The following is a 72,089-nucleotide window of genomic DNA, read 5'->3' as shown; positions in this document are numbered from 1 at the left end:
CTGTTTATAGCTAAATTTTCATGAAGGATATGCTCAGATACTGCAGGTTAAATTAACTATGTCTCTGTTCTTCAAAAACCCTTTTCTCCTGCTTGACAATGCACTTTGATGCACTTTTTTCTATGTTTACCATTTACTCAAATGAGTTGTCTTTTCTCTTCCTTCCTTTCTTCCTTCCTGTTTAATTTCACTGATTCCAACAGAAAGTGGATGCTTGGAAACAGATCAATCTCTAAATCTGGGCTGTTCTTTTCATTATTTGTTAATAAAAATTCTAAAGCAAACAGATATGAGTTTATGATAAAATGTTGCATGAGTTTGGCAAAATCAGGGGTGCATGTCGGGGTTGATAGTACTCTGTTGGAAGGCATCTCCATAATTGGATGCTATCACTGCTTCCAATGATAATTTTCAAGAAATCAAAGATAAAGTTGGTCTTTAGGTTGAAAGTGCTAACATTACATTTTAAACTCATATGAATGAATGTTTCTAACAATCCTTGCTTGTATACATAGAAGGTCCTTATCAATATTTGCTTTCTAGACTCTAATTCATTTTAAGACCTTATTTTTCTTTAGAAGTGAAAGTGAGGAATTTTCTTCTTCAAAGTTCATTTCTACTTTAGTTTTTCAGACCGGAATTTGCTGGGATACTCATTTTTCATCATATGAGAGAACATTGGCAACCCAGCTGTGCTTCAAGCAGAATTTTACTGGACTGGAACCCAAAATCATTTAACCTGAATGGATAGCACATTGGCAAATTCTCATCTCGGGTGTATTTGTGTGTTTGGTCACAATATAACTTCAATAATTGGAGTTTCTTTCTGTAGTGAAGAGTCTGTTGAATTATAGAAAATTGTCAAGGAAGGCTAATTTAGGTAAATTTGTACCCATGCAGACGTTAAATTCATTAGAACCTTAAATAACAAAATATTTTAAAAGAAAACCAGTTTTATTGCATTGATATCAGCCATAACTTAGAATTTGGATGGTAATATGTTTATTATAATCAATAGATTTTAAAAATGCCAGATTATCAACAAGGTATTTTCAAGGTATCAAAAGTGCTTTAAAGCAATCTATCCTCATAAGAAATTTGTACATTTTAAAGAAAATTATTTTGATATTACTAGTTGGTTAAATATATCTGACTTTTTCATATCATATCAGGTCTCAGTGTAGGGCTGTACACATTGTGAATGTTTAACAATAGCAACCACAAAACCCATAATTTATTGACTAATTAATATGTGTCAAATATTTTTGTAAATGTTCTAAATTGAATCTTTACAAAAATATCTAAATCAATATATACGTTGATTTAATTGTCATAACACTCTATGCAGTAGATACTTTAATTATTCCTGTTTTACAGGTAAAGAAACTAAAACAATGCAAAGTTAAGTAATTTGAGCAAGGTCTAATGGTAAGCAAATATTTAAGCTATATTCGAATCCCAGCAGACTGGCCCTATACCCACTTCTCTTGACCACTATGCAACTCTGCCTTTGAATAAGTAGTGATATATTTATTGGTTGATATCTTCAAAGGTAAACTTCAAGAGGAGAAAATTTGGTATTTGTGAAATGTCTACTCACAAATAGACATCTTTTTGTCCAAGGCACCCTGCTGGATGATCCATGTGACTCATCTTCACTCCATATCTGTTCCATAGATATTATTCTCCTTACTTTTCAGATGAAAAAAAAAATCATTCTGAAAAATCTTAATTAACAACATAGGTGGCCAGGCTGGGAAGCTGGGGAGTCAGTATTTACTCATGTCTGTGCATTCCCATGCCCTTGTTCTTTCTATTCCATTGCATTGCCTCTAAATGTTTCCTGAAATTTATCTGGCCAGAGGTCAGAAAAGAATAATTAAGCTTTCTTTTACCTGAAAATACGGGGATAGAATACTTATTTATAAAGAAAGTTTTTTATCTAATAATCATGGTTATAAATAGCTTGGTTTTGATAACTTCATAGCAAATACAAGAGAAACAAAAATAATACAAAATAAGTTTGCTATCTGTTACTGAACTAAATATTATTTGGTTAAAAGAATACTGAATGGTGTTCTAGGAAATTAATTTTAAGTCCAAATTGTAAAATTTACTTTCTATGTTTAAGCAAATTCTTCAGTTTTTTTAAACTTGTTTATCCATTAAAGAAAGAGGGTTGACCCATGGGGAGTTTTCATTGTCTTGTAAAATTCCCCCCCCAACCATAAAATTATATTCTAAGTTTAAAATTTATGCAGCTGACCTATATATAAACAAAAGTGAAAATGTATGAAGTGGAAGAAGTGGGCTTGACACTTGCCCAGCAGAAATTTAATTTTGCCTATTCTATGGCCTTTAAGTGACTACAAAAACACAGTTGAGAAAATCATATAAAATCAGTAACTAAATTGTGCAAGGTCTCTTCCATCTCTGGTATTCTACAACAAGTGACAGAACACCTCCATATTTGTTTTTATCATGACACACACAAGATGACAGTCATATGTGCGATGTGGTCCAATGGATAGACCCAGGTTGGCTCTTTGAAATAACTTTACTTTCACACCTTTCACCTCAACTTAATATTAGAAAGTAAGATGTAGAATTTCCTTTATATGGTAAACGTGAATCCACTTTAGTTTGCAAAATGTTACTCCATACATGAACTTATTCATTTAATAATAATTAGTAATAGATCGCTTGAGATATACCTCAAAAAAAGACATGCCTCAAGTACAACAGACTTGCATTGAGAGACCATTGTTTAAGAATTGACCTATGTCTTAAATGATGTCAATGACTTGATGTTTTGTGAGGAAGATTAAACATACGTAAATGATACTGTCTGCAAATAATGGAATTCTCAAACAAGTTTTACAAATGCTTGAGAAAGCTCTTCAAAGCCTAAGATAAGTTAAGTGTACCATATAACTACATTAAGACATCTCTGAAAGCAAGCTTAATGCAAGTGCATATGATAGTGTTAGTCAAGATTTTGTCCTGCTAACAATCTCAAAATAGTAGTGGCTTAAAACAGCGAAGATTGATTTCTTGCTTATGTAAAGTATGCTAAGGCTTCAGGCAATTTTCCAGGTTACCAGAGCTTCATATGAAGAATCAAGATTTTACTTCCTTATAAATATTTACTTCCTGGCTCATGGAAACAGGGAAAGAGAATGCTTATACCTGAACTTACACATTTTGCTTATTAAATTTTGTTTATCAAATTAAGTCATTTAGATAAGATCAACATCAAGAAGATGGGACATTGAAATCTCCACTTGTTCCTGTAAGGAAGACAACTGGGAATATTGGTGACCAAAAATAATATCTACCACAATTGTGAATCAGTAAAAATTTGAGCATATGAAAACTTCATGCTGCCTTGTTAGCCCAGCAAATTTCTACTTTGACCCATTTAATCCCTAGATATGTAACTCACCTTTCATTTGGATTCCAAATATTTTAGGGACATTTGAATTTGCCACAACTGTTAGTGTCTGGCTATTAATAATCCTTTCCATTCTTACTGCCCTTAAATATTGTAAGAAAACTGATATGCTGTGTGATTCTGAGCATAAGCATCAGCTATCCATCCAATAGTCTCTATTTTTTTTGTCTGTCAAACAAGAGAACCAGAGGCTGAAGCAGAGCCCCTTAAGTTTACCTGTTTACTTAGCTCCTGTTTGTAGTGTCTCTCACCATTGTTCTTTATTCTTCCATTAATATGGTCTTCCTTTCCTTTATCTAATCAAATATTACAACACGTAACATTGTATAGCAGATAATTATTGAAGATTTAGGGGTAATGGGGGTGGGGGAATTGTGTAACTGTACACAATAAGGAAAACCCCCCAGTTTAATACTAGACCTCTCTCTTCATAAAAGTACTTCAGACATATTTACTCCCTAGTCCCAGCCTCTCATAATATTATTAGATTCCCTCTATCCTCTTCCCCCAGGTGTTAAAGAGCTACATATCCTTGTTAACCTATTTAGTAGAACAGTCTCTTTCTCTAGACAAGGCCATTATCTGCATATCTTGAAACTCATTGAGGTGCTTTACTAAATAAGAAATTAACCTATTCAAGTTCAGAATACTTAGACTTATAAAGAACCAATCAGCAAAGACATATAAATAAGAGATGTATTTTTCTTTAATACATTCTGGACTGTGGACGTGAAACTGCTAGGTGGCATTTCAGGGGGCTCCAAAGAGCTCCATTCCTTTATATCTCAGCACAGAAAGAATATAGCAAGAGGCAAAGTAATAGATAAGAAGTGATTTATTAGAATAGGATGCTTGTGAGGTTTACAAGCAGGCAGGCGAGTGTTGTGCTGCCCCGAGTACTTAGTGGGTTACATTTTATAATCAAAGGAAAAATGAGAAGGGGGAAAAGACCACCTTCTTCCTCATTCTGGAGTAGATGTCACATTTCCATCATCAGTTCCTCCTCCAGGTTGGGCAGGGGAGTTCTCTTGTCCCTACGTTGTAAAGCTGGGACTGTCATGGCATTATGGAAAAATTATTTCAGGTCTCAGTACAATGAGGGTCTTTCACTTTGAAGTGTCATGTTTCCATAAATTATTGTTTTTTTGTGTGTGCAGAGAGCATGTCCTAGTGGGTCATTATCTTACTGAGCTCAGTGGGCAGAATGTGGGTCTCATGCCACCATTGTTTTATTGTTTCGAGGCCTCCTCTTATGCTCCTGTTGCATGATTTTGCTACTAAGCAAGCCTGCTTGGTTTTGTGGTTAAGCAAACCTGCTTTCTTAAGTGATCATTAACTTCCTGTGGTCTCCCAAAGCCCCTTAAAGTTCCCTCTCTATCTACAATCCCCTAATGGGATTTGTGATCTAACTATTTAATAATCCTACTCTATCCCTATCATTTTATCCTACTCTATCCCTATCAGATGGAGCAACCTCCAGGGGTCATGGATATCAGATGGGGTTCTTCCTGTTATGTTTGTGACATATGTTGTATACAATGGGTTTTACAAGATCTCAAAATTATCCTAGGATTTTAATCTAATACTGGCCAAAACCTTGTTCTTTTCTTACTGGGTAAATTTCAAAGGCCCCAAAGTTGCATGTGAATCAAGAAAGCTCATGGAGTTCAGACAAACTTTGAACTCCAAGTGGCAGGGAACAGAATTGAAAATTTCACAAAAACACCTTTATTCTCAGGGTCAGCTCATCAGGGGCCAAGCAGTATAGAACAGGTGAGAATGAATGCTAATCAACAAAGGAAATCATTTCAAACAACAACATCTGTCACAAAAGCCATGATTCACAATCAGGGCACTAGTAGGGTCGGCTTTTATTTTAACCAAAGCATCCCTTTTGGTTTTCCTTGATGCTCATATCCAGTTCAGAAGAATGTTCCACTACAAGCTTCTTTCTTATGTCTCACAAATAAATCAGCCAGATAAAAATAGTTGCTTCTCTCAAAGATAAATTAAAAAGAAAGTAAAGGTTTCAGTAGTCTTCCTCCACTCTTCCTTTTCTGTTTTCTTGTAGTAATATCTAGATAACTCTGAGGGCAAGAATTTTTCAAGGATACGTGCAGGCTGATTTTGAAAGAAAACATTTATAATGTTGACTATTAGTTAAAATCTGGGATTGGTTAGTGTTTTATTGAAAATGTGACTCATTTTATCCTCCTTTTATAAAATTCACTTATTTTAGAAATATTTGAGGATATAATTGCACTATATCTCTTTTGCTAGAATAAAAACACTGCTTCTGTTAGAAGAAATTCTAAAACATCCAGCGTTATGAAAGTGAACCCCAAAAAGCTTTTCTACTTGTGTCTGTAGATACAATAATCCCTGAAGTTTAGGGGAACATTTTGTAAGGGAGAGCTGTAAATGAAAGCCCCCAAGTAGAGAAGATTCTAGGAAGTTAGTTCAATCTTGTACCTTGTACATAACTTACACATATTTCATTTAATTTCAGGAATTTAGCTAGCAATTAGAGACAGCTTATTCTTCCAAAGTCTGCAAACCCTTTTTGATTTCCTCTTTCCTTGCTATTCAGAAAGACACCGGAAGAGCTTTATACACCTTGTATAGTGTAAGTTTTCTCTTCTGAGATTGTTATAGAGCTTTGATATATGTAGCATTCACTTAATTAATGTGGGTGTTCTGGAATGATCTAAAGCATACTATTCCATATTCATTAAACTTCACATAACATTTAAGGGCTGAATTATCTTTGTACTCATATTTAGTTACTTGTAATTCTAAATTTTGGCTAGAGTATACCTTTATATTTTAGAGCTACACATGCCATTGTACAATTTATTTTAAAATGTCACTGTAACTTTCAACTTTGTCTTAGTATATGGAAGTTGGAAGGAACTTCACTCCCACCGTTAGAAAAACAAAAAAAGTTAGGTAATCTACAAAATCACAACCTTCTGGAACACATCAGAGAGCTGAATTTACAGAGAAATCAACTAACCCAAATATCAGAATGACACTCTTCCAAGAATAGAGTTAATATTAGTACTTCCTTATGTGGACAAAGAATGTCACCTGGCATTTCAGTAAACAAAGGATGTCATGGTCATAAAGCCACCAGCCACTGTAGCAACCCAGATGATAAACTCTGAGGGAAATTCAGGATGAAAAAAAAAAGGGACACTGACCCTAGATAGTTAAGGCATGTATCAAAAGAATAATTTCAGTGAGCCCAGACTCTTGCATCTTCCCATACATAGAAAAGTGCTAAATTCATTAACTTGAGATGTCTGGGTTTTCTTTAATTAGCAGTAATCATTTGATGTCCAACTATCTGTTTCTGTTTTGTTTTGTTTTTGTTTGTTTGTTTTTGCAAAAACTCCTATATATCCTGGCTCTCATCTTACCTATTTGGAACAGTCCTTCAGAGCTATATGAGAGGCTGTATTCAGGCTTAAGTCCTCAGTAAGTCTGCCTAATAAAGCATAATTCTCAACTTTTAGGTTGTGCATTTTTTTGGTCGACAGTTTTCTAAGGAAGACACAAATCATCATACAAGTCATTAAGAATAATTTTTAATAAATGTAAACCAATAGCTGAAGGCTGACTGTGGTTTAGCATGAAAGTATAGAAATCCTGGAAACTCCAAGCTCAAGAGAAATTCACTCCAACTCATATGCTCTTCTCCACTGACATCACTAGTTACTCATGAGAAATGTTGGGGACAGGGCAAGAGACTACAAAGAGCTTCTCTTATGGTGAAGACCTTGGGAAAGGGAACAGTGGCTGCTGTGGGGAAGGCTTGAAACCTTGCCTGGATACTTCTTCCCTGTATCTCCACAGAAGAAAAGTCTTAATCAGCTGGGAGAAGGACAGTGAAGTCTGTCACAGTCAGAGCACAGATAAATATCTATCAACACTGGTGAAAGGAAAACAGACAAACAAAACTGCTTCTTTCCTTGGGGAAGGGGCAGATAAAACATCCTAGGGCCAGATGGCCAGATTGTTAAAGATCCCCTACCACTAGGGGCAGGGCAGGATCACTGAGAAAGACCTACACGTGCTACTTAGGGATATAGTATCCACCTAAGACTGAGGCTGAACCAGAACAAGAGTGAAGACCCTCTCATTCAGGCAACCCTAAAAGCTAGCAAGTGTGAAAAGAACAAGTAAGAGCAATCCAAAATACTGTTTGGGAAGGACCAGGAGCTTGAAATGATACCCTATTTGTGATAAAGGAGCAAAGAGAAAATTTAAATGGAGAATTGAAAAGACATTATAAATAATCCTCTAGCCCTTACCCTAAACAGAGGTAATGTTAGAAGAATTTGAAGAATGGGGATGCACCGAGTAAAACCATAATAAAAAAAAAGCCCAAACTCAGCTCAACTTTTAACTAAATTTACTCAGTGCTCCATGCAGAGAATGTGAAGGAGAGGAAAGCCCATTTCCAAGAATAAATAAAATTTAACTCAGTCTCTACTGCCTTACAAAACTATATCTCTTTTAACCAAAAATTATGAAACATACAAATGAATAGGGAAAAATCAAAACACTGGCAAAGGACAAAATCAACAGAGTAAGATTCAAATATTACACTGATATTAAAACATTAAGATGGGAAATATAAATAATTATGATTAATATGTTAAAGGCACTAGTAGAAAAGGCATATAATATGAATGGACAGGTGGGGGATTTCAGAAGAAAGATAGAAACTATAATAAAAAATAATATATAAATGGTAGACATAAAAACACTGTAACAGAGATGAAGATACCAAGCAATAGATCCAAAAATCTTACATAAGACTAAACAAAATAAATCTTCCCCTCATCCACCCAGACACATTCACACATACAGACATATATATCCTAAGAAAACTCTTGAAAACTAAAGATAAATAAAATATCTGGAAGGTAATCAGAGATAAAAGACACATATATAGAGGAATGAAGATAAGAATTACAATTAAAATTATTTATAACGTTTGTTAAAATTATTATGAAAATCAGAAGACAACAGAGTAATGTCTTTAAAGTCCAAAAAGGGTTAGGGGGGACCCTCTCCACCAGCAAATATACCTTTAACATATAAAAGATAAATACTATTTTTTCAGATAAACAAACAACAGAAAAAATTCACTGCCAGCATCCTTGCTCTCTAAGAAATGTTAAGATGAGGTTCTCTAGGCAGAAAGACTATGACACCAAAGAGCAACTTTCATCTACACAAAGACATGGAAGAGTGCTCTAAGTGACATAATTAAGGTAAATAAAATATTATTTTTTGTATTTTAATTGTTCTAAAGAATGATTGCCTAAAATAAAAAGATTATCAATAGCCAGTATGTTTATATAATATGTAAAAGGTAAAGTACATTGATATAATATTGGCAAAAAATAGATGGAGGGGATTGGAGTCAAGTGTTAATAATGTCCTTATCCTATACATGAAGTGGTAATATTATTTGAAGGTTGACTGTGATTATTTAAGATGTATATTACAAACTCAATGGTAACCTATAAAAGTATTTTTAAAAGAGATATAAATAATTCAATATTGGAAATAAAATATATAAAACACTCAATCTGAAACTTCTGCTTTCAGGAAAATTGAGTGGATATATGTTTCCCATTTTCCTGAGTACAATTAAATATATGGGCATTATATATAAACCCAACATAAGAAGACTCTGAAAAGTGAAAAGAAGCAGGGAGACCTCCTAGGGAACTTGTAACCTGAGGAATGACATGGTGGTGAATTTCCTGAAATTTCTTTTTTGCCTCACTCATCCCAGACTTAGAGCAGAAGAAGCTAGCAACCCAGAAACACTAATGGGCAAAGGCCAAAAAGAAAAAAAAAGGAAAAACAAAAGTCTGAACTCTCTAGTCAAGAACCAGGAAAATAGTAGCTCAGCAAGACAGAAAACACTTAGACCACATCTTCTCTACTCCAGCCAAGCATCACAGAAAAAAAACTGTGCTCTTGTTACCTAACACAAGTTCCTGTGCCTGATATACAGTGAGGCCAAACAAACCAAAATGTCAGAGTTTGGAGCAGAGAAAGGTTTATTGCATGGTCATACAAGGAGACAGGTGCCTCATGGTCAGAAAACCCTGAACTCCTCCAAGGGTTTCAGCAAAGCCCTTTTAAAGGCAAGGTGAAGAAGGTGCATGATAGGTGTCACAAACTTCTTGGTGTAGGAATCTTTTGTTCATGCAGCAGTCCACATAGGTCAGGCTATGACGTCTCTATAAACCTCCAACAAGACAAATGTTACTTTTTGTTCTGCAAATTTTTATATCCATATGAATGGACTTTCAAAGGTCAGAGCCTGAGAATAGGCTATCTGTATATTTCAGGCTATAGGAAACATTCTTTTACAAAATGTGCAAGGCAGCCTGACTAAGCACAGGAAACAGAGTCCAAAGTTTAAAGTAAAAGGAACAGATCTAATATGGAGTCAGATTTGTTCTTCCCTATTACAGTCTCACCTGCACCTATGACAACACAGATCACATGGGAAGCCCAAGTTTCTGCCCTTAGGAGACTCTAATAAAGTATGCCAAAATCGCTCTGATTGGGGTCAGAATAGGATAAGTAGGAAGTCAGGACCTTCATTCCTGCTAAGCAGTAACAACCTCACACACAGTGAGGGTCAGTAGAAACCATGTAGATGCTTAGACTTACACTCACATCAGTAACAAGGACCACATTCATTCCCAGTGGAGTGATGTCACAGGAGACCTAGTGGAGAGTGAGGACTTTCATCCTTGCCTAGTAATTATTAAGTCAACTTAACCACAGTGTCAGTGGAGACCACATGCAGCCAGAACTCTCACTCCCACTCAACAGTAGTGAGGAATACCCTCCCCTTAAGTGTCCTCAGTATCCAACTGGAGAATCTGAGCTTTTATCTCCTCCTGTTAATAATGAGAAGGCAATTTTCTTCATTGCCAGAGTGGTGTCAGAAAAAGTCAGCTAAAACAGAAAGTGTAAAAAAGATCAAAAGTTTCATGATATTATGCAAAAATGATCAGGATTCAACTGAAAATCACTCCTCATTCTAAGAACCTGCTAAATTTCAAACTGATTGAAAAAAAAAAGATAGATATAACACTGAAATGACAGGTGTTAGAATTATTGGACAAATATATTAAAACACTATGGTAAAAATATCTCAATGAGAAATTACAAACATGCTTGCAGTAAATCAGAAAAAAAGTGTCAGTCCAGAAATAGAAAATCAAAGAATAGAAGATAAATAGAACTAAACAGAAATTACAAAACTGAAAAATATAATAATCAAAATAGAAAGTTCAGTAGATGAATACAACAGCGGAATAGAGAGGCAGAGAAAAAGATATCAGTGAACTGGAAAAGAACAAAAGAAAGAGAGAAAATAGCATGAAAAATATTGATAGCACCTCAGGGACCTGTGGAACTATATTAAAAACTCTAACATGGATGTATCTTGGAATCAAAGAAGAAGAGAAAGAGATTGGGGCTGAAAAGGTTCTTGAAGAAATAATGTGAAACTCTCCAAATTTTACAACATATATCAATGGACAAATTTAAGAAAATGAGCAAATGCAAACAGGATGTGCACAAAGAAATCCACACCAAAACACATTACAGTCAAAATTCAGAAAGCTAAAGAAAATAAAATTTTTCTAAAGCAATAAGAGAAAAAAAGAAAATAAAATTTTTCTAAAGCAATAAGAGAAAAATGAAAAACATTTATATGACAGTACATTTCTCATTAGAAATTATGGAAACCAGAAAGAAATGAACAATATTTTTCAGGTGCTGAAAGAAAAGAATGGACACTCTGGAATCCTTTGTTTGTTTTTTTGTTTTAAACATCTTTTTTGTAGTATAATTGGTTTAAAATTGTGTGTTAGTTTCTGCTTTATAACAAAGTGAATCAGTTATACATATACGTATATCCCATATCACCTCCCTTTTGCGTTCCCTCCCATCTTCCCTATCCTACCCCTCTAGGTGGTCACAAAGAACCAAGCTGATCTCCCTGTGCTATGTGGCTGCTTCCCACTAGCTATCTATTTTACATTTGTTAGTATATATTAGTCCATTCCATTCTAGAAAATATCCATCAGAAATAAAGAAGAAATCAAGAAGCTCTCAGATGAAGAACAATTAAGATTTGTTACCAATAGAAGTACTTTAAAAGAATAGCTAAATGATAACTCTAAACAGAGAGGAAACAATAAAAACAGGAACCTTGGACATATCAAGAAGGAAGAAAGAACACAGTAACAAAAATATGGGTAAATATAGTAGATTTGACTTCTCTTGAGTTTTTAAAATAGTTTTTGATGCTTGATGCAAAAAACTTATAACATCATCTGATGTTGCTCTTAGTGTATGTTGAGAAAATATTTAAGAAACTATATGGTAAATGAGAAGAGTAAAGAGACATGAAGGAAATAAGGTTTCTATACTTAAACTGGTAAGACTGTGACACCAGTAGACTGTGATATGGTATATATAAAATATAATACCTCTATTAAACACTGTAAGAAATAACCCTCAAAACACTATAGGGAAATCTAAACGGAATGCAAAGAAATGTTTATGTAATTGAAAGGAAGGCATTAAAAAGAAAACATTGGAAAAAAAAACAGAGAGAACAAATAGAAAACAAAAATAAAATGTAAGACTTTTGTCTCAATATATCAATAATCACATGAAATATAATCACTCTACCGAACAATACATTCTTTTCAAATGATAACAGAACATATACCAAGATAGATAGTATTCAGGGCCATTAAAAACCTGAATAAAATTTTTAAAAAGTCATATAGAATATGTTCCCATCAACAATGGAATCAAACTAGAAGCCAATAAAGATAACAGAAAATGTGTAAATACTTGGAAACAAAACCAAAAAACCACTTCTAAACAGTCATGGCTCCAAGAGGAGCTCTGAATCAATATTCTAAAGTATATGGAACATAAAGAAAATGAAAATACAATGTGTCACAACCTGTGGTGCACAGCTAAAGCAGAGCTGAAAAGAAAAGAAGTAGTACTAGATGCATACGTTATAAAAGAGGAAAAATTAGAATCGATAATCTAAGCCCCCATCTCAAGAACTTAGAAAAAGAAGGGGAAAAAAGCAATCAGAAGAAAGAAAATAGTAAAAATCAGAAGGGGACCTTCAAGATGGTTGAGGAGTAAGATGTGGAGATCACCTTCCTCTCCAAAAATACATCAAACATACATCTACATGTGGAACAATTACCGCAGAACACCTACTGAATGCTGGCAGAAGACCTCAGACTTCCCAAAAGGCAAAAAATAATCCCCACATACCTGGGTAGGGCAAAAGAAAAAAGCAAAATCAGAGACAAAAAAATAGGCACAGACCTGCACCTCTAGGAGGAAGCTGTGAAGGAGGAAAAGTTTCCACACACCAGGAAGCTCCTTCACTGCTGGAGACAGGGTTTGGGCAGGGGGGAAGCTTTGGAGCCATGGAGGAGAGCCCAGCAACAGGGGTGCAGAGGGCAAAGCAGAGAGATTCCCACACAGAGGATCAGTGCTGACCAGCACTCACCAGCCTGAGAGGCTTGTCTGCTCACCCCCTAGGTGGGTGGGGGCTGGGAGCTGAGGCTCTGGCTTCAAAGTTCAGATCCCAGGGAGAGGACTGGAGTTGGCTGTGTGAAGACAGCCTGAAGAGATCTAGTGCACCACAATTAGCTGGGAGGGAGTCAGGGAAAAAGTCTGGACCTTCCAAAGAGGCAAGACACCATTGTTTCAGGGTGCGTGAGGAGAGGGGATTCCTTTCTTGAGTACCTACAGAAGGCAGAGCACCACCTAAGTGAGCTCCAGAGACTGGCACGAGCCATGGCTATCAGCTCAGCCCCCAGATTTGGACATGATATGCTAATGCTGCTGCTACAGACACCAAGAATCCTGTGTGTAAACACAGGTTACCACCCACCCCCCACACCCCAGGAGCCTGGACTCAGCTGCTGAAGGCTTGCTCCACATTCCATTTATGACTACCATACATCTCCCTCTCCCTGGCCTGATAGAGCAAGAGAGCCCTAATCAGCCACTGCTTTAACACCACTCCTGTCTTGATGGGGAAGAGATGCCAGAGGGCAACATAAATGCAGGAGTGGGGACAAAACCAAAGCTGAACACCAGAAGCTGTGCGAACAAACAATAGAAAGGGAAATTTCTTTGTGCAGCATCAGGAGGAGCAGATTAAATTCCCACAATTAACTTGATGAACCCTTCCTCTGTGGAATACCTAAACAGACAACAAATGTTTCCAAAATTGAAGTGGTAGACTGTGGGACCATATGTAGCCTTGAGGTTTGCTGTCTGGAACTGATTTATTTCTATTTTAAAATTTTTATTATTTTTCTTTTTATTTATTTAATTTTATTTTTCTTGCTTTTTTTTTTTTTTTTTTTTTTTTTTGGTGGTATGTGGGTCTCTCACTGTTGTGGTCTCTCCCATTGTGGAGCACAGGCTCTGGATGCGCAGGCTCAGTGACCATGGCTCACGGGCCCAGCCACTCTGTGGCATGTGAGATCTTCCCGGACTGGGGCACGAACCCATGTGTCTTGCATCGGCAGGCGGACTCTCAAACACTGCGCCACCAGGGAAGCCCTTTTCTTGCTTTTTTTCCCCTTCATTTCTTCTGAATGTTGTGGATGACAGGGTCTTGGTGCTCCAGCAGGTGTCAGGCCTGAGCCTCTGAGGTGGGAGAGCTGAGTCCAGGACAATGGACCAACAGAGACTTCCCGGCCCCATGTAAATAAATCAAGGAGGGCTTCCCTGGTGGCGCAGTGGTTGGGAGTCTGCCTGCCGATGCAGGGGACGCAGGTTCGTGCCCCGGTCTGGGAGGATCCCACATGCTGCGGAGTGGCTGGGCCCGTGAGCCGTGGCCACTGGGCCTGCGTGTCCAGAGCCTGTGCTCCACAGTGGGAGAGGCCACAACAGTGAGAGACCCGTGTACGACAAAAATAAAATAAAATAAAATAAATAAATAAATAAATAAATAAATAAATCAAGGAAAGCTCACCCAGAGATCTCTGTCTAAACACTAAGACCCAGCTCCACCCAATGTTGAGCAAACTCCAGTGCTGGATGCTCCATGACAAACAATTAGCAAGACAAGAACACAACCCCACCCATTAGCAGAGAGGCTGCCTAAAATCATATTAAGTTCATAGACACCTTAAAACACACCACTGGATGTGACACACTGCCCACCAGAAATACAAGATCCAGCCCCACCCAACAGAACACAGGCACCAGTCTCTTCCACCAGGATGCTTACACAAGCCACTGAACCAACCTCACCCACTGGAGGCAGACACAAAAAATAACAGGAACTACAAATCAGCAGCCTGCAAAAAGGAGACCACAAACACAGTAAGTTAAACAAAATGAGAAGACAGAGAAATATGAAACAGATGAAGGAGCAAAGTAAAAACCTAACAGGCCTAACAAATAAAGAGTAAAGAGGCAGTTTACATGAAAAAGGATTCAGAGTAATGATAGTAAAGATGATCCAAAATCTTGGAAATAGAATGGAGAAAATACAAGAAACACTTAAGAACCTAGAATAACTAAAGAGCAAACAAACAATTATGAATAACACAATAAATGAAATTAAAAATTCTCTAGAAGGAATCAATAGCAGAATACTGAGGCAAAAGAAGAGAAAAGTGACCTGGAAGATAAAATAGTGGAAATAACTGCCACAGAGCAGAATAAAAAGAATTGAGGACAGACTCACACACATCTGGGACAACATTAAATGCATCAACATTCGAATTATGGGGCCCCAGAAGAAGAAGAGAGAAAGAAAGGGACTGAGAAAATATTTGAATAGATTATAGTTGAAAACTTCCCTAATATGGGAAAGGAAATAGTCAATCAATTCCACAAAGTCCAGAGAGTCCCATATAAGATAAATCCAAGGAGAAACTTTCCAAGGCACATATTAATCAAACTATAAAAAATTAAATACAAAAAAAAAAAAAAACTATTAACAGCAGCAAGGGAAAAAATGCTAATAACATACAAGGGAATCCCCATAAGGCTAACAACTGAACTTTCAGCAGAAATTATAGAAATCAGAAGGGAGTGCCAGGATATATTTAAAGTGATGAAAGAGGGCTTCCCTGATGGCACAGTGGTTGAGAGTCTGCCTGCCGATGCAGGGGACACAGGTTTGTGCCCCAGTCTGGAAAGATCCCACATGTTGCAGAGCAGCTAGGCCCATGAACCATGGCTGCTGAGCCTGTGCATCCGGAACCTGTGCTCTGCAACGGGAGAGACCACAACAGTGAGAGGACCACGTATGGCAAAAAAAAAAAAAAAAAAAAAAAAAAAGATGATGAAAGAGAAAAACTTACAACCAAGATTACCCAGCAAAGATCGCATTCAGATTTGATGGAGAAATTAAAACATTTACAGACAAGTAAAAGTTAAAAGTTAAGAGTATTCAGGTCTTCCCTGGTGGTGCAGTGGTTGAGAGTCCGCCTACCAATGCAGGGGACACGGGTTCGTGTCCTGGTCTGGGAAGATCCCACGTGCTGTGGAGCGGCTAGACCCATGAGCCATGGCCACTGAGCCTGTGTGTCTGGAGCCTGTGCTCTGCAATGGGAGAGGCCACAACAGTGAGAAGCCCATGTACCACAAAAAAACAAACAAACAAAAAGAGTATTCAGCACCACAGAAACAAGCTTTACAAGGAATGATAAAGGAACTTTTCTGGGCAGGAAACACAAGAGAAGGAAAAGACCTACAAAAACAAACCCAAAACAATTAAGAAAATGATAATAGGAGCTTACACATTGATTACTACCTTAAATGTAAATGGATTAAATGTTCCAACCAAAAGACATATTGGTTGAATGGATACAAAAACAAGATCCGTATATATGCTGTCTACAGGAAACCCACTTCAGACCTAGGGACACATAAAGACTGAAAGTGCAGAGATGGAAAATGATATTCCATGCAAATGGTAATCAAAAGAAAGCTGGAGTAACAATTCTCATATCAGACAAAATAGACTTTAAAACAAAGACTATTACAAGAGACACAGAAGGACACTACATAATGATCAAGGAATCAATCCAAGAAGATATAACAATTGTAAATATTTATAAACCCAGCATAGGAGCACCTAAATACATAAGGCAAATGTAAACAGCCATAAAAGAGGAAACTGACAGTAACACAACCATAGTAGGGGACTTAAACACTCCACTTTCACCAATAGACAGAGCATCCAAAATGAAAATAAATACAGAAACACAAGCTTTAAATGATACATTAAATAAGATGGACTTAATTAATATTTATAGGACACTCCATCCAAAAACAACAGAAAACACTTCCTTCTCAAGTGCTAATTGAACATTCTCCAGGATAGATCATATCTTGGGTCACAAATCAGGCCTTGGTAAATTTAAGAAAATAGAAACCATATAAATTGTCTTTTCAGACAACAACACTATGAGACTAGATATAAATTACAGGGAAAAAATGGTAAAAAATACAAATACATGGAGGCAAAATAGTATGCTATGAAATCACCAAGAGATCACTGAAGAAATCAAAGAGGAAATCAAAAAATAACTGAAATGAATGAAACTGAAAACTATAGGTCCAGCAAAAGCAGTTTGGGATGCAGCAAAAGCAGTTCAGAGAGGGAAGTTTATAGCAATGAACTCTACCTAAGAAACAAGAAAAATCTCAAATAAACAACCTAAACTTACATCTAAAGCAATTAGGGAAAAAAACAACAAAAAACTTCAAAGTTAATGGAAGGAAAGAAACCATAAAGAGCAGATAAAAGATATATGAAAAAGAAATGAAGGAAACAATAGCAGAGATCAATAAAACTAAAAGTTGGTTCTTTGAGAAGATAAAAAAAAAATGTTAAACTATTAGCCAGAAGCATCAAGAAAAAAAAGATAAAAGACTCAAATCAACAGAATTAGAAATGAAAAAGGAGAAGTAACAACTGACACTGCAGAAGTACAAAGGATCATGACAGATTACTGCAACCAACTATATGCCAAAAAAATGGATAATCTGGAAGAAATTGACAAATACTTAGAAAGGTACAACCTTCCAAGACTGAACCAGGAATAAATAGAAAATGTGAAGAGACAAATCACAAGCACTGAAGTTGAAACTGTGATTAAAATTCTTCCAACAAATAAAAGCACAGGACCAGATGGCTTCACAGGTGAATTCTATCAAACATTTAAAGAAGAACTAACACCTATCCTTCTCAAAAGCTTCCAAAATATAGCAGAAGGAAGAACACTCTCAAATTAATTCTATGAGGCCAGCATCACCCTGATACCAAAACCAGACAAAGGTGTCACAAAAAAGAAACTTATAGGCCAATATCACTGATTAACATAGAGGCAAAACTCCTCAACAAAACACTAGCAAACAGAATCCAACAACACATTAAAAGAATCATACACCATCATCTAGCGGTTTTATCCCAGGAATGCAAGGATTCTTCAACATATGCAAATCAATCAATGTGATACACTGTACTGTCAAATTGAAGGATGAAAACCATATGATAATCTCAATAGATGCAGAAAAAGTTTTTGACAAAATTCAACACATATTTATGACAAAAATCCTCCAGAAAGTAGGCAAAGAGGGAACCCACCTCAACATAATAAAGGCCATATATTACAAACCCACAGCCAATATTGTTCTCAATTCTGAAAAACTGAAACCGTTTCCACGAATTTCAGGAACAAGACAAGTTTATCCATGCTCACCACTATTATTCAACACAGTTTTGGAAGTTTTAGTCACAGCAATCAGAGAAAAAAATAAATAAAAGGTGTCCATATGAGGAAAGAGAAGTAAAGCTGTCACCATTTGCAGATGACATGATACTATACATAGAGAATCCTAAAGATGCTACCAGAAAACTACTAGAGCTAACCAGTGAATTTGGTAATGTAGCAGGATGCAAAATTAAAGCATAGAAATCTCTTGAATTCCGATACACTAATGATGAAACATTTGGAAGAAAAATTAAGGAAACACTCACATTTACCGTTGCAACAAGAAGAATACAATGCCTAGAAATAATCCCACCTAAGCAGACAAAAGGCCTATATGCAGAAAACTATAAGACACTGATGAAAGTAATTAAAGGTGATACAAACAGATGGAGAGTTATAACATGTGTTGGATTAGATGAATCAACATTGTGAAAATGACTATACTACCCTAAGCAATCTAAAGATTCAATGCAATCCCTATCAAACTACCAATGGCATTTTTCACAGAACTAGAGCAAAAAAAATCACAATTTTTATGGAAACACAAAGGACCCCGAATAGCCACAGCAATCTTGACTAAGAAAAACAGAGCTGGAAGAATCATGCTCCCTGAATTCAGACTATGCTACAAAGCTACAGCAATCAAGACAGTATGGTACTGGCACAAAAACAGAAATATAGATCAATGAAACAGGATAGAAAGCCCAGAGATAAAGCCATGCACATATGGTTGCCTTACCTTTGATAAAGGAGGTGAAAATGTACAATGGAGAAAAGACAGACTCTTCAATAAGTGATGCTGGGAAAACTGGACAGCTAAATGTAAAAGAATGAAATTAGAACACTCCCTAATGCCATACACAAAAATAAATCAAAATGGATTAAAGATCTAAATGTAAAGCCAGATACTATAAAACTCTTAGAGGAAAACATAGACAGAACACTTTATGACATAAATCACAACAAGATCCTTTTTAACCCACCACCTAGAGAAGTGTAAATAAAAACAGATATTAACAAATGGTACCAAATGAAACTTAAAAGCTTTTGCACAGCAAAGGAAACCCGAAACAAGATGAAAAGACAACCCTCAGAATGGGAGAAAATATTTGCAAACGAAGCAACTGTAAAAGGATTAATCTTCAAAATATACAAGCAGCTCAATATGAAAAAAAACCAAACAACCCAAACGAAAACTGGGCAGAAGACCTAAATAGACGTTTCTCCAAAGAAGACATACAGATTGCCAACAAACACATGAAAGGATGTTCAACGTCACTAATCATTAGAGAAATGTAAATAAAAACAACAGTGAGGTATCACCTCACACCAGTCAGAGCGGCCATCATCAAAAAATCTACAAACAATAAATGCTGGAGAGGGTGTGGAGAAACGGGAACCCTCTTTCACTGTTGGTAGGAATGTAAATTGATACAACCACCATGGAGAACAGTATAGAGGTTCCTGAAAAAACTAACAATAGAACTACCATATGACAGAGCAATCGCACTACTGGGCATATACCCTGAGAAAACCATTATTCAAAAAGAGTCATGTACCACAATGTTCATTGCAGCTCCATTTACAATAGCCAGGACATGGAAGCAACCTACGTGTCCACTGACAGATGAATGGATAAAGAAGATGTGGCATATATATACAATGGAATATTACTCAAACATAAAAAGAAAGGAATTTGAGTTATTTGTAGTGAAGTGGATGGATCTAGAGTCTGTCACACAGAGTAAAGTAAGTCAGAAAGAGAAAAAACACATACCGTATGCTAACACATATTTATGGAATCTGAAAAAAAAATACTTATATATGGTTCTGATGAACCTAGGGCCAGGACAGGAATAAAGACACAGAGGTAGAGAATGGACTTGAGGACATGGGGAAGGGAAGGGTCAGCTGGAACAAAGTGAGAGATAACATTCACATATATATACTACCAAATGTAAAACCTATAGCTAGTGAGAAGCAGCTGCATAGCACAGAGAGATCAGCTCAGTGCTTTGTGACCACCTAGAGGGGTGGGATAAGGCTGGTGGGAGGGAGGGAGATGCAAGAGGGAAGAGATATGGGGATATATGTATATGTATAGCTGATTTACTTTGTTGTAAAGCAGAAACTAACACAGCATTGTAAAGCAATTATACTCCAATAAAGATGTTAAAAAAAAAAAAAGAGTTATGTATCACAGTGTTCATTGCTGCACTATATACAATAACGAGGACATGGAAGCAACTTAAGTGTCCATCAACAGATGAATGGATTAAGAAGATGTGACACATATATACAATGCAATATTACTCATCCATAAAAAGAAACAAAATTGAATTATTTATAGAGAAGTAGATGAACCTAGAATCTCTCATAGAGAGTGAAGAAAGTCAGAAAGAGTAAAACAAATACCATATGCTAACACATATATATATGGAATCTTAAAAAAAAAAAAAAGGTTCTGATGAACCTAGTGGCAGGATAGGAATAAAGACGCAGATGTAGAGAATGGACTTGAGGACATGTGGAGGGGGAAGCATAAGCTGGAACAAAGCGAGAGAGTAGCATTCACATATATACACTATCAAATGTAAAATAGCTAGTGGGGAGCTGCTGCACAGCACAGGGAGATCAGCTTGGTTCTTTGTGACCACCTAGAAGGCTGAGATAGGGAGGGTGGAAGGGAAGTGCAAGAGGGAGGGGATATAGTGACATATGTATACATATAGCTGATTCCTTGTTATACTGCAGAAACTAACACAACCTTGTAAATCAATTATACTCCAGTAAAGATGTTAAAATAAATTAGTGCTGAAATGTATGAAAACAGATATTGTGACTATCAAGTGGAGAAAATATCAGAATTTGTTAATATACTTAAATTAAAAAAAGGAATTGCACACCAAATAAAAGATCAGAAACTAAGAGTAAAGGTAAATTATACTCACAAAATAATCAAACATTCTAGAGCTGAAAAGTAATATAACCAAATTAAAATAAATACATTGGACAGGGTTAGTGACTAAAAAATTACTAACTGTAAGTTAGATTTGGGTACAAAAATACCTAGAGAGTAGCAGAGTGAGACAGAAATTAAAAAAAAATAGAAGAGTAGAGGGAAACTTTTTGAGCCAAGAAATATTTGAAGAATTAATGATTTACAATTGTGTTGCTCAGCTTGGGCTGCCATAAGAAAATACTATTGGTAAGATAGCTTAAAAAAATGGAAGTTTGTTTTTCACAATTCAAAAGCTGGGACGTCCAAGCTTTAATCCACCAGCAAATTCGATTTCTGGTGAGAGCTCTCTTCCTGTCTTGTAGAGAGCTACTTTCTTGCTGTGTCCTTACATGGAAGAGAGAGATATAAAGAAAGCATCTTTGGTGTCTTTTCTTATAAGGGCAGTAATCCCATCATAGTGCTTTACCCTCATGGCCTCATCTAAGCCTAATTACCTCCCAAAGTCCTCATCTCCAAATACCATTACTTTGGGGGTTGGGATTTAACATAAGAATTTGGGGAGACATAATTCAGTTTAAAACAAAGATTTCCAAGAATTTATAAAAGACTTCAACATCATGGATTCAGGAAGCCAAAAATCCTAATCAAGAGAAATAAAAACAAATCCCCATCAAGATACATCATAGTTAATCAGTATAACATCAAAATAAAAAATAACTTTAAAGCAGCCAGAGAGAAAAGAAAGACTATCTTACAAGGGCTAAAAATTGTACTGATAGCTATCTTCTCAATAAAAATAATAGAAACCAGATGACCAAGAATGATACTATCAATATATTAATATCCTTGTCAATCTAGAATTCTATATCTGACAAAACAGTTTTTTTGGTAACAAGGGCAAAGTAAAGATTTATTCAGACAAATATACAATTTTCTACCAACCAGTAGAAAGTTTAAGATTATTGTTCATACAGAAGGAAAGCAGTCTTAGGTGGAATATCTGAGAAGCATAAACTAATGAAGAACAAAGAAAATGGTGACCCTATGGATAAACCTCAACAAAATTTGAGTGTATAAGACAAAAGTATAATCTTCAGTAAAAATGACAATGCAGATCTAAAATGATAACAATACCATGTACTTTTAGTAATTATTAGTTGAAATGTTTCACAATTCTTGTAATATTTTTCAGATCATGAAAAATATGAAGATTAAATTGTGGGTATGATAAATTAAATGTGCACATCAAAATACTAAAATAGTAGAAATAAAGTATATAACCTTCAAACTAATGGAGAGAAATGTATGAAAAATTTGTAAAAAAGAAGAAAATTAGGATAAGAAAGGAGAAAAATTTTTAAAAAGGTGCAAATAGTACAAAAAATGGTGATAGAGATAACCTAAATGTGATAGTTTAACTACAATAAATGTAAATGAGCCAAAAGTTTCACTTAAAAGAGAAAAATTGTCAGAATAGATAAATATTTTAAAATCCAGATACCTGTTGTAAAGAAACATTGTGTCTTAATTATGCATAAACCTGAGAGAATCGAAAAATATATGCTATGGAAATTATAATCAAATTAAAGCTGGCATAACTATATTCATAATTGATGAAAATTACAGAACTAGGAAAAGGAAACAAATCTATCATTATAGCAAGATATTTAACACATTTCCATCACTGACAGACAAAATAAATGAAAAATCAGCAAACATATAGAAGAGATTAATGCAAATGTAAAAATAATGTTTAATCAGTTCTGGAATTGTGGATGAGGAGTAGGTGAACTTGCCCTCTGTATAAAACAAAAAAGTAAAAACAAAACAACTAAAATCAACCATTTTGGACATCTGGCAATTGAAAAAAAATCCATAGAATAAACTGAAAATTTTCTATCCTTGGAAAATTACTGAACCTAGGTAAAATAGCAGGGTCTGGGACATTTTAACTTAGGGCTATTCCCGCCCCTTCCAGTGCTACTGTTAGCAAAATCAGACAGCACTTTGGACACCAGATATCTGACCACTTTTGGAGATCTGTTCAAAGTACCATCTCTAGGGCATAGTCAATATTTGTTCAAACTTGTAGTTCTCTGGTAAATTTCTATTCTCACACACAAAGTGGCAATTTGATTTGATTCCAAGCTCAGCTCATGAGGAGTTGAACCCTACCCCTAGGGCATTTCCAAAACAATAGCAAACGGCTGGCAACATTTCAGTTGCCTGAGGTTGTGATTTCCGTTGAAGCAAACAGGAGCCCGTCTGGGAACTGAAAAGGAAATCCTAGAAAACATATGTGGTCCAGTTGCCTGGCTTTTGCACATAGAATGTTTTTTTTTTTTATGGTTCTTTAAATCATTTTGGTATATTTGGCATATTTGTTAAATTTATTGAAGCATTTTCTTCTTTTTCCCTTACTCCTCAATATGGTGGGAGAAGGGGAGGAAAAGGAGAAGCAGAAGTCAGTGAAAACAGTGACAAACAAACTTTGGTGTGAATCCGCATTTTTTAAAGAAAAATTAATTGGAGTATAGTTTATTTACAATGTTGTGTTAGTTTCAGGTGTACAGCAAAATGAATCAGTATATATATATATATATATATATATATATATATATATATATATATATATATATATATATATATATAAAATCTATCTCCAATCTTTTGTAGATTATTTTCCCATATAGGCCATTACAGAATATTGAGTAGTGTGCCCTGTGCTATACAGGAGGTCCTTATTAGTTATCTACATTATATATAAGACATAGTGTGTATATGTCAACCCCAATCTTCCAATTTATCCCTCCCTCCCTTATACCCTGGTGACAATAAGTTTATTTTCTACTTCTGTAACTCTATTTCTACTTTGTAGATAAGTTTATTTGTATCCTTTTTTGTTCTTTTAGATTCCATATGTAAACAATATCATATGATATTTCTCTTTCTCTGTCTGATTATTTCACTCAGTATGACAATCTCTAGGTCAATCCATGTTGTTGTAAATGACATTAATTCATTCTTTTTTAAGGCTGAGTACTACATCATTATATATATGTACCATATCTTCTTTATCCATTCCTCTGTTGATGGAAATTTAGGTTTCTTCCATGTCTTAGCTATTGTAAATAGAGCTGCAATGAACATTGGGGTGCATGTATCTTTTTGAATTATGTTTTTTTACAGATATACTCTCAGAAGTGGGATTCCTGGATCATATGATAGTTCTATTTTTAATTTTTCAAGGAACCTCCATAATGTTCTCCATAGTGGCTGTATCAATTTACATCCCCACCAACAGTGCAACAAGATTCCCTTTTCTCCACACCCTCTCCAGCATTTATTGTTTGTAGATTTTTTGATGATAGCCATTCTGACCAGTGTGAAGTGATACCTCATTGTAGTTTTGATTTTCATTTTTCTAATAATTAGTCACATTGAACATCTTTTCATGTGTTTGTTGGTCATCTGTATGTCTTCTTTGGAGAAATGTCTATTTAGGTCTTCCACCCATTTTTTGATTGGGTTGTTTGTCTTTTTGATATTGAGATTCATGATATGTTTGTATATTTTGGAGATTAAGCCCTTGTTGGTTGCTTTGTTTGCAAATATTTTCTCCCATTCTGATTGAAGAATATAAACCATATGGTCATCTCAGTAGATGCAGAAAAAGCTTTTCAAAAAATTCAACACCAATTTATGATAAAACTCTCAAGAAAGTGAGCACAAAATGAACCTACCTCAACATAGTAAAAGCCATATATGACAAACTCACAGCAAACATCATTCTCAATGATGAAAAACTGAAAGCATTTCCTCTAAGATCAGGAACAAGACAAGGATATCCATTCTCACCACTATTACTCAACATAGTTTTAGAATTCCTGACCTTGGCAATCAGAGAAGAAAAAGAAATAAAAGGAATCCAAATTGGAAAGAAGAAGTAAAACTGTCACTGTTTGCAGATGACATGATACTCTACAAAGAAAACCCTAAAGTTAATACCAGAAAACTACTAGAGCTCATCAATGAATTTGGTAAAGTTGCAGTATTCAAAATTAATACACAGAAATCTCTTGCATATCTATACACTAACAATGAAAGATCAGAAAGAGAAATCAAGGGGACAATCCCATTTACCATCACATCAAAAAGAATAAAATAATAATATATCTTAGGTAGAAATAAACCTACCTAAGGAGACAAAAGACCTGTACTGAGAAAACTATAAGATACTGATGAAAAGAATCAATGATGACACAAACAGATGGAGAGATACACCATGTTCTTGGATTGGAAGAATCATTATTGTGAAAATGACTATACTACCCAAAGCAATCTACAGATTCAATGCAATCCCTATCAAATTACCAATGGTATTTTTCACAAAATTAGAACAAAAATTTTTACAATTTGTATGGAAACATAAAAGACCCTGAATAGCAAAAGCAATCTTGAGAAAGAAAAACAGAGCTGGAGGAATCAGGTGCCCTTACTTCAGACTATACTCCAAAGCTACAGTAATCAAGAGAGTATGGTACTGGCACAAAAACAGAAATATAGATCAATGGAACAGGATAGAAAGTCCAGAGGTAATCTCATACACCTATGATCACCTAATCTATAACAAAGGAGGGAAGAATATACAATGGAGAAAAGACAGTCACTTCAATAAGTGGTGCTGGGAAAACTAGACAGCTACATGGAAAAGAATGAAATTAGAACACTCCCTAACACCATGCACAAAAATAAAATGGATTGACGACTAAATGTAAGGCCAGACACTGTAAAAATCTTAGAGGAAAACATAGGGTGAACACTCTTTTACATAAATTGCAGCAAGATCTTTTTCAATCCACCTCCTAGTGTAATGAAAATAAAAACAAAAATAAACAAATAGGGCCTAATTAAACTTAAAAGCTTTTGCACAGCAAAGGAAACCATAAACTAGATGAAAAGACAACCCTCAGAATGGGAGAAAATATTTGCAAATGAAGCAACTGACAAAGGATTAATCTCCAAAATATGCAAACAACTCACACAGCTCAATATCCAGAAAACAAACAACCCAATGAAAAAATGGGCAGAAGACCCAAATAGACATTTCTCCCAAAGAAGACATACAGATGGCCAACAAAAACATGAAAAGACGTTCAACATAACTAATTATTAGAAAAATGTAAATCAAAACTACAATGAGGTATCACCTCACACCAGTCAGAATGACCATCATCAGAAATTCTACAAACAACAAATGGTGGAGAGGATGTGGAGAAAAGGGAACCCTCCTGCACTGTTGGTGGGAATGTAAATTGATACAGCCACTATGGAGAACAGTATGGAGGTTCCTTAAAAAAATAAAAATAGAACTACCACATGACCCAGCAATCTTACTACAGGGCATATACCCAGAGAAAACCATAATCAAAAAAATACTCACAGTTGCCTGGGGAGAGCATAGCATACCACACAGAACCTCTCAGGGGAAGCACAGGGATTGGTGAGATGGCAAAAGATACAAGGGAACTGTTGACGAGCACATTTGTTGTGGTTTCCTGGGGAAGAAATGGGTGAGGCAAACAGGTTTAGGATAGGCTTATTTGAATAATTACAGCAGGTAACACAGGATTTACCCCTGGCTGTCTGGTACCTGACCATGGGTATATTAGGGTGGGTGTATGGTGGCCTGGAATGTAAGAGCCAGGTAAGGCATGTGATTGGGGAAGTGTACTTTACTGCTTGAGAAGGGAAACTTACCTGTCTCTAGTAGGGTCCTCAGAACTGGGTTAAGACATTATTTAAAGATCTATATTGTGAGCTGCTGTACCAAATTAACATGAATCTAGCAGCTTAAAATGAGACACATTTATATATCCCAGTTCTGCAGATCAGAAGCCCAGTGGGTTCAGCTAATTCCTCTGCTTGGAAATCAAGGTGTTAGCCTGCATTTCTCACCAAAGACTCTGGGGAAAACCCTGTTTCCATGTTCACACAGGTTGTTGGCAAAATTCAGTTCTATGTGATTATAGAACTGAGGTGCCATTTCCTTGCTGGCTGTTGGCCCAGGGAGGATGGAGTGGGGGGTCTTCAACTTCTAAGGATGTCTGCATTTCCTGGCTAGTAGATTCCTTCCTTCTCCCAACTTCAAAGGCAACAATGGCACTTCAACAATAATACTTCTTATGCTTCAAAAGTCTTTGACTTCTTTTTCTGCCTCATCCCTCCACTTCCAGCCAAAGAAATTTCTATAATATTAATATCCAGGTCTGTGGCTAACATAAAATCTGTCTGTCACACCTTCATTGATTCACTTCTTATCTAGCAAGCCAGGTGCATCACTCCAAAAATTATCAGAAGACACTTAGGAGCAGTTGAGATTGGCCAATGTGAGTATTCAGATTATAAACCCTTTTAGATCTTTTTAGGTTGTTTAGCTGCTGGTTAAGATAATAAATATTTGAGTATATAAATGCTTAAATAAGAGGTCTTTTTGTTTTCTGAATTTTCCTTCTGCGTTATTTTAAATAACCCATTTTTTGGTTTGTTTTTGTAAAATTTTTGGATGCAATTGAGTAAAATTGAATTTGAAAGTAACATTACAAACACAAATGTAACAATTCATGATGAAGATTGTATATCACATGCTGGAAGCAGTTGGAGAACTTAAAAAGTGAACTGGCAAATTGAAAGCAATAATAGCTAACTGGATTTTACATTTTTCTTTGGTAAAATCCTGACTTGCTGCTACTGCTTGCCTCTATTTTCTTGTGTCATTTTTTTTATTAGACTATAAAGGAAGTTCATGGTTGAAGAGGCCAGATAGGTCCTGATCATATTGGAACATGAAATAGTCAAGGCTCAGAGATGAGCTTTTTTCTTGGGATGAGATGTAGTAGAAAAAGCCCTGGAGAGGGAGATTGGGCATCTAATTCAAAACTCATTTCTGCCACCAATAATTCACCATGCCAATCATTAGTTCCCTTAGCCTCAGTTTGTATATACTGCTACTTCTATTACACCATAAAATAATATTTTGAGTGCTCAAAAATGTTACAGAACTTTGAAGTTAACACACATATTCCTTTATCTGTAATAACTCATTTAATACCACTCTATGAAGACAGGTATTATTATTATATTTTTCTTGGTTTAAAAAAAAAAAACAAGGAAACTAAGAATTAAGGAAGTTGAGTAACATCATCAAGGTGATGCAGCTGGACTCAAGTCCAGGTCTGTTTGAATCCAGAGCAGTGAGTATTGTCTCTATGGTCACTTTATTATAATGTTGTTGATTAAGTTACTGTCACCGTATATATTTGGCAAATGAAAACAGAATGCAAGATAATTAATGGTTTATTATGTAGTTTCCTTGTCTCATAGCACATGGCAACAAATATTTCCTGTTTCAGATCAGACTTCCAACCAAACACAATTTATCTAGCTTGATGTAGTTGTTCTCTTCATCTGAAAAAGAACATCTGGCTTTCTCTAGCGAACCCGTGTCCCCTGCATTGGCAGGCGGACTCTCAACCACTGTGCCACCAGGGAAGCCCTGACAAATGCTTTTTAAACTGAGTTTTTTCTCATTCCAAATGAAGTCTTTATACTATGATAATATTTTCCCCAAATTAAATAATCACCTAGTCAATCAGGTGATTGCATCAAGCAGCGTCGTGTGATTTCCACTTCAAACATACTCTTCATATCAAGCAGTCCCTGCAGAATAATAACAATTTGGCTGCCCATAGCTGGACTCTTAAACAACCAAAGTGAGAGCATGCTTAATGATCATTCTTTTATTGGCAGAAATTGTGGTGCTTGAAAGCTATTGCCAAGAGATTTGGAATTATTATTGAAAATTCCAGGAAGCCAGAAATTTCTGGGTAATATGTTAAACACTGAGAAGAAATCTTCCCCTTTGGGACCACAATCTGACTTCTAATGGCAAAAAAATGTCAGTAAGTCATTAGAGTTCCATTTTCATATTTAAATGATCTCTTCTAATCGTTTTTTTTTTTTTTGCTTTTTTAACATATTTATGGGAATATAATTGCTTTACAATGGTGTGTTAGTTTCTGCTTTATTAAAAAGGGAATCAGCTATACATATACATATATCCTCATACCTGTTCCCTCTTGCATCTTGCTACCTCCCACCCTCCCTATCCCAACCCTCTAGGTGGTCAAAAAGTGCCACGCTGATCTCCCTGTGCTATGTGGCTGCTTCACACTAGCTATCAATTTTATATTTGGTAGCGTATAAATGTCCATGCTACTCTCTCACTTTGACGCAGCTTACCCTTCCCCCCCCATGCCCTCAAGTCCATACTCTAGTAGGTCAACGTCTTTATACCTGTCTTGCCCCTAGGTTCTTCATGACCTCTTTTTTTTTTTTTTAGATTCTATATGTATATTTGTTAGCATACGGTATTTGTTTTTCTCTTTCTGACTTACTTCACTCTGTATGACAGACTCTAGGTCCATCCACCTCCCCACAAATAACTCAAATTTGTTTCTTTCTATGGCTGAGTAATATTCCATTGTATATACGTGCCACATCTTTAGCCATTCATCTGTCAATGGACACTTAGGTTGCTTCCATGTCCTGGCTATTGTAAATAGAACTGCAATGAACATTGTGGTACATGATTCTTTTTGAATTATGGTTTTCTCAGGGTATGCCCAGTAGTGGGATGGCAGGGCTGTATGGTATTTCTATTTTTAGCTTTTTAAGGAAGCTCCATACTGTTCTTCATAGTGGCTGTATCAATTTACATTCCCACCAACAGGTCAAGAGGGTTCCCTTTTCTCCACACCCTCTCCAGCATTTATTGGTTGTAAATTTTTTGATGATGGCCATTCTGACTGATGTGAGGTGATACCTCATTGTAGCTTTGATTTGCATTTCTCTAATGACTAATGATGTTGAGCATTCTTTCATTTGTTTGTTGGCAATCTGTATCTCTTTGGAGAAATGTCTGTTTAGGTCTTCTAGCCATTTTTGGATTGGGTTGTTTGTTTTTTTGATATTGAGCTGCATGATCTGCTTGCATATTTTTGAGATTAATCATTTGTCAGTTGCTTCATTTGCAAACATCAGCTTGTTTATGGTTTCCTTTGCTGTGCAAAAGCTTTTATTAGGTCCCACAGTTTATTTTTGTTTTTATTTCCATTTCTCTAGGAGGCAGCTCAAAAAGTATTCTGCTGTGATTTTTGTCATAAAGTGTTCTGCCTATGTTTTGCTCTAAGAGTTGTGTAGTGTCTGGCCTTACATTTAGGGCTTTAATCCATTTTGAGTTTATTTTTGAGTACGGTGTTAAGGAGTGTTCTAATTTCATTCTTTTCCATGTAGCTTTCCAGTTTTCCCAGCACCACTTATTGAAGAAGCTATCTTTTCTCCATTGTATACTCCTGCCTCCTTTATCAAAGATAAGGACACCATATGTGCATGAGTTTATCTCTGGTCCTTATTTCCTGTTCCATTGATCTACATTTCTGTTTTTGTGCCAGTACCATATTGTCTTGATTACTGGAGCTTTGTAGTATAGTCTGAAGTCTAGGAGCCTGATTCCTCCACCTCCGTTTTTCTTCCTCAAGATTCCTTTGGCTATTTGGGGTGTTTTGTGTTCCATACAAATTGTGAATTTTTTTGTTCTAGTTCTGTGAAAAGTGCCAGTGGTAGTTTGATAGGGATTACTTTGAATCTGTAGATTGCTTTGCATAGTATAGTCATTTTCACAATGCCGATTATTCCAATCAAGGACATGGTGTATATCTCCATCTGTTTGTATCATCTTTAATTACTTTCATCAGTGTCTTATAGTTTTCTGCATACAAGTATTTTGTCTCCTTAGGAAGGTTTATTCCAAGGTATTTTCTTCTTTTTGTTGCAATGGTAAATGGGAGTGTTTCCTTAATTTCTCTTTCAGATTTTTCATCATTATTGTATAAGAATGCAAGAGATTTCTGTGCATTAATTTTGTATCCTGCTACTTTACCAAATTCATTGATTAGCTCTAGTAGTTTTCTGGTAGCAGCTGTAGCATTCTCTATGTAGTGTATCATGTCATCTGTAAACAGTGGCAGCTTTACTTCTTCTTTTCCAATTTAGATTCCTTTTATTTCTTTTTCTTCTCTGATTGCCATGAATAAAACTTCCAAAACTATGTTGAATAATAGTGGTGATAGTTGGCAACCTTGTCTTTTTCCTGATCTTAGTGGAAATGGTTTCAGTTTTTCACCATTGAGAACCATGTTGGCTGTGGGTTTGTTGTACATGGCCTCTATTATGTTTAGGTAAGTTCTCTCTATGACTACTTTCTGGAGGGTTTTTATCACAAATGGGTGTTTAATTCTGTTGAATGCTTTTTCTGCATCTATTGAGATGATCATAAGTTTTTGTTTGTTTGTTTGTTTGTTTTTTGCGGTAAGTGGGCCTCTCACTGTTGTGGCCTCTCCCATTACAGAGCACAGGCTCCGAACATGCAGGCTCAGCGGCCATGGCTCACGGGTCTAGCTGCTCCATGGCATGTGGGATCTTCCCGGACCAGGGCACGAACCCTTGTCCCCTGCATTTACAGGCGGACTTTTAACCACTGCGCCACCAGGGAAGTCCGATAATACGGTTTTTATTGTTCAGTTTGTTAATATGGTGTATCACATTGATTGATTTGCATATATGGAAGAATACTTGCATTCCTGGGATAAACCCCACTTGATCATGGTGTATCATCCTTTTAATGTGCTGTTGGATTCTGTTTGCTAGTATTTTGTTGAGGATTTTTGCATCTATGTTCATCAGTGATATTGGTCTGTAGTTTTCTTTCTTTGTGACGTCTTTGTTTGGTTTTGGTATCAGGGTAATGGTGGCCTTGTAGAATGAGTATGGGAGTGATCCCCTCTCTGCTATGTTTTGGAAGAGTTTGAGAAGGATAGGTATTAGCTCTTCTCTAAATGTTTGATAGAATTTGCCTGTGAAGACATCTGGTCCTGGACCTTTGTTTGTTGGAAGAGTTTTAATCACAGTTTCAATTTCAGTGCTTGCGGTTGGTCTTTTTATATTTTGTGTTTCTTCTTGGTTCAGTATGAGAAGTTGTGCTTTTCTAAGAATTTGTCCATTTCTTCCAGGTTGTCCATTTTATTGGCATATAGTTGCTTGTAGTAATCTCTCATGAGATTACTACTTTAATTTCCACTGTGTCAGTTGCTACTTCTCTTTATACATTTCTAATTCTATTGATTTGAGTCTTCTCCATTTTTTTCTTTGTGAGTCTGGCTATTGGTTTATCAATTTTTTTTTTATCTTCTCAAAGAAACAGCTTTTAATTTTATTGATATTTGCTATTTCTTTACTTCATTTCTTTTTCATTGATTTCTGATCTGATCTTTATGATTTCTTTCCTTCTAACTTTGAGGGGTATTTTTGTTCTTCTTTCTCTAATTACTTCAGGTGTAAGGTTAGGTTGTTTATTTGAGATGTTTCTTATTTCTTGAGATAGGATTGTATTGCTATAAACTTCCCTCTTAGAACTTCTTTTGCTGCATCCCATAGGTTTTGGGTCATCATGTTTTCATTTTCATTTGTTTCTAGGTAGTTTTTGATTTTCTCTTTGATTTCTTCAGTGATCTCTTGGTTATTAAGTAGTGTATTATTTAGTCCCCATGTGTTTTGTTTTTTTTTTTTTACAGATTTATTCCTGTAATTGATATCTAGTCTCATAGCATTGTAGTCAGAAAACGTACTTTATACAGTTTCAATTTTCTTAAATTTACCAAGGCTTCATTTGTGACCCAAGATATGATCGACCCTGGAGAATGTTCCATGAGCATTGGAAAAGAAAGTGTATTCTGCTGTTTTTGGATGGAATGTCCTATAAATATCAATTAAGTCCATCTTGTTTAATGTATCATTTAAAGTTTGTGTTTCTGTATTTATTTTCATTTTTTATGATCTGTCGATTAGTGAAAGTGGGGTGTTAAGGTCCCCTACTATGATTGTGTTACTGTCTATTTTCCATTTTATGGCTGTTAGCATTTGCCTTATGTATTGAAGTGCTCCTATGTTGAGTGCATAACTATTTACAATTGTTATACCTTCTTCTTGAATTTGTCCCTTGATCATTATGTAGTGTCCTTCTTTGTCTTTGTAATAGTCTTTGTTTTAAAGTTGGCTTTGTCCGATATGACAATTGCTACTCCCGTTTTCTTTTGATTTCCATTTGCATGGAATATCTTTTTCCATCCCCTCACTTTCAGTCAGTATGTATCTCTGTGTCTGTAGTGGGTCTCTTGTAGACAGCATATATATGGGTCTTGGTTTTGTATCCCTCAGCAAGTCTATGTCTTTTGGTTGGAGACATTTAATCCATTTACATTTATGATAATTATTGATATCTATGTTTCTGTTACCATTCTCTTAATTGTTTTGGGTTTGTTATTATAGGTCTTTTATTTCTCTTGTGTTTCTTGCCTAGAGAAGTTCTTTTAGCATTTATTGTAAAGCTGGTTGGTGGTGCTGAATTATCTTAACTTTTGCTTGTCTTTAAAGTTTTAATTTTTCCGTTGAATCTGAATGAGATCCTTGTTGGGTAGAGTAATCTTGGTTGTAGGTTTTGCCATTTCATCACTTTAAATATGTCCTGCCACTCCCTTCTAGCTTACAGTGTTTCTGATGAAAGTTTATCTGTTAACCTTATGGGTGTTCCCTTGTATGTTATTTGTTGTTTTTCCCTTGCCACTTTTATTATTTATTCTTTGTATTTAGTTTTTTGTAGTTTGATTAATATGTGTCTTGGTGTGTTTCTCCTTGAATTTATCCTATATGGGACTCTCTGCATTTCCTGGACACGCATAACTATTTCCTTTACCATATTAGGGAAGTTTTCAACTATAATCTCTTCAAATATTTTCTCTGTCCCTTTCTTTTTCTCTTCTTCTTCTGGGACCACTATAATTCGAATATGGGCATGTTTAATGTTGTCCCAGAGGTATCGGTGACTGTCCTATTCTTTTCATTCTTTTTTTCTTTATTCTGCTCTGCAGTAGTTATTTCCACTATTTTATCTTCCAGGTCACTTATCCTTTCTTCTGCCTCAGTTATACTGCTATTGATTCCTTCTACGGTATTTTTAATTTCATTTATTGCATTGTTCATCATTGTTTGTTTGCTCTTTAGTTCTTCTAGGTCCTTATTAAATATTTCTTGTATTTTCTCCATTCTCTTTCTAAGATTTTGGATGATCTTTACTATCATTACTCTGAATCCTTTTTCAGGTAGACTGCCTAGTTCCTTTTCATTTGTTTGGTTGATGGGCTTTTAACTTGCTCCTTCATCTGCTTTGTGTTTCTGTTTCTTATTTTGCTTAACTTATGGTGTTTTGGGTCTCCTTTTCGCAGCCTGCAGGTTCATCGTTCCCACCGTTTTTGATGTCTGGCCCTAGTGGCTAAGGTTGGTTCTGTGGGTTGTTTAGGCTTCCTGGTGGGGGGGGACTGGTGCCTGTGTTTTGTGGATGAGGCTGGATATTGTCTTTCTGGTAGGCAGGACGTGTCTGGTGGTGTGCTTTGGGGTGTTTGTGACCTTACTATGATTTTAGGCAGCTTCTCTGTTAATGGGTGAGGTTGTGTTCCAGTCTTTCTAGTTGTTTGGCACAGGGTGTACAGCACTGTAACTGCTGGTCATTGAGTGGAGCTGTGTCTTGGTGTTCACATGGAGATCTCTGGGAGAGGTTTCACCATTTGATATTACATGGAACTGAGAGGTCTCTTGTGGATAAATGTCCTGAACTCAGCTCTCCCACCTCAGAGTCTCAGGCCTGACACCCAGCCAGAGAACCAAGACCCTGTCAGCCAAATGGCTCAGAAGAAAAGGGAGAAAAAAGTAAATAAATAAAATAAAGTTATTAATATAAAAAAGAAAAGAAAGTTTTAATTATTAAAAATAAAAAACAAAAAAGTAAGAAAAAAAGGAAGAAAATGGAGAGCAAACAACAAATCCACCAATGATAACAAATGCTAAAAATAAACCATAACAAACAAAAACAAATATGAAAACAGACAGACAGAACCCTAAGGCAAATGGTAAAATAAAGCTATACAGTCATAATCACACACAGAAGCACACACATACACCCTTACTAAAAGAGAAAAAGGAAAGAAAAATATATACACCTTTGTTCCCAAAGGCCACTGCCTCAATTTGGGATGATTCTTTGTCTATTCAGATATTCCACAGATGCAGCGTACCTCAAGTTGATTGTGGATATTTAATCTGCTGCTCCTGGGGCTGCTGGGAAAGATTTCCTTTTCTCTTCCTTGTTCACACAGTTCCTGGGGTTCAGCTTTGGATTTGGCCCTGCCTTTGCATGTAGGTCACCTGAGGGCATCTGTTGTTCATTCAGGCAGGATGGTGTTAAAGTAGCAGCTTATTAGGGGCTCTGGCTTGCTCTGGTCGGAAGGAGGGTGGGGTACTGAATGTGGTGCGAGCCTAAGGCTGCAGAGGCCAGCATGACGTTGCAACAGCCTGAAGCACACTGTGTGTTCTCCCGTCAGTGTTGTCCTTGGATCATGGGACCCAGGCAGTTTTGGGCTGCACAGGTTCCCTGGACGGGAGGTATGGATAGTGACATGTGCTTGCACACAGGCTCTTGGTGGCTGCAGCAGCAGCCTTAGCATCTCATGCTTGTCTCTGGGGTCCAGGCTGATAGCCACAGCTCGCGCCCATCTCTGGAGCTCCTTTAGGCCATGTTCTTAATCCCCTCTCTTCGCGCACTGTGAAACAAAAAGGCAAGAGAAAGTTTCTTGCCTCTTCAGCAGTTCCAGACTTTTCCCCAGACTCTCTTAGCTAGCTGTGGCACACTAACTCCCTTCAGGCTGTGTTCACACAGCCAACCCCAGTCCTTTCCTTGGGATCAGACCCCGAAGCCTGAGCCTCATTTCCCAGTCCCCACCTGCCCCAGGCAGTGAGCAGAAAAGCCTCTCAGGCTGGTGAGTGCTGGTTGGCACCAACCCTCTTTGCAGGAATCTCTCTGCTTTGTCCTCTGAGCCCCTGTTGCTGCACTCTCCTCCATGGTTCTGAAGCTTCCCCCGAACCACCCGCTGTCTCTGCCAATGACAGGGCTTCCTAGTGTGTGGAAACTTTTCCTCCTTCATAGCTCCCTCCCACTGGTGCAGGTCTCCCATCCCTCTTCTTTTGTCTCTGCCTTTTCTTTTTTCTTTTGCCCTACCCAGGTACGTGGGGGAGTTTCTTGCCTTTTGGGAGGTCTGAGGTCTTCTGCCAGCATTCAGTAGGTGTTCTGTAGGAGTTGTTCCACATGTAGATGTATTTCTGATGCATTTGTGGGGAGGAAGGTATCTCCACATCTTACTTTTCTGCCATCTTGAAGGTCTCTTTCTTGCCTGTTGATTCATAGGCATGAGGAGCCCTTATGATCTCTTTTCTTGATGCAATATATGAAAATGAAGGAAATTCTAATATTGTTGAATGATCAGTGGGTTTCTTCCTCTTGTTTATATATATTTAGGCAAATCACACAGTATTCCTTGTTTTCTGGAGATAAATTCAGTTTCCTCAGAAAGTTTGTCTCTCAGGTCTCCCCAGGGAAGCTACCTGAGACCCTACAGAGCACATTCCACATATTATGCATCAAAATCCATAAAGTCAGTAACATATACAGCACAAATGTAAGGTGTGCTGGCATTTACATTATAAACAGTGTGGATCTTCTGTAAAGGAATGCTTGCTCAGAAACGTAGTCCTATGAACTTTAGAATAATCTTAGACAGTAACTGTCTCTGTATATCTTCTTGAGTTTCAAATTTAAAGACTGGTTTCCTTATCTTGGCATCCAGGACATTGCATAGTCTTGAAGCAAGGTAACTTGCTTCTATTTCTCATTATGGTGCAGACACATGAGTCCTACCCGTGCCTCTAATTAGCCACAGCAATGCCACAAGATTTGGGGATCAGCTTTGATAGGGAGTTTTGAAACCCACTTGGGCCTAGATTCTAAGGTTCCATCTCTTCATTAATCAATGTTTCTGATCTTCTGCCTTTATATTTTCCCATCTGGCCTCTCCAAGAAGTCTATTTTTATTGCATTGGCTTTCTGTGTATGAAAACATCAAGAAAATCAATTACACTATTCATAAGAAAATTCATTATTTTAATGTTGTTCTATTTTAAAATATATCACCTGTAGTTTTAGAAATCTTCAAAGGTATTTATAAAATTATTATTGTGTTGTTACTCCTTCTTATACCACATATTTAGGCTCAATCTTTTTTCAAAAGAAAGTGGAAAAACATATATATATATATATATGTAATGTATTTGAGTTCTTCGTATGTGAGAAGTATATAGAGCATGTGCTACTCCTAGACTATATTAAGATATGTAACACTGTATATGGTTAGTAAGGGGTATCAAAAGGGCCTCTATCTGTTAGAATAATTCTTTTAGTCAGGTACAGTTGTTGAAAGTCCCATGATCAGGAGTGGGGTACTTTAAAGTGTATTTTCATGAGTCACCTACAGAAAACTCACAATGTGAATTCCATACTGCCCTTAGCGCCTGCAAGTACAGTTTTGCTCCAGCTCCTCATTAGGCCTTTTGGAGAGGGGAGGGTATAGAAAATTCAGAAAGTTATATTAAATAATACTAGGAATGCTAGCTCTATGTATGTACATCTCTGTCCCCCTTCCTCTTACCACCCTCCTCCACTACCTTAGCTTGTTATGGAGACTGAAACATGGCTAGCTAATGCCTGATTTTATTATAGTTGAGTGTATGTGAATAATTATTAATTGTCAACTTTTTGTGACAACCCGCCTGAAGGAAATTGCCATTCTTGCCTGTCAGCAGACATGACTCACCATGGCAGTAAATCTTGAATGTGTCCTGAGAGAATCAGCCCCAGCAGGGGGCACGGATGAGCAGTGGTGGTTGGGTAGGTCATGGATATTCCATAGATTCAAAAAGTTTCCTGGGAGTTTCTGATGATTCTCCACTCTCTTTCCAAATCTGTTGAAAATCACTATAGTTATTTCAAATGAAAGATTTTTAATGCTGTAAACAACTGGATGCTAAGAAGACAATGTCTTTTTTTTTTTTTTTTTCTTAGAATATTCCTCCTGATAGGAAGAATTCTGATTTCCAGACTGGTGCATGTGTCACTTTTTCAACTACTCTAGATAGGATTTTTCTTCCTCCTTTTCTCCCTCTTTCCTTCTTTCTTTCTTTCACCTCTCTTCCTTGGTTTTACAATACCACTGTGCTACTAGATAGCAAATTATATTTACTGTTCTTCCCTTCCATTAGCTTATGTTCCCCTTTAATGAAGAGGTTATATCATTCTCATCTTTATTGGAGTATAATTGCTTTACAATGTTTTGTTGGTTTCTGCTGTATAACAAAGTGATTCAGCTATATGTGTATATATATAACCATATCCCCTCCCTCTTATGTCTCCCTGTCACCCTCCCTATCCCACTCCTCTAGGTGGTCACAAAGCACTGAGCTGATCTCCCTGTGCTATGCAACTGCTTCCCACTAGCTATCTATTTTACATTTGGTAGTATATATATGTTAGTGCTATTCTCTCACTTTGTCCCAGCTTACCCTTCCCACTCACCATGTCCTCAAGTCCATTCTCCACGTCTGCATCTTTATTCCTGTCCTACCGTTAGGTTCATCAGAACCTTTTTTTTTTTTTTTTTTTTTTAGAGTCCATATATATGTATTAACATATGGTAGTTGTTTTTCCCTTTCTGACTTACTTCACTCTGTATGACAGACCCTAGGTCCATCTACCTCACTACAAATAACTCAAATTTGTTTCTTTTTATGGCTGAGTAATATTCCATTGTATATATGTACTACATCTTCCTTATCCATTCATCTGTCAATGGACACTTAGGTTGCTTCCATGTCCTGGCTATTGTAAATAGTGCAGCAAAGAACATTGACTATTTTTCAAATATGGTTTTCTCAGGGTATATGCCCAGTAATGGGATTGTTGGGTCATATGATAGTTCTATTTTTAGTCTTATAAGGAACCTGCATACTGTTCTCCATAGTGGCTGTATCAATTTACATTCCCACCAATGGTGCAAGAGGGTTCCCTTTTCTCTACACCCTCTCCAGCATTTATTGATTGTAGATTTTTTGATGATGGCCATTATGACTTATGTGAGGTGATACCTCATTGTGGTTTTGATTTGCATTTCTCTAATGATTAGTGATGTTGAGCATCCTTTCATGTGTTTGTTGGCAATCTGTATATTTCATGTGTTTGTTGGCAATCTGTATATCTTCTTTGGATAAATGTCTATTTAGGTCTTCTTCTGCCCATTTTTGGATTGGGTTGTTTTTTTTTTTTGATATTGAGCTGCATAAGCTGCTTGTATATTTTGTAGATTAATCCTTTGTCAGTTGATTCATTTGCAAATATATTCTCCCATTCTGAGGGTTGTCTTTTCATCTTGTTTATGGTTTCCTTTGCTGTTTGAAAACTTTTAAGTTTCATTAGATCCCATTTGTTAATTTTTGTTTTTATTTCCATTTCTCTGGGAAGTGGGTCAAAAAGGATCTTGCTGTGATTTATGTCATAGAGTGTTCGGCCTATGTTTTCCACTAAGAGTTTTATGGTGTCTGGCCTTACATTTATGTCTTATATCCATTTGGAGTTTATTTTTGTGTATGGTGTTAGGAAGTATTCTAATTTTATTCTTTTCCATGTAGCTGTCCAGTTTTCCCAGCACCACTTATAGTAGAGTCTGTCTCTTCTCCATTGTATATTCTTGCCTCCTTTATCAAAGATAAAGTGACCATATGTGCATGGGTTTATCTCTGGGCTCTCTATCCTTCTCCATTGATCTATATTTCTCTTTTTGTGCCAGTACCATACTGTCTTGATTACTGTAGCTTTGTAGTTTAGTCTGAAGTCAGGGAGCCTGATTCCTTCAGCTCTGTTTTTCTTTCTCAAGATTGCTTTTTTTATTCGGGGTCTTTCATATTTCCATACAACTTGTGAAATTTTTGTTCCAGTTCTGTGAAAAATGCCATTGGTAGTGTGATTGGGATTGCACTGAATCTGTAGATTGTTTCAGGTAGTATAATCATTTTCACAATGTTGATTTTTCCAGTGAAAGAACATGGTATATCTCTCCATCTCTTTGTATCATCTTTAATTTCTTTCATCAGTATCTTATAGTTTTCTGCCAACAGGTCTTTTTACTGCTTAGATAAGTTTATTCCTAGGTATTTTATTCTTTTAGTTGCAATGGTAAATGGGGGTGTTTCCTTAATTTTTCTTTCAGATTTTTCATCATTAGTTTATAGGGATGCAGGAGATTTCTCTGCATTATTTTTGTATCCTGCTACTCTACCAAATTCATTGCTTAGTCCAGTGTTTATTAAAGGTCAGTTATATAATGCATGATCCATAAATGTTGAGACACGGAAAATATAGGGAACTTTGATGATGGAGACAGGAAAGGGAAAAGCTCAGTGAGGGCATTGTTGGCTGAGGTCAGGCTCCTGAAGAAAACCACAGAACAGGTATTGGTCAAGGTGGAAACTGGAAGAGACCAGATGGTTAATATAACAAAGGAAAATTTTGGCCAACTTGGCAATTTTCCTAAGGGCTTGTCTATAAATAGGGACAGTTTTACATGTTTGCAACCTGTGTAGTTGCCCAAGCCCATGTGCTTAAATGGTCCCTGCACTTGTCTTAATGTTTTGATGTTGGTGAGTTGAAATTCTTAGTAGTTTTTGAAGGAGAGGTCCCTCATTTTAATTTTACACTGGGTCCTTCAAATCATGGAACAAACTGAATGAACTTTTTGGTCAATCCAATATATAGCAATTACTTCTTTTAGCTCCATACAGCTCTTCAGAGACTCACGTAATTGCTGCACCTCAAGGATTAAGATCTTAACCATGACCTCAGTTAAAGTGATACAGAAAAGTATATGTCTCTATTCCACCAGAGCTACCTATCAGCTTCTTCCATATATCTTGACAAAAATTGAAGCTGAAATTGGGGAGTGAGGGTGAGAATTGGTTTAAATGTTTACTCCAGGGTCTAAGAAAGCAGATTTATTTCTATGGCATTTGATATAAAACATTTGACATAAAACTTTTGGAAGACATTTTGTAAGGAATGAGTTAAACTTGTTTAAGGAAAAATTACATGGATAGTCAAGATGGGATTTTTAGATATCCTGCTCTGGAGTTATCTAAATTGTTCCTTTTGGTCCTGCTACAGTGATAGACAATCTGTTAAGCAGTTACAAACTACCAGTGATTAAATCCATTTCTGTCACTACCAGGTACATGACTTTAGGTAGATTCTCTAATCTCTAAAGGATTAACATCAATTTTCTTATGCATAAAATGGGGATAACAGATGCTGGGCTCACAGGGTTGTTTTGCAGATTAAATGAGGATGAAATGAGTTAATACATAGAAAGTACTAATAACAGTGCATTGTACATAGTAAACACTAAGTAAAATAATTGTTATTATTAATATGGCACAAGAGGTGGTTGAGTTCCTCAAAATTTTGGGGGAAATGTTCAGAGTAAATTTTTAATGGGTAAGGAGGAGAAAGAGGAATCACAAGATAATCATCTTGTCATATAGAGGTCTAGTCTTAAGTACATTTCTAAATTTATATATTTTATTAAGCATGTCTCTGATGCTCTAGCAATATGGCAAGGGTTTTGTGTGGCACGTGAACGGTGCTGGGAGAGAGGTCACTGGAGCAATGCTATGATAAAACAATTTTTAAAAAAATTCATATTTCTTCTGATGTTTCCCCTTGACTCAGAGCTGGGAATAGGGTGAAATTTTAAAGGTTCACTGGGAACAAATGGAAGCTTAACATCCATCTGTTGTTCTCCAGGGAACCTGGGAGGCTTTTCTCTGAAAGATGCTTCATCTGAGCTCTCTCCATTCCTCTATCTCTCTTCCACACACACTGGCTTGACACACTGGCACATACACACTTGTTGTCAGACTTCAGCAGAATGGTGAATTTAGTGGAATTTGTCTTCTTCATTCTCCATCCCCCAGTTTTAATCCATATTTCCTTCTCTGAAACTATTCTTTATTTGTTCATCCATTAATTGTTTTATTCAATAAATACGTGAAATACAGACTTGTGATGGGCACTCTGCTAATTTCTGAAGATACTGTAAGCAGGTCAGATGAGGTCACTCCTCCTCCAACTGGGGGAAATATACAGTAATAAGTCATTTTAAAAATACACCAGATTATTAATAATTCTGAAAGTTATATGAGGAAATTAACAAGTTTATAACAAAGCAAAGAGTAAGGGGAAATCAGATTCAATGGGAACATTGACAGTGTTTCTCTGAGGAGGTGGCATTTGAACTGATCTAAAAGATGAAATGAGCCCACTGTGCAAAGAATTGAAAAGGAACAAAAAGACGTGAATGCTCCTGGATTGTCGAGAGACAGAAGCAAAATAGAAATCAGGGGGAACAGGATCGTGGATGAACACTCTGGGTCATGGCAAAAAGTGTTGGATTTAAATTTAATAGAAAGTGGAAACCACTGAGAACCTTTGATCAGAGGAGAGAAATATACTGCTTAACATTAAAAAACAAACAAACAAAAAAAAACCTCATTCTGTGAAATTGGCAAAAATGGAAGCAAAGAGATCAACAGTCATCCATGTAAGAGGTAAGAGTTTGCAAGGGTGGTGACAAGGAGATGAAGATAAACAGATTCAAGAAAAATTTAGGAAGTGGAGCTCACCCAATTGGTGATAGATTGTTTATGGACATGAGGGAAATGAACAAAATCAAGGATAAGATCTCTATGTTTGAATTGAGCAAGTGAAAAGATGTTATCAATATCCTATCAAAATCTGTTCTCAGAAAAGTATCAGAGTAAAATTGTTTTCCATTAATGAAATGTTTTTGTGCTTCCTGCCACCATACCATCCACAAATGCTAGATGCACTTCTGTGAATATGACCAAGGGAACACAGTTCATAGTGTTCTGTCTCACAGGGAGCTTTGCATTTTAATAGGCAGTGGAGACCTAAGACCTAAGCTAAAACAATAATATTCTACAAGCAGGACCTTTGACATTTGTGTAGTTTTTCTGATTTATTTCCCCTGTATTCACATCACATGGGTTCCCATCTCTTCTATTCTCAGGTTCTATTCACCATTCCTTTTCCTGTCTCTGTTGATTAGTATTGCTTACTAACTGACCCCAAACCCTAGAGCATGTCTGAAATACATGTCAGAGTATGAAGGATGGAATCCAGTTGGCAGGGGAGAAGGGCAGTGATATTGAATTTTCTCTTTCCAGAAGTGTTTTGCTTGTTTTTATTGGACAGCATTTTTCACCAGCAGAGTCAGGATACAGCATGAAATTTCAAGATGCAGCTATGATCAAATCTCAATTTTGTAGAAAATTCAGAGATTCCTATTGATTAAGCTGATTTTTGTCCCATGTTTTTCTGATTTTCTATAGCTATTATTTTCTTTTGGAGTCTATTTTAATAGATTTTAACCTCTTATTTCTCCTTACTTATGATGTTTTCTTATGTGCCATCCACAGTCACTTCACTTTTTACTCTAGGTTTTCTCTAAGGACAATTCCATCTACTTTCTGGATTTTAATAATGAGCTATACACTGACCATTCACAAGCCTCTATTTCAAAAGCTGACCTAGGCTACAAGTACAAGCCTAATAATTGGACCATTTATTTAGTGAAACCGCAAATAAAATACTCTTAAAATGAGTTTTATATAATTTTTACTGCCCAATCTTTTGACTTGTTAATAATTATCCAGAAACGTTAAAGTCATCTTTAATTCCTCTTAGATCACTTTTAACCATTGTCATTTAAAAAAGTAAATATTCTTTTAAAGACTTTTGAAGCATATTTTAATTCATGACCTTATTCTATTAAGATAAGATGCAATTATTTCAATAAATTATACTATCATTCAAAATGTTTACTGTTATTCTATTCAGGATACCAACCTACTCAAAGATTATCATCCTCCTAATGTCAGACTTCGTCAACAAATTTGATATATGCCACTTACAAGACAAAGTTTTAAAAGTTATTCTGTGGCCATCCTGTCTCTACTCTCTGACTTGAGACAGGGATACCCCAACTAGAGTATGTGCATATGGAGTAAAAAAGATATGGAGTTGAAACTTAGATGAACTACTGTGGTCAAATATAGGAGCAAAAACCAAACCTTTGTTTTTGTAAGACACTGAGATTTTATTGTACTTGCTGCATATGGTGTTCAATAGTTCCTTCTTAAAATCATATATTCTTTGGGAAAAAATTAAAATAGTTCTTTCAGCTAGTTTGTCCATCAGTTAAAAGAAATTAGCCCCAACCAACACTATACAATATCCCTTGTGGTATTTAGGTATTTGTGATATTTGGAGGGAATGTTGCAAAGAAGTTAAGAAGAAAGGGAGAATTTAGAAAGCTGTGGGAATTTCATCAAAATATCTTTGTACCATGAGTTGCATGAAATGAAAGATGAAAATAATAACAATACCCTCCCAAAAGGTAATTGTGACAATTGAATAAAATTAATTATATATAGTGCTTGTCAGAATTCCTGACACCTGGTAAGTGTTTAGTACATTTTAGCTAAGGAAAGGAATCCTGAGCAAAGGGAAGGTATGAAGTCAGTAACACATTTCTCATTCTAAGAATGGTAAAGGGAAGAAACTTATACCCACTCTCCATACCTTTGCCATGATAGCTCTAAAAATCTTACATTTAAAAAATTAAAACATGAGCCATTAGAGTCTGAATCCTTATTGGAGTAAAATTGTCTCATACTGCCTTGGAGGTATACCTATATCTCTCTCATAGCCTCAGATGTTACCAAGGAGAATGAAGGCACTGGAGAGTCTCTGGATCATTCCTTTCTACTTTCATTGATGATTGATACATTTTACTAAAAAATAAAATTTCTATTTAATTCACATATTTGAAACTTGCCTCAGTGAAAGCTCATCCTCTCTAAGTCATTATAAATATTAAAATATTTCTTGCTATTCATTTAAGAATAATATTTAGGTTAGTAACTACCATTATTGTTTTCATATTTTGGAACTTAGAATATCAGCATATGAACTGATGGGCTTTCAGAAAGTGGAAAATAGAGTTCTTTCTCACTTACTGCTACTGGCTCCTCTGTTTTGAATTTTCTGGTCCAGTGCTTATTCTTCATTTGATTAATGGGATATTCTGGTGACAGTTCATAGAAAGGCAGCAGGGTCCATTAACATCTTGTCTTGCCACAGTGAGAGTGATTCTGCAACACCACAATTTCTCATGAAGTTTGGGTTTTAAATACATATAGAGTGAGCCACTGTTTGATGGATCACAGCAATGGCTATTTCAATGAGAGAACAAGGTTATCCCAAAGCCAGACAGTCCCCTAAAGGTGACACTCCAGAATTCTGCTGTCAATACATTTTTACTTAAAATAAAAATTAACTGATAACCAGAACATGCTAGTGTGAAAAATGAAGTTATGCCCTCTGCTAAACTGTGTTGTTGTTGGAGATTCAACTTAAGAAAATCTTCCCCTTCTTTCTGCCCAATCCTAGTTGATGGAAAAAAGCAAATTTGTACTAAATATTAAATGACTGAACCTAGTGAAATCTGTTCCTCTGTATCATTACACACACACACACACACACACACACACACACACATTAAACTAAGGATAGGTAGGAGTATCATAAAAAAAGGAATGTATCAGAGGGAAACCTTCAAGATGGTGGAGGAGTAAGATGTGGAGATCACTTCCTCTCCACAAATGCATCAGAAATACATCTACATGTGGAACAACTCCTACAGAATACCTACTGAATGCTGGCAGAAACCTCAGAATTCCCAAAAGGCAAGAAACTCCTCACGTACCTAGGTAGGGCAAAAGAAAAAAAAAACAGAGAAAAAAGAATAGGGATGGGACCTGCACCTATGGGAGGGAGCTGTGAAGGAGGAAAGGTTTCCACACACTAGAATCCCCTTCACTGACAGAGATGGCAGGTGGTGGAGGGAAGCTTCAGAGCCACAGAGGAGAGTACAACAACATTGGTGTAGAGGGCAAAGAGGAGAGATTCCTGCACAGAAGATCCGTGCCAACCAGCACTCACCAGCCTGAGAGTCTTGTCTGTTAACCCGCTGGGGCAGGGTTGGTGGCTGGGAGCTGAGGCTCAGGCTTCAGAGGTAAGATCCCAGGGAGAGGACTGGGTTTGGCTGCATGAACACAGCCTGCAGAGGGATAGTACAACACATCTATCTGGGAGGGAGTCCAGGAAAAAGTCTAGAACTGCCTAAGGGACAAGAGACCATTGTTTCAGGGTGCACAAGGAGAGGGGATTCAGAGCACCACCTAAATGAGCTCCAGAGATGGGCACAATCTGCGGCTATCAGCGTGGACACAAGAGACCTGCATAAAATGTTAAGGTTGCTGATGCAACCACCAAGAAGTCTGTGTGCAAGCACAGGTCACTATCCACACCTCCCATCCCAGGACCCTGTGCAGCCTGCCACTTCCCGGGTCCCAAGATCCAGGGACAACTCTCCAGGGAAAAAACACAGAGTGCCTCAGGCTGTTGCAACATTATGCCAGCCTCTGTCGCCACAGGCTCACCCCACATTCCATACCCCTTCTACCCCAGGGCCTGAGTGAGCCAGAGTCTTCTAATCAGCAGTTACTTTAACCCTGTTCTGTCTGAGCGAAGAACAGATGCCTTCAGGTGACCTACAGGCAGAGACCGTGCCAAATCCAAAGCTGAACCCTGGGAGCTGTGCAAACAAAAAAGAGAAAGGGAAATTTCTCCCAGCAGCCTAAGGAGCAGTGGATTAGATCTCCACAATCAACTTGATGTACCCTGCATCTGTGGAACACCTGAATGGACAACAAATCACCACAAAGTTGAGGCAGTGAACTTTGGGAGCAACTGTAGATTTGGGGTTTGCTTTCTGCATTTAATTTGTTTCTGGTTTTATGTTTATCTTAGTTTAGTATTTAGAGCTTACTATCATTGGTAGATTTGTTTCTTGGTTTGGTTGCCCTCTACCTTTATATATATATATATATATATATTCTTTTTTTTGTTTCCTTTTTCTATTTTTGTGAGTGTGTAAGTGTATGTTTCTTTATGTGATTCTGTCTACATAACTATGCTTTCACCATTTGTCCTAAGGTTCTGTCTACCAGCTTTTTTTTTTTTTTTTAGTTTACTTTTCTGCGTTTGTTATCATTGGTGGATTTGTTGTTTGGTTTGGTTGCACTCTTCTTTCTTTCTCTTTTTATTATTTTTTAGTTTTTTTCTATTTTTAATAATTAATTTTTTTTCATTTTAATAATTCTATTTTATCTTCTTTGCTTCTTTCTTTCTTTCTTTCTTTCTTTTCATCTTTCTTCCCTTCTCTTTTTCTCCCTTTTCTTCTGAGCCATGTGGCTGACAGGGTCTTGGTGCTCTGGCCAAGTGTCAAGCCTGAGACTCTGAGGTAGGAGAGCTGAGTTCAAGATATTTCTCCATGAGACACCTCCGAGTTCCATGCAATATCAAATGGTGAAAGCACTCCCAGAGATCTCTATCTGAATGCTAACATGCAGCTCCACTCAATAACCAGCAAACTATAATGTTGGACACACTATGCCAAACCACTGGCAAGACAGGAACACAACCCCACCCATTAGCAAAGAAGCTGCCTAAAATCATAATAAGGAGACAGACACCCCAAAACACACCACCGGACAAGGTCCTGCCTACCTGAAAGACAATATCCAGACTCATCCACCAGAACACAGGCACTAGTCCCCTCCACTAGGAAGCCTATACAACCCACTGAACCAGCCTTAGTCACTGGGGCCAGACACCAAAAACAATGGGAACTACGAACCTGCAGGATGCAAAAACGAGACCCCAAACATGGTAAGTTAAGTAAAAAGAGAAAGAGAGAAACACAAAGCAGATGAAGAAGCAAGTTAAAAACCCACCAGCAAACAAATGAAGAGGAAACAGGCAGTCTACCTGAAAAAGGATTCAGAGTAATGATAGTAAAGATGATCCATAATCTTGGAAATAGAATGGAGAAAATACAAGAAAAGTTTACCAAAGACCTAGAAGAGCTAAAGAGCAAAAAAAAAAAAAAAAAAAAAAAAAAAAGATGAACAACAAAATAAATGAAATTAAAAATTCCCTAGAAGGAATCAATAGCAGAATAACTGAGACAGAATAACGGATAAAGGACCTGGAATATAAAATAGTGTAAATTACTATTGCAGAGCATAATAAAGAAAAAAAGAATTAGGGACAGTTTCAGAGACCACTGGGACAGCATTTAATGTACCTACATTTGAATTATAGAGGTCCCTGAAGAAGAGAAAAAGGAAGGGACTGAGAAAATATTTGAAGAGATTATAGTTGAAAACTTCCCTAATATGGGGAAGGAAATAGTCAGTCAAGTCCAGGAAGTGCAGAGTCCCATACAGGATAAATCCAAGGAGAGACACACAAAGACACATATTAATCAAACTATCAAAAACTAAATATAAAGAAAAACTTGGAAAAGCAGCAAGGGAAAAGCAGCAAATAATATACAAGGGAATCCTCACAAGGTTAACAGCTGATCTTTCAGGAGAAACTCTGCAAGCCTGAAAGGAGTGACAGGACATATTTAAAGTGATAAAAGTGTAGAACCTACAACCAAGATACTTGACCCAGCAAAGAGCTCATTCAGATTCAATGAGAAATTGAAAACCTTACAGACAAGCAAAAGCTAAGAGAATTCAGCACCACCAAACCAGCTTTACAACAAATGCTAAAGGAACTTCACTTGGCAGGAAACACAAGAGAAGGAAAAGACCTACAATAACGAACCAAAACAATTAAGTAAATGGTAATAGGAACATACATATTGATAACTACATCAAATGTAAATGGATTAAATGCCCCAATCAAAAGACATAGACTGGCTGAATGGATACAAAAATAAGCTCGTATATATGCTGTCTACAATAGACCCACTTCAGACCCAGGGACACATACAGACTGAAAGTGAGGGGATGGAAAAAGATATTCCATGCAACTGGAAATCAAAGGAAAGTTAGAGTAACAATTCGCATATCAGACAACATAGACTTTAATATAAAGGCTATTACAAGAGACAAAGAAGGACACTACATAATGATCAAGAGATCAATACAAGAATATATAACAATTGTAAATATCTATGCAACATAGGAGAACCTCAATACATAAGACAAATGCTAACAGCCATAAAAGGGGAAATCGACAGTAACACAATCATAGCAAGGGACTTTAACACCCCACTTTCACAAATGGACAGATCATACAAAATGAAGATAAATAAGGAAACACAAGCTTTAAATGATACATTAAACAAGATTGATTTAACAGATATATATAGGACATTCCATCCAAAAACAACAGAATATCCTTTCTTCTCCAGTGCTTATGGAACATTCTCCAGGATAGATCATATCTTGGGTCACAAATCAAGCCTTGGCAAATTTAAGAAAATTGAAATCATATCAAGAATATTTTCCAACCACAATGCTATGAGACTAGATATGAATTAGAGGAAAAAAATCTGTAAACATACAAACACATGGAGACTAAATAATACACTACTAAATAACCAATAGATCACTGAAGAAATCAAAGGGAAAATCAAAAAGTACCTAGAAACAAATGACAATGCAAACAGGATGACCTAAAATCTATGGGATTCAGCAATAGCAGTTCTAAGAGGGAAGTTTATAGAAATACAAACCTGCCTCAAGAAACAAGAAAAATCTCATAGAAACAACCTAACCTTAAACCTAAAGCAATTAGAGAAAGAAGAACAAAATACCCCCAAAGTTAACAGAAGGAAGGAAATCATAAAGATAAGATCAGAAATAAATGAAAAAAAAATAAAGGAAAGAAATAGCAAAGATCAATAAAACTAAAAGCTGGTTCTTTGAGAATATAAACAAAATTGATAAACCATTAGCTAGACTCATCAAGAAAAAAGGGAGAAGACTCAAATCATTAGAATTAGAAATGAAAAAGGAGAAGTAACAACTGACACTGCAGAAATACAAAGGATCATGAGTTATTACTATAAGCATCTATATGCCAATAAAATTGACAACCTGGAAGAAATGGACAAATTCTTAGAAAAGCAAAACCTACCGCAACTGAACCAGGAAGGAACAGAAAATATAAAGAGACAAATCACAAGCACTGAAATTTACACTGTGTTTAAAAATCTTCCAACAAACAAAAGCCCAGGACCAGATTGCTTCATAGGTGAATTCTATTAATCATTTAGAGAAGAGCTAACACTTACCCTTCTGAAACTCTTCCAAAATATAGCAGAGGGAGGAACACTCCGAAACTCATTCTAAGAGACCACCATCACCCTGATACCAAAACCAGACAAAGATGTCACACAAAAAAAGAAAACTACAGGCCAGTATCACTTGTGAACATCGATAAAATATCTTCAACAAAATACTAGCAAACAGAACCCAACACCACATTGAAAGGATCATACACTATGATTAAGTGGGGTTCATGCCAGTAATTGAAGGATTCTTCAACATACGCAAATCAATCAATGTGATAAACCATATTAACAAATTGAAGGAGAAAAAACATATGATCTTCTCAATAGATACAGAAAAAGCTTTTGACAAAATTCAACACCGATTTGTGATAAAAACCTTCCAGAAAGTAGGCATAGAGGGAACTTACTTCAACATAATAAAGCCCATATATTACAAACCCACAGTCAACATAGTTCTCAATGGTGAAACACTGAAATCATTTCCTCTAAGATCAGGAACAAGACAAGGTTGTCCCCTCTCACTACTATTATTCAACATAGTTCTGGAAGTTTTAGCTATGTTAATAAGAAAAGAAGAAATAAAAGGAATCCAAATCAGAAAAGTAGAAGTAAAGATGTCATTGTCTGCAGATGACATGATACTATACGTAGAGAATCCTAAAGATGCTACCAGTAAACATGTAGAACTAATCAATGAATTTGGTAAAATAGCAGGATACAAAACTAATGTATAGAAATCTGTTGCATTCCTATACTCTAATATTAAAAATCTGAAAGAGAAATTAAAGAAACATTCCCATTTACCATTGCTCAAAAAAACAAAACCCTAGGTATAAACCTACTTAAGGAGACAAAAATCCTGTATGCAGAAATCTGTAAGACACTGATGAAAGGAATTAAAGATGATACAAACAGATGGAGAGATATATCATGTTCATGGATTGGAAGAATCAATATTGTGAAAATGACTATACTACCCTAAGCAATCTACAGATTCAATGCAATCCCTATCAAACTACAACTAGCATTTTTCACATAAGTAGAAGAAAAAAGTTCACAATTTGTATGGAAACACAAAAGACCCTGAATAGCCAAAGCAATCATTAGAAAGAAAAATGGAGTGGAGGAATCAGCCTTCCTGACTTCAGACTATACTAGAAAGCTACAGTAATCAAGACAGTATGGTACTGGCACAAAAACAGAAACAGAGATCAATGGAAGAGGATAGAAAGCCCAGAGATAAACCCATGCACATATGGTCACCTTATCTTTAGTAAAGGAGGCAAGAATATACAATGGATAGAAGAGAGTCTCTTCAATAAGTGGTGCTGGGAAAACTGGACAGCTCCATGTAAAGGAATGAAATTAGAACACTCCCTAACACCATAGACAAAAATAAACTCAAAATGAATTAAAGACCTAAATGTAAATCCAGACAATTTAAAACTCCTAGAGGAAAACATAAGCAGAACACTCTGTGACATAAATTACAGCCAGATCCTTTTTGAGCCACTTCCTAGAGAAATTGAAATGAAAACAAAAATAAACAAATCGGACGTAGTGAAACTTAAAATCTTTTGCACAGCAAAGGAAACATAAACAAGATGAAATGACAACCCTCAGAATGGAAGGAAATATTTGCAAATGAAGCAAATGACAAAATATTATTCTCCAAAATTTACAAGCAGCTCATGCAGCTCAATATCAAATAAACAAACAACCCAATCCAAAAATGTGTAGAAGACCTACATAGACATTTCTCCATACAAAATATACAGATTCCCAACAAACACATGAAAGGATGCTCAACATCACTAATCATTAGAGAAATGCAAATCAGAACTACAATAGGTATTACCTCACATCAATCAGAATGGCCATCATCAAAAATCTACAAAGAATAAATGCTGGAGAGGGTGTGGAGAAAAGGGAACACTCTTGCACTGTTGGTGGGAATGTAAATTGATACAGCCACTATGGAGAAGAGTATGGAGGTTCCTTAAAATCTAAAAATAGAATTACCATATGACCCAGCAATCCCACTATTGGGAATATACCCTCAGAAAACCATAATTCAAGAAGAGTCATCTACTACAATGTTCATTGCAGCTCTATTTACAGTAACCAAGACATGAAACCAACCTAAGTATCCATTGACAGAAGAGCGGATAAAGAAGGTGTGGTACATATATACAATGGAATATTACTCATCCATAAATTGAAACAAAATTGAGTTATTTGTGCTGAGGTGTGTGGACCTAGAGTCTGTCATACAGAGTGAAGTAAGTCAGAAAGAGAAAAAACAATACCATATGCTAACACATATATATGGATTCTAAAGGAAAAAAAAATGGTTCTGAAGAACCTAGGGGTGGGACAGATATAAAGACACAGACGTAGAGAATTGACTTGCAGACACGGGGAGGTGGAAGTGTAACCTGGGACGAAGTGAGAGAGTGGCATGGATATATATATACTACCAAATGTAAAATAGATAGCTAGTGGGAAGCAGCCACATAGCACAGGGAGATTAGCTTGTTGCTTTCGTGACCACCTAGAGGGGTGGGATAGGGAGGGTGGGAGGGAGGGAGGCGCAAGAGGGAGGAGATATGGGGATATATGTATATGTATAGCTGATTCACTTTGTTATAAAGCAGAAACTAACACACCATTGTAAAGCAACTATACTCTAATAAAAATGTTAAAACAAAGCAAAGCAAACAAACAAACAAACAAACAAACAGAAAAACAACCAAAAAAAGAATGTATCAGTCTCTAGATGGGAGCTGGGAATGTTTATTTCTTGTTTTCTCACCTCAGTCACAATGGGAATCAGTGTTTCTTACGTTTCTTTTCCAGACATTAAAGCTTTTTTATAGAGAGAAAACAGGAGAGAAGGACGTGAATGATTTTCTTGCACCTCCCCAGGGGTTGATGTTCCACTTCCCTAGATCTTAGGACTCCCTCCTGAATTTTTTGAGCCCTGTAATGCATTGAATTGTGTCCTTTCAAAAGACATGTCAAGTCCTATCCCCTGGTACCTCAGAATGTGACCTCATTTGGAAATATGATCATTGCAGATTTAATTAGTAAGGTAAGGTCATGCTGGAGTAGATTGGGTACTTGATCCAATAAAACTAGTTCTGTTAAAGAAGAAAAGAGACAGAGTGAGCAGATGACCAATGGAAGACAGAGGCAGAGACTGATGTTATGCTACCACAAACCACAGAATGTCTGGGGCTACCAGAGCTGGAAAAGGCAAGGAAGGATCACCCCTTAGAGGCTTCAGAGAGAGCATGGCCCAGTAAACATCTTGAATTTGGAATTTTAGCCTCCAGAACTGTGAAAGAATATATTTTTTTAAGTCATCTAGTTTGTGGTACTTTGTTATGGAAATCCTTGGAGAAGAACACAAGTCCCAGTGTACAGATTTATCCAATTTCTTTAGCTACTCGAGGGCATCATACTCTCACCAGTGCACACTTTGTCTCCACCAATTTGCCAACCACTCCTAACTGAATTCTATCAGGTTACTATTCTTTCTGGTGTCTGCTTGTATGTACTTTGGATAAAACAATGCTCATGTCTCATTCCTCCCTGCAGGTGTCTGGCTCTCCTTAGATTTTTGACTCATTGTTTGCCCTGAGACCTAAACTCTCTTATGGCTTCAAGAAATCTAATGATTTAGCAGTTTGTCTGGTGGTTTTTATTGTTTGTTTGTTTTTTCAGTGTAAAACTTCAGAGTAAACTCTTTTCAGATCTCTAAATACTGAAACAGAAGCTAGAAACAATGGATCTGATCTGTTTTCATTTTTGTTCAGTTCACTTTATTTCAATATATTTTCTAATTTTGTCTGCAATTTTTTTATTTGTCCCATCATTATTTAGATGTGTATTTAAAAATTTCCACATATTTGGGGATTTTTAAAAATACAGATTTGTTTTATTGATATCTAGATTAATTCTGAAATACTCTATGATTTATTTAAATTTATTGAGATTTATTTTAAAACTTAGAATATGGTCTATCTTAGTGAGGGTTGTATGTGCACCCAAAGAAACAATTATTATATTGTTTTTGATTGGAATGTTCTTAGATCTGTGAATTTATAGTTTTCATCAAATTTGGTGGGTTTTTTTGCTGTTGTTTTGGTTAGTAGTTCTTCAAATATATTTTTCTTTCTCTTCCTTTTTTTCCCCTCTAATTAAATGTGTATTAGAGAACTTCTTATTTGTCCACAATCATCAAGGCTCTGTTTATTTAATTTTTACCTTACCTTATAATTTTCATTAGACATAACTCTGTGCTTCAGTAATTTATTTAAAGTCATTGATCAGTCTTGAAGAATCTAATTGCTATTAATATAATCTAGTGAATGCTTAAAATTAACATTTCCATTTGGCTCTTTTAAATTCCTTGATGACTCTTCTAATTATGTTAATCTTTTCCTTTAAATCCTTAAGCATATTTTTAAAAGCTGTTTAAAGTTTTATTAGAATCCTGCTTAATATCTTTATTAAAGTTATTCCATCATTGTTGTCATTTTTGCTTTGTTTCTTTCACTTGATTTTTCTCCTGGGTGTAATTTACACTTCTTACTCCTTGTAATTTTTTTTTTTTTTATTGAGTGCTTGTTATTGGGAATATCATATTATTTGAATGTATGGTGTTGTTGACTTCATTTAAGAGTGTTTTGTAAGTCAAGGCTATTAAGTTTCTTGCGAATCAGCTTGATCCTTTTAAGACTTTAAGTTTTATTAGGAAATATTTAGGGTAGCCTTTAGATGTAGGATAATGTTTCTCAATCTCAGCACTATTAATATTTCACTCCAGATAATTCTTTGTTGCAGGGGCCTTTCCTGAGAATTGCAGGATATTTAGCAGCATCCCAAGCTTCTATTCACCAGATAAGAATAGTACCTCTCACTCATCACAGTTGAGACAAACAAAAATGTCTCTAGTCATTACAAAATGTCCACTCATAGACAAAATTGCCCTTTGTTAAGAACCACTGCTCTAGGAGGACTTTGACCCTGTTGTGTGATGGTGTGATGGTGTGGTGATTCTAGGTTCTCCACTGAATGCCCTGCTTGTTCAAATAGGACTCTTGCTCTGTTTGTTGAAACTTGAATGTCTTCCAAGCTTATATGAGCTATGGGATGGTTCAGCTTTTAACTCTTAGTTATTCTCTGCCTATCCTCATGGAGTTTTATCCTCGTATAGACAACAATAATTAATATCAGAAGGATTGAGGTGAAAATTATGATGAATATTTTTTCTATCTCAATGTAGAAAAAGGAAATAGGGTAATATTTAAATTAAGTAAATAGTTTCAGAGGAATACTAAAACACTGGAATAACATGGAAGGAGGCACAATTTATTATTATTATTTTTTTAACATCTTTACTGGAGTAAAATTGCTTTACAATTCTGTGTTAGTTTCTGCTTTACAACAAAGTGAATTATCTGTACATACACATATATCCTTATATCTCCTCCCTCTTGCCTCTTGCTCCCACCGTCCCTATCCCATCCCTCTAGGTCATCACAAAGCACCGAGCTGATCTCCCTGTGCTATGTGGTACCTTCCCACTAGCTATCTTTTTCACATCTGGTAGTGTATATAAGTCCATGCTACTCTCTCCCTTCGTCTCAGCTTACCCTTCCCCCTCCCCATGTCCTTAAGTCCATTCTCTACTTCCACACCTTTATTCCTGTCCTACCTCTAGGTTCTTCAGAAGCCCCCTTTTTTTTAAAAAAAATGCCATATAAATGTGTTAGCATAAGATATTTGTTTTTCTCTTTCTGACTTACTTCACTCTGTATGACAGACTCTAGGTCCATCCACCTCACTACAAATAACTCAATTTCGGTTCTTTTTATGGCTGAGTAATATTCCATTGTATATATGTACCATATCTTCTTTATCCATTCTTCTGTCGATGGACACTTACATTGCATTCATGTCCTGGCTATTGTAAATAGAGCTGCAATGAGCATTGTAGTAGATGACACTTTTTGATTTATGGTTTTCTCAGGGTATATGTCCAATAGTGGGATTGCTGTGTTTTATGGTAGTTTTATTTTTAGTTTTTTAAGGAACCTCCAAACTGTTCTCCGTAGTGGCTTTATCAATTTACATTCCCACCAACAGTGCAAGAGTGTTCCCTTTTCTCCACACCCTCTCCAGCATTTATTGTTTGTACATTTTTTGATGATGGCCATTCTGACTGGTGTGAGGTGATACCTCATTTTAATTTTGATTTGCATTTCTCTAATGATTAATGATGTTGAACATCCTTTCATATGTTTGTTGGCAATTTGTATATCTTCTTTGGGAAAATGCATGTTTAGGTCTTCTATCCACGTTTGGATTTGTTCCTTTGTTTTATTGATATTGAGCTGCATGAGCTGCTTGTAAATTTTGGAGAATAATCCTTTGTTAGACAGTTGCTTCATTTGCAAATGTTTTCTCCCATTCTGAGGATTGTCTTTTCTTCTTGTTTATGTTTTCCTTTGTTGTGCAAAAGCGTTTAAGTTTCATTAGGTCTCATTTGTTTATTTTTGTTTTTATTTCCATTTCTCTAGGAAGTGGGTCAAAAAGGATCTTGTTGTGATTTATGTCATAGAGTGTTCTGCCTATGTTTTCCTCTAAGAGTTTTATAGTGTCTGGCCTTACATTTAGGTCTTTAATCCATCTTGAGGTTATTTTTGTGTATGGTATTAGGCAGGCACAGTTTTTAATTTTATTCTTTGGTTTATCCAACAAATATTTAATAAAAATACATACAAACACATATACACATGCACATACACAGATATTCTGCATTCATTACACGTTCTAGGAAAAAAATGATGGACAAGACTTACTCCTCAGGTGTTTATATCTCTAATAGTAGACAATAAAATAAATTATCACAACACCATATTAGTGGTGCTGTAAGAAAAATAATTTTTTAATATGGGATAATAGAGCATGAGCACAAAATGCAATATTTAACTAAGGCAGACACTATTAGTAAACATTTTATAAGATAAACAAGCCATTGAAGTGAAGCTTAAAGTAGACAAATGTGGAAGATACTCAATTCAGAAAGAACAGGACCAAAACACAAAGAATAAGAAGAACATGATTAAGCTAGGGACATGCAAGCATACTAATATTGCTAAAAATTAAGAAAATATAACAGGGAAGTGGTAAGGCTGCAAATGTATTCAGGGTTTAAGTTTGTATGTCATTCTTAAAGTTTCTTTTGAAGGTAATGGGTAACTCTTGAATACTGTGGGATAGGAAGAACAATGTGGTTAGATTTGAATTTTAGTACAATAATTTCAGACCAGTTGTGTAGGAAAAATAAGAAAGAAACCTTTATGATATACTTATATTTTTATCCAGAAGGCCCATGTCTTTTAACCTCAATCAGGCCTAAATGATTTCTAAGCCTTTTGCACAGCTGTCATGCTGGGACTTACTCTTTTGCTTTTGTGGATTGGGTTTATTATTTTGTGGATCACATTAATTTCCATGTGCTCAAGATTATATCCATTATTTTCTGGTATTTAGGGAGGCAGAAGAGAAGTCTAAATTATTCTGATTTTTGTTCCTTTACAAAAGGTATCCGTTTTCCCCTTTTAACTCTGAATTCTTATTAGGTTTAATTTTTATATCAATAATACAGCGATTAATTTTATCACTATGTGTCTTTTATCTTTATTCTATTAATCTATTAAAATTCTTGATCTATGAATTTAAACCTTTCTTTGGCCAATAAATGATTTCTTATAATTTAAATTTAGATATTGCTACAAATTCTTTTATTTTCTTCTCAATTTCTAAGACCAACTTTTCAAATGTTGTATCTTTGTTTTTCTGAATGAATTGTAGTCTTCATCAGCATTTTTTGTATTGTGGTAAAAGGAAAAAAAACCCTCCATAACATAAAATCAACCCTGTTAAATTTTTAAGAGTACAGTACATTATTGTTAACTATACATATGTTGTTTTACAACAGATCTATGAAATTTTCATCTTTCACGACTGAAACTCTATTATCATCAAATGACATCTTCCCATTTTCCCCTCCCCCAAACCCTGATAAACACCATTTTATGTTGTTTCTATGAGTTTGACTACTTTAGATACCTCATATAATTGGAATTATACATTATTTGTCCTTATATGACAGGTTTATTTCATTTAGCATAACGTCCTCAAGATTCATTCATGTTGTAGGGTATGACAGTATTTACTTCTTTTTCAAGATGAATAACATGTCTTTGTATGTATATGCCACGTTTTCTTTATCCATCCACCTGTTATTGGACACTTAGGTTGTTTTCACCTCTTGACTATTGTGAATAACGCTACAATGAACATGACAGTACAAACATCTCTTCAGGATCCTATTTTCTAATCTTCTGGATATATACCAGAAGTGGGATTGCTGGTTATATGGTAGTTCTATTTTTTAATTTTTTTGAGGAAGCTTCAAACTGTTTTCCTTAGTGGCAACACCACTTTATGTTTCCACCAATGGTAGTGCACAAGGGTTCCAATTTTTCTAAATTCTTGTCAAGACTTATTTTATGTCTTTTGATAAAGCTCATTCTAACAGATGTGTGGTTTAGAATGGTATTTACATGATGTCTTAGTCTCTTTGGAATGTTATCACAAAATACCACAGAATGAGTGGCTTATAAACAACAGAATTTTTTTTCTCACAGTTGTAGAAGCTGGAAGTTCAAAATTAGGGCATCAGCATGGTCTGGTTCTGGTGAAGGCCCTCTTTTGAGTGTAGACTACTGACTTCTTGCTGTGTCTCCATATTAGAAGAGGGAGCTAGCTCTCTGGGACCTCTTTTATAAGGGTACTAATTCCATTCTTGTGGGCTCCACTCTCATGACCTAGTCATATACCAAAGACCTCACCTCCTAATACCATCACATTGGGAGTTGAGATCTTAACAAAGGAATTTTAGGGGGACAGCAATGTTCAGACCTTATTATATGATGATTAGTTATGTTGAACACATTTTCATATACCCATTGACATTTGTATATGCGTCTACTCAAATTCTTTGTCAATTTTTAAAATCAATTTATTTAATTTGCTATTGAGTTGAACAATTTATTTACATAATTTGATATTAACCCTTTATCTTATATATGGTTTACAAATATTTTATCCCATTCTTTAGATTGTCTTTTTGCTCTTTTGATTTTTTCCTTTGCTGCACAGAAGCTACTTAGTTTGTTGTAGTCTCACTTGTCTATTTTTGCTGCTGTTTCCTATGATTTTAGTGACATATCCAAGAAATCATTCTCAAAATTAATGTCATGAAGTTTTCCTCTATATTTTCTACTAGGAGTTTTAAAGTCTTTAATACATTTTAGGTTGATTTTTGTTTATGGCATTAAGTAAGAATTCAATTTCATTCTTATTCATATAGTTTTCCAGTTTTCCTATCACCATTGGTTAAGAAGACTATCCTTATCCCAATTGCTTATTCTTGGCTCCCTTGCCAAAGATTACTTGACTGTATACTCATGGGTTTATTTCTGGGCTCTCTGCCTTGTTCCATTGGTCTTTATACCAGCATCATATTGTTTTGATCACTGTAGCTTAGCGATATATTTTGAAGTCAGGTGTGCAAAATTATTCTTATGTCTCAAGATTGTTTTGGCTCTTCAAGACTTTTTGTTGTTTCCTATGAATTTTAGGATGTGTTTTCCTATTTTCACAAAAAATATCCCTGAAATTTTGATAGGGATTGCATTCAATCTGTAGATCATTTGGAGTAGTATAGCCATTTTAACAATATTAATCTTCTAATCAATGAACTAAGATGTCTTTCCATTTATTTGTATCTTTATTCTTCTCATGTTTTGTAGTTTTTAGCCAACAAGTCTTTTACCTCCTTGGTTTATTCCTAAGTTCTTTCCTAAGTATTTTATTTTTTTTGATGCTATTATGAATGGGATTATAGTCTCCATTACTCTCAGATTGTTCATTGTTAATGTACAAAAACACAATTTATTTTAGATGCTGATTTGTATCCTGCAATTCTGCTGACTTTGTTTATTTGTTCTAATAAATTAGTGTGTGTGTATATGTATAATCTTCAAGGTTTTCTACATATAATATCATGTCATATACAAATAGAGATAATTTTACTTCTTTCTTTTTGGTTTAGGTGACTTTTATTTCTTTCTCTTGATTAATTGCTCTAGCTCTGACTTCCAATACTATGTTGAATAGAAGTGTCTGGAGTGGGCATCCTTACCTCGTTACTGATGTTAGAAGAAAAAAGCTTTTAGTTTTTCACCACTGAGTATGTTCATTGTGTGCTTTCCATTTGACTTTTATAATGTTGAAATAATTTCTTTCTATTCCTGGTGTTTTCATCATGAACATGTATTAATTTTGTCAAATGCTTTTCTGCATCCATTTAGATGAGCATGTGATTTTTATCCTTTGTTTTGTTAATGTAGTTTATCACATTAATTTTAAAATGTTGTAACATCCTTGAATCTCAAGGTAAATCTCACTTGGTCATAGTGTATAATCCTATTTTTGCTGTTAAATTAAGTATGCAATGCCTTCCAGGTAACTGACTCTTTTTATTGTTGTACAATATACTACTTTGTCTCTTTGAACAGTTTTTGACTTAAAGTCTACCTTGTCTAACATAAATGACCACCCTTGCACTCTTTTGGTTACTATTTGCATGGAATATTTTATTTTCATTTGTTCACTTCAGCATATGTATGTTCTTTCATCTAAAGTGAGTCTCTTATAGAGAGTATATAGTATGATCTTGTTTTTCTTCATTCATTCAGCCACTCTATATCTTTTTGTTAGGAAGTTTAATTCATTTAATTTAAAGTAATTACCAGTAAAGATGGCATTACTGCTGACTCTTTGTTAATGGCTTTCTGTGTGATCTTGTAACTTTTTGACCCTCTCTTACTTCTTATCTCCCTTTGTGTTTTTGTAATGACATGTTTTTATTCCATTTTCATTTTCTTTTCAGTATCTTCTGTAGGTATTTTGTGTGGTTACCATGAGGCTGACATAAAACATCTTATAATTATAACAATCTATTTTAAGCTGATAGCTTCAATAGCATACAAAACTCTATACTTTTAATTTTCTTCCTATACACTTTATGTTTTTGATATCACAAAATACATCTTTTTATATGGTTTATGCATTAATATATTTTATAGTTACATTAAAAAGCCTTTTGTCTTTTAATATCATTACCAGAATTAAAGGATTTGTGCACTACCATTACAGTACATTACAGTATTCTGCATTTGTCTATATATTTTCCTTTTCCAGTTAGCTTTGTACTTTCACATGTTTTCACAGGGCTATCTAGACTTCTTTTGTTTCAACTTGAAAAACTCCCTGTTTCATTTCTTGTGATACAAGTCTATTGGTGATGAACTCTCTTATTTTTTGTTAATTTATGAAAGTCTTTATTTCTCTTTCATTTTAAGGAATAGTTTTGCTAGTTATATTACACTTGGTTGGCAGCTTTTCTTTCTTTTTTTTTTTTTTTCTTTTGTTGTTCTGTTTTAATTATCCCATTCCCTTCTGGCCTGCAAGGTTTCTTCTGAGAAGTCCACTGATAGTCCATTGGGAGCTCTCTTATATGTGATTTTTTTTTGCTTCTTTGAAAATTCTCTCTTTGTTTTTGACTTTTGACAATTTGATTGTAATGTGACTGTTTGGACTTCTTTGATTTTATATTAGTTTGGGTCCACCAGGCTCTTTGAATCTGAATGTACATTTCCTTCTTCCAGATTTGGAAAGTTTTTGGCAATTGCTTCTTCAAATAAGCTTTCTGCCCATTTTTCTCTTCTTCTGAGATTATCATAATGTGCATAATATTGGCCTATTTGATGGTGTCACTTAGGCTTCCTTAACTCTTTTTCTTGCCTTTTGCTGTTCTGACTGGATAATTTTGGGTGATCTGTTTTCAAATTTACTGATTCTGTCTTCTGCTTGATCTAGTCTGTTGTTAAACTCCTCTAGTGAATTTATCAGTTCAGTTATTGTATTTTCTAGCACCAAAATTTCTGTTTCATTATTTTTTATGTTTTCTATTTCTTTGTTAATATTCTCATTTTGTTCACTGCTTTGCTCAGCATGTCAATCATCTTTGTGTTGGTTATTTTGACCTTTTTTTCTGGTAATTCATATACCTCCATTTCTTTAGGGTTGGTTTTAGAGAGTTATTTTGCTCCTTTGATTGGGCCATGTTTCTGTATTTCTTCATATGCTTTGTAACTTTGTGTTAGAATCCACACATTTGAAAAAATAGCTTCCATTCCCAGTCTTTATAGACTGGCCACATTCAGGGAAAGACCTTCACCAATCAGCCCACCTAGAGATTCTGGGACCTCTCAAACATTTTCAGTGGATGAATCTTCTCTGGGCTTGTGTGGGTAAATTCACTATTAGAGAAGGTTGCCTCTTTCTTTTTTTTTAGGATTTCATAACCTCTTGATTCCTCTAGTGTCTGTATGCAGTGCTGCAGGTTCTCTGGACTGCTGCAAACTGCCCAACTTCCTTTTCTCCTCAGCAGCCTCTCCAGTTTTACAATATGTGGGACACTGTCAGTGCTCTAACTCAGGCAAGACAGAAAGACTGGTCCCTCAGGCAGGCCACCCAAAAAGCCTAAATATTGGATATGCACATCAGATAATTTTCTTTTCAGAGAGAATACACTAGTGGTTTTTCTCCCACTTGTTCCATACTGAGCTGGAGGAAGGGACTATTGCCTGTTAGTGCATGCTCCTCCAAACCACAACCTTTGTTCTCAGTGGTCCCCATCCTAGTGACATTTCCTCTCAGCATGAGATTCAGGCAGGGTAGAAAGCAATCCCTTGGGCAGCCCCTCAAAATGTATAAACCTTGGATGTATGTGTTAATATTGTCTTTCCCTCCCCAGAAAGAAGTTGGGAACTGAGACATTTCTCCTGATCACAACACACTGAGCTGGGGAAGGTAACTATGGTAGTGAGTGCCACAAATTTTCATACTTTTTAATGTGGCTGGTTTTGCACTCACCTTGGATATAAGATCCTCTTAACTGATTTCTGGGTTTCTCAGAAACAAAATTAGTCCATGTATTGCTGTTTAGTTAGTGTCTCTATGAGGCTTAAAAGGGTCTGGGGCTTCCTATTCTGTCATCTTGCTGACATCCCATCAGGAATTTTTTATATGTTCTCAAATTTATCCCTAAATAAATTATTAAAGGTCATTCATTTTTGTCTGCCTTTTATTATTTCTAATGTTATTTTTAATTTTGCTTTTGAAATATTATTTTTCTTAACATCTTTCTTATCTCATCCCACTTATTTTTTCTTCTTGTTTATCAACCAGTTCCTTAAACACACACAAACACACACACAGAGCTTTACTGAAGTAAAATTGAAATACAATAAATTGCACACATTAAAATATACAATTTGATACATTTTGGCATACATATGCATTCACTAAGCAACACTGCAGTAAGAGAATGGAGATATTCATCAATCCCAAATTGTCCTGATGTCCCCTCCTAATCTCATACTCCCCCAGAACTCCTTCCCTTCCTTCATTCATAGGCACTTATAAATCTAATTGTTCTCATTATAGCTTAGCTTGCTTTTTCTAGAATTTTTTATATAAATGATTCATACAACATGTATACTTTTCTGTTTTTTTAAGGGTTTCATTAGCTTATTTTTTTATTCAACATACTTATTCATTTGTGTTGTTGGATGGATTGATATCTTATTATTTTTTATTGTTATTATTGAGTAGTATTCTATTGTATGGATATACAATGATTAGTTTATCCAGTCATTCCTTAAAGGACATCTGGGTTGATTCTTGTATTTGGCTACTGTAAATAAAGCTGCTATAAATATTCATGTAGAATACTATGTAAACACATGCTTTATTTCTCTTGAGTAAATACCTAGGAGTGGACTAACTAAGTTATATGATTGGTGTTTGTTTAACATTTTCATAAACTGCCAATTGTTCTCCAACATGGTGGCATCATTTTGCATTCTTATCAGCAGTCTATGAAATTTTGAGTTGATCCACACACTTGACAATACTTGGTATAAGGGCTTCCCTGGTGGTTCAGTGGTTAAGAATCCACCTGCCAATGCAGGGGACACGGGTTCAAGCCCTGGTCTGGGAAGATCCCACATGCCATGGAGCAACTAAGCTCATGCACCACAAGTACTGAGCCTGGGCTCTAGAGTCCCAGAGCCACAACTACTGAGCCTGTGTGCCACATCTACTGAAGTCCATATGCCTAGAGCCCATGCTCCACAACAAGAGAAGCCACTGCAATGAGAAACCCATACACCACAATGAAGAGTAACCCCCTTCGCTACAACTAGAGAAAGCCCATGTACAGCAACAGCCAAACACAGCCAAAAGTAAATAAATAAATAAGTAAATAAATTTATTTTTAAAAAGTGGATAAAAAATACTTGGTATAAGTAAGTTTACTATATTTTAAACATCCTAATAAATGTGTAGTGGTACTTCATTGTGATCTGTTTCCTTCCCTCTCTTGCTTGTTCTCTATTTTGCTTATTTCCTGCGTGATCTTTATTTATATTTTCTTTATTTTGATTTATCTGATTTTGGTTTTCTTTTACTTTAAGTCTCTTTATAGTTTAATAGTTTGTTTTCCTACTTTCTTAATGTGGAAGCTAAAGCTTTTGATTGAGATCATCTTCTTTTCTAATACAGAAATTAGTTCTATAAATTTCTCATGAAGTACTGTTCTAGCTGAATCTGTGACTTTTAAAATGTTGTACTTTCATTTTGTATCTCATTTCAAATACTTCTTAAATTTCACTTTTGATTTCACGTTTAACCAGTTGATTATTTAGAATTGTGTTACTTAGTCTCCAAATATTTGGGGATTCTCTGCATTTTTTTGTTATTGATTTTTACTTTAATTCCATTGTAATAAGGGAGTATACTTTGTATGGCTTGACTCCTTTAAATTTATTGAACAAATTTTTACAACCCAAAATATGACCCATCTTTGTGAAGGCTCCATGTGCACTGGGAAAAGATGTATATTCTGCTGCTGTCCTTGTTTGGACTATTCTATAAATATGGATTGGTCAAAATTGGCTAATCATGTTGTTCAAGTCTTCTATATCTTTATTTGGTTTTCTATCTCTGCTTGTACAGAAACAGAAATATTGATATCCTTAAATATATTTGAGGATTTGTCTACTACATATTTTTCCTTGCAGTTCTATGCTTCAGGTACTTTAAAACTCTCCTATTAGGTGCATACACATTTTTGTTATACAATCTTTATAAATTGACCTCTTTGTTATTATGAAATGATTCTCTTTATTCCTCATTAAAGACTTTGCTCTGAAGTCTCCTTAATCTAGTATGAATATATCTACTCCAGCTTTCTTTGTTTCCAGTGTTAGCATGCTCTCTTTTTCTAACCTTTCACCTTTATTTGTGTCTTTATACTTAAATGACTTTTTCAGGCAACATATATGGGTCTTGGGTTTTCTTTAATCCAATCTGATAATCTCATAGAGAATTTAATTAAGTACTGGTAAGTGCATGAATCTGAGGATAGGGGAAAGAACCACCTCAACGTATTGGCTAGAACAGTGCCCAGAAATTAGACAATACCAAGAACAGCAGTTGTAATCACTACCCAGACTCAGACTATCATATTTCAGGGAGAATCATATTGAGTAGAGAGGTCTTAACCTCACGAGTAGGAAAAAAAATTAAACCTAGATTAATGAAGTTCTGGTTCCATCTAGCAAATCTAAAAGCAAGGCCTGAAAGCATCAAATGGCTTCTACATAAATTTCTGTGTCAAAAAAAACAAAGTTCAAAAGTATTTACAGGAATATAAAGATTTATCCAAAAAGATAAAATTAATTTCTGTCATAAAATCAGAAATTACCAGAAATGCAAAGAATCATGATAAGACAATTCGTAACAAGAAAAAAAAAATCAATAAATCAAAAGTGAGTGAAAAATGATAGAATTAATAGAAAGAACATAAAAAGTTATGATTACATGTTCAGGAAGCTACAAGAGCTATGCAGATACATGTAACTCCCTCTTCATGTAGCTCTGTTGTGTCTGCTAGTCTGTTCTGTGTACACTAGCCTCCATGGCTTCCCCAAACTTCAAGCTTCATCTCCTCAACAGAGGGATACAGTGGGTTCTTCATGTATTTCCCATAAAGTTGAGTCAATGTAGGGCTCAATTCATTTTTTTCCTGTCTCAGGAGTCACTGTTCTTTATTGCTTGATGTCCAATATCTTAATTATCATTATTTTATATATATTTTTTAGTTTTATATTTAACCCTTTGTCTTATTTTTAAAAAATATATTTTACTTCATAGAATCTATTTGAATTATGTGGAAACACAAAGTATGATTCCCAAAATATTATTTTATTTGTATAGTAAATAATTTTAAATTATGCTTTTTCTTAGCATTTTAAATTGATGTTTTATCTTTTTTATTGATGTTTTTTCATAAGCCATTTTTTTTCTGAGGTACTCTCCCTTTAAAAAAAGAATGTCTGATAAAGATTGGTATCTGTACATATATGTATCTAGTTTATTTCCTCTTGATTTTATCATGGTATTCTTGATTGTTCATAATCTTGTGCATAGAATGATAGACTCTGACTATCTCAATCAGATGTTTCTCTGCACCATGTTTTCCTCTATGTTAGGTGAGGCCCTTTACCAAGACAAACTGTAAGTATCTATCTTGTATTTAAATCACTTTTGTGCCAGGGATATTCCATGAATAAACCCAGTCTATTTCTTAGTGCCATTGTTCACTGCTTCAAGTATACACCTGCACTTCCCTGATACGTTTAGATGTTATCAAGATAGAGTAACCAGGTAAAGTTCAATTAAGATTCTCTACATATCTCTATGAGTTTTTCTGTCCCACTTCTTTTAGGGGTTACTGCTGCCTCTCATGAGAGGTTATTTTGGATGGTATGGGAGAATGTAGCTTTATATCTAGAAGAGATTTATGTTGTACTTTTCAGAGTCTTCAGAGCTGATATAGGAATTTGTAAATTATCAGGATTTAAGTCTGAATTTTAAAGAGAGGGTTGTATATCTGAGTACACATCCCCACCTTTCCTAGCAAGTGTTTAAAGATTTAGATGGCTAATTATATCTGCAACTTCATGGGGAGATAGGTACAGATGTATCCTTTTTTTTTTTTTTTTTTGGATTCTAGAACCTGGGTGTCCAGAAAACAAAATAAATGTAGCATATTTAAAAAATCAAGTTTCAATAATAAAAAAGTTAAGTTATTATGGAAAAATGATATTTTGAGAAAATATGGTAAGTAATTAAAAATATTAACCCCCAGGCAAATCAGACCTAAGAAGTCATTCTATTTTTATCCACACAGGACAAAAACTATCCTAGGCAGAAGCAGGATGATTGAAGAGATATGTGAACGAAGAGCATGTTTGCTTGATCAAGAGGTGGTAGGTAAAGAATACTGAACAAAATATTACTCTTTGGTCAATGATGGTCTCAAAGGCATTATAGACAATGGATACTTTGCCCATTAATCTAAACAACCTCGCTTTATCAACTCCATAAAATACAGGGGGACAATAATTTTTTGTCCAAATAGGAAATCTCTTGACATTGAAATGTAGCACTACTAAAAGTTACATCAGACATAAGTAAAAACTAGCTATTTTGTGAAGAAATTAGTGCATGGTCACTAGACTAAAATTCTACTTTGACTTGGATTTTTCCTACTCAGGGAAACAACATATCAAATAAATTGCAAACTCTTCTGCATGGTTTTCAGGGCTGTCCATAATCTGGGTCCATTTTACCTATGTATTACTCCTTTGCTGTCAGACTTTCATGGGAAAGAAGAATTAACATGAGCTTTGCAGTGTGACTATCCTAGTAATGAGTCTTGGCAATCTTCCACTTCATCCAAGATCACAGTGACAGTGAGTGTCAGGTTACTACCTTTAATGAAAGGATAATGATAGATGACTTTCTAGGTTCCCATCAGCATATGATTTAGGATACTTTTCCTGTACCAAGCCAGAGGAATATAAAGGTTAAATCTTCTCATTCTGGTTTGAGACAATTGGTGTAATCTACGTCTCATCTTGACAATGACTAAGAGAGGAATGTGTGTCTTATGGGAAATAGGGTTCAGCTCACTGCATTAGCAAGAGATCAGCAAAATGTCATGGGAATATCCACGTGCTCCGGTTGTTCCGGAAATGTGAGTTAGAGGTAGTGAAACTTAAATCTAAACACAGTCAATTGGTCTACAGTGTTTGTTTAATGGAGTAGATAAGAGTAGGTTATATGGGAAAGCTTTAGCCGGGACATTACAAGTGCTTTGGGATCACTCATTGGGGACAGATAGGTTTACAATCATTGGGACTAATTCTAATGATGAGCACACCTGAGGCTACTGACAACCACACTGCTCTCTTTGGCTTTGACTTTCAAACTAGAATAGATTTGGAACATGTATGTTGCTTGGGGATAAAGGTGAATGTGTAGATTTGAGCAATTACTGAAGAGGAAACAAGACAGGAGCTAACAGTAACACAATTTTGGACAGATGGTAGATACTCAAAAGCTACTTACTGATGCATTAATACATTAATTTAGAAAGCTATTTGGACTTTTATTTGAGTACTTGCAAGTTCTATTGACAGTAAACATTTTAAACCTAGCTACTGATTCATTGACCTATTATTATTGGCTCAGGTAGCACTTATTTGTGATGAAAGACATATAGATTTAGTCTCTCTTACCTTCTTGTCAGTTAACCTCAACGTTAGATCATCCTAACTCACAACTGGCCTATGAACATTGATTACTCTCACATCCTACACAGATTTGGGAAATTAGCTTGAATTTTTATTGACTGTGTGAAATAGGGAATTAGGCTAATTAACATGACAAAAACTTGGACATTGTGACTTCCATTTTCTCTGTACTATAGATCACCTAAATTGATACTTCTGCAGTTTTGCAGTATTTCAATTGTGTTTTATAGCATTCACTTACAGATCCATTAATATAAAAGGAAATGCATCTGTATTTATGAGGATGGGTCTGTTATTCTCAATATATAACCTGTAAACATTTTTAGTATAATTCTAATATTGACTGTGGTTTATAGTTTGTTCTGTCTTTTTTTGTCCTCTATAATGAACATCTTCCAGACATTGCTTTAAATTTGAAGGATCCTGTCCATCATCACCTTAAGGCTACACAAACATTTACTCATACATCAGCTGGAAAGTTGTCATGATCATTTTGATTCAGGAAACTGAGGCAGAGATAGTGGAGTATTCATTGCACTAATAAAAATAGAATACTTAGCTTTTTTTTTTTTTTTTGCAAAGTATTAGATACAGTAGAACACTGGACACATGACAATAATGTCAGGGGAATTGAAGCTGGTGAAATTTGTTTTTATCTCTGGCCATTGGAAGGTGAATTTGTTTTTGAAATACTCTGTCTGGCACTAATGTTTTGCTTTATTATAGTTCAACATTTCCAGATAAGTTTCCAAATATTTCTCTTTGGATGCTCCTGCTTGCTTGGTAGGTTCATGAATTACATGATGAACATTTCATTTATAAGCTAATCCTTATCTTTTTAATGTTCTATTCTTTCCATGTGGACTGTCAAAACTTTTCCAGTAATAATGACTATATATGTATATACATATGTATGTACTGTATATACATATAATTTATTTTATTGTCTACATTTCTACATAATACCTAGTTCAGTAGACAAAATGACATTGTAAGATTGCCAAGGCAATTAATATTTAATTTCTATTTTATCTCTGTTATATATAAATGAGGAATCAGAGATTCTCAAAAAATTAATGATCTATTCATGTTCAAAGAGCTATTGTAAGATGGAGTCAGAACACAAACTCAGGGCATAACAGGATCTTATAAATGCTCCCACTCATAATTCATTCATAAATGAATTGAAGAAATTTGAATATATGTTAGTGTGCTGTATTTTCAAATTGATACCAAATAAGTTGAACATGGCAAATAAAGAACAGTGCAATGGTCAGGACCATCCAGTTGGAGTAATAAAGATCTACACATGAGTTCTTTGACAATTATAAGCTCAGTTATTAAGCCACTTTAAATATCGCACATATTTAAAATGAGCACGAATTCATTTGACCTCATAAAGTGATTATGAGAATTAAGGGAAATAGTGCACATTAAGTGCTTAACATGAGAAGCCAACTTTAGTAAATACTTAGTAAAGTTTAGCTTTTATTAAAATTTGAATTTAATATAAATAGGTATGTTGTTATACATCACTCTTGATTGTGGGTGCACTAAGAACTGGGTTTTTCCTTTTCTCTACTGAAATCTCCCTTTCTTGGAAGGCTAGCTTCCTTGTTCAGCAAACTTTCCAGCACTCTCTATTGATAGTCATTCTTTTGGTAATTGCTATGAACTATGTGGTATCTTTTTGTATATTACTCTCTTGTTTCCTCTATTAAGTTTTGCTCTCTGGGCCATGTCTAATTCTATTTCCTCCCATTGATTTTAGTGTAGGAGAGGAAACTTGGCTCCTTGCTTCTATACCATCTTTTGAGAACAGTTCTGTAGATGATGAACAAACAAGCAACCTTAGGCAACAAGCAGTACATATTAAGCTATATGTGTGTGATGCCATGATCTCACTCTACATATCCCTGATTATATGCAGATGGTAAAAATGCTAATTTGGCTCACTTTAAATCTTCAATGCCTAAACATTACTAAGAAAGCCTGGAAGTGACTGAATTTTTCTGCAATTTAATGGGTAAGATTTTTGTCACTAGGCAAAATGGGAACTTCAGACAGATATATATTTTAGTAATGAAAAAATACAGCTGTTTTTCCATACCCAGGATTTTTGGAATGTGTTCTCAACACACATAATGTGCATGTGTATTAAGTCATAACTCTGGTCATTATTTGTGCTATTTGCTAAATATCTGTGGCTCTCAGTTTTCTGGAAGCATGACAGGATTGTACTTCCTGGTGTCTTACAGCCGAGTGGGACTAAGAATCATAATTGGAAGTGACATGGGTCTCTTCTAAGCCAGAACCCTGAATTCCTTCTGTAAGAGTCACGTGAATCTCTTTTCTCCCTCTGGCATCACAGCCACCAACGCTGAGTGGTACCTTCCCCATTAGCCTGTTTTGGGTGACCCAGTCCAGGATAATCTGGGCTATTCTGACTATCACAGAAATGTAGAGGATTTAAAATTAAATATGATTTTAAAGCAAAGTGTTAATGTTGATAGTCAAGTGCATTCTACCTGCATCCCCTGACAATGGGCATAA

At 35.7% G+C, this 72,089-nt stretch overlaps 1 long non-coding RNA gene across 2 annotated transcripts; it reads right to left on the bottom strand.

The window, feature by feature from the left end:
* Positions 1-33,142: 33,142 nt before the first annotated feature.
* LOC132435286 (uncharacterized) lies at positions 33,143-46,577 on the bottom strand. 2 transcript variants are annotated; one of them, XR_011246678.1, is made up of 4 exons: positions 45,461-46,577; positions 38,131-38,278; positions 36,508-37,364; positions 33,143-36,027 (listed from the first exon to the last, which is right to left on the bottom strand). It is a non-coding gene; the product is annotated as an uncharacterized lncRNA (long non-coding RNA). The 2 variants fall into 2 exon arrangements; XR_009521510.1 differs by having other exon boundaries at positions 33,143-37,364.
* Between the last annotated feature and the right edge of the window lie 25,512 nt (positions 46,578-72,089).

The sequence above is a fragment of the Delphinus delphis genome, chromosome 12 (genome assembly GCF_949987515.2).
Source record: "Delphinus delphis chromosome 12, mDelDel1.2, whole genome shotgun sequence".
Lineage (NCBI taxonomy): Eukaryota > Metazoa > Chordata > Mammalia > Artiodactyla > Delphinidae > Delphinus > Delphinus delphis.
Note: the sequence above shows the minus strand (reverse complement) of the source record. Positions and strands in the feature narration are given on the sequence as shown.